Source organism: Lagenorhynchus albirostris, chromosome 11 (genome assembly GCF_949774975.1).
Source record: "Lagenorhynchus albirostris chromosome 11, mLagAlb1.1, whole genome shotgun sequence".
NCBI lineage: Eukaryota > Metazoa > Chordata > Mammalia > Artiodactyla > Delphinidae > Lagenorhynchus > Lagenorhynchus albirostris.
In genome coordinates, this window is record NC_083105.1 from 9,684,514 (window position 1) to 9,745,461 (window position 60,948).

At 51.1% G+C, this 60,948-nt stretch overlaps 3 protein-coding genes across 6 annotated transcripts; 2 read left to right on the forward strand and 1 right to left on the reverse strand.

The window, feature by feature from the left end:
* The first annotated feature begins 4,817 nt into the window (after positions 1–4,817).
* On the forward strand, positions 4,818–25,185 carry CBX7 (chromobox 7). 3 transcript variants are annotated; one of them, XM_060166478.1, is made up of 6 exons: positions 4,818–4,940; positions 7,178–7,221; positions 14,680–14,745; positions 18,782–18,848; positions 21,222–21,573; positions 21,967–25,185. In XM_060166478.1, the coding sequence occupies exons 1-6, from the start codon at positions 4,872–4,874 to the stop codon at positions 22,122–22,124; spliced, it is 756 nt and encodes a 251-aa protein (XP_060022461.1). In that variant the 5' UTR covers positions 4,818–4,871; the 3' UTR covers positions 22,125–25,185. The 3 variants fall into 3 exon arrangements, with proteins under 3 accessions (XP_060022461.1, XP_060022462.1, XP_060022463.1); XM_060166479.1 differs by having other exon boundaries at positions 21,970–25,185; XM_060166480.1 differs by having other exon boundaries at positions 21,501–21,573.
* Positions 25,186–39,751: 14,566 nt separating this feature from the next.
* Positions 39,752–51,921, reverse strand: LOC132529665 (DNA dC->dU-editing enzyme APOBEC-3B-like). Of its 2 annotated transcripts, XM_060166476.1 has the most exons (9): positions 51,592–51,921; positions 50,145–50,301; positions 47,999–48,269; positions 47,659–47,773; positions 47,187–47,282; positions 42,112–42,268; positions 41,136–41,403; positions 40,737–40,852; positions 39,752–40,037 (listed from the first exon to the last, which is right to left on the reverse strand). In XM_060166476.1, exons 1-9 carry the CDS (start codon positions 51,669–51,671, stop codon positions 39,948–39,950), a joined length of 1,350 nt encoding a protein of 449 aa, XP_060022459.1. In that variant the 5' UTR covers positions 51,672–51,921; the 3' UTR covers positions 39,752–39,947. The 2 variants fall into 2 exon arrangements, with proteins under 2 accessions (XP_060022459.1, XP_060022460.1); XM_060166477.1 differs by lacking the exon at positions 47,187–47,282 and having other exon boundaries at positions 51,592–51,920.
* A 5,138-nt stretch (positions 51,922–57,059) lies between these two features.
* Positions 57,060–59,257, forward strand: LOC132529275 (activating signal cointegrator 1 complex subunit 2-like). The gene is given in 3 exon segments (XM_060165597.1): positions 57,060–57,202; positions 57,362–58,987; positions 59,050–59,257. Coding segments are annotated over 3 exon segments (1,977 nt in total).
* Positions 59,258–60,948: the final 1,691 nt, after the last annotated feature.

Genomic DNA, 60,948 nt, shown 5'->3' on the forward strand with positions numbered 1-60,948 from the left:
TTTATTTCTAATCCTTTGCCCTTTGTTTCATTTTGTTACTGTCTAGGTCAGCATTGTTCAGTAAAATCGAATGTAAGTCTTAAATGCAGACCACAGGTATATTTTAAAATTAATAGCCACATTAAAAATTAAAAGAAGCAGATGAAATGAACTTTTCTAATACAGTTCATATAACCCAATGTATCAAAATACTATTCCTTCAGTATGTAATAAATATACAATTATTAATGAGATATTTTATGGTGTGGGGTTTTTTTTGTACTAAGTATTTAAAATCCAACATGTATGTAATTTGACTCTTACATCTAGATTCAGACTAGTCATATTTCAAAATCTCAGTAGTCACAGGTGGCTAGTGGCTACCATATTGGATAACACAGGTCTAGAATATTCTGTGCACCGTTTAATGAAAATGGGGATTGCAACCATCCTTGCCTTGTTACTGATCTCAAGGGGAATGCTTTCAACATTTCACCATTAATTAGGATATTTGCTGTAGGATTTTTGTAGATACTTTTACCAGGATAAAGACATTCCCTTGTATTCCTAATTTGCTACAAGTTTTAAAACATAAACAGATATTGACTTTCCTGGTATCTTTTGTGATAACAATATGTCTCTCTCTTTTAATTGTTTTTTTTTTTTTGCGGTACGCGGGCCTCTCACTGTTGTGGCCTCTCCCATTGCGGAGCACGGGCTCCGGACGCGCAGGCTCAGCGGCCATGGCTCACAGGCCCAGCCGCTCCGCGGCATGTGGGATCTTCCCGGACCGGGGCACGAACCCATGTCCCCTGCATCGGCAGGCGGACTCTCCACCACTGCACCAGCAGGGAAGCCCCTCTCCTTTAACTTTTAATGTGGTGAATTACGTTTTTTTTTTTCTTTTGCTTTGCAGTGTTTATTGCTAATGAGTGGTAGCATTTTCCCCAAGATTTTTAAATTGAGATGTAACTGACATATAATATTATATTATTTTCAGGGGAACAACATAATGATTTGATATTTGTATACACTGCAAGATGATCCCCACAGTAAATCTAATTACCATCTGCATATCGACCGACTTTCAAATGTTAAGCCAATCTTGCGTTTCTGGATGAGATCTGAGTTTGTCATAATGCATTATCATTTTTATATACTGCCTGATTTGGTTTGCTAATGTTTTGTTTAGGATTTATGTATTTGTACTCATGAGTGACATTCGTCTATGATTTTCCTTTTTTGTAATATCCTTGTCATAAAAAGAATTCCCTCTTTTTCTATAATGTGGAAAAGTTGGGGCAGGACTGAAATTTTTTCTTCTTTAAATAATTCATAGATGAAGACCCATTTTCAGTGAAGCCGGAATTTTCTTTGTGGGAACATTACTGATGATTGGTTCAACTCCTTTAATGGTCGTGCAGAGGTCTGATGTTCACTGGTGCCACAGAACGTCAGACTGCTAAAGTGCTGAAATAGTTTCATACCAGTTGGTACGTACCACCACGCCCAACCCCCTAAGTGCAACAACCCCTCCAAGGCTGCCCCAGATTCCCCAGACCTTCTAATGAATAGATCTGCTGACAAATAGATCAGAGAGTGAATCCCTGCATAGCCAGGGGGCTCTTGGGCTCTGTTCAGTGTTAGGGTTGGCACCTGTTATGAATGCCCAGTGCCTGGTTGTTACATCCTGTGGTACTATGACCAGGGATGGTGATCATTCAGGTTTCCTCTTGAATTAATGCTGGTAAATTATATTTTTCTAGGAATTAAAATTTGAAAGCTATTGTAATCAAGTTATGCACAATTATCTTTATCTTTTCTTTTCTTCGGTGTCCGCATACTCTTTAGCTTTTCATTCTGGTTATTGATGAATTGTGCCTTCTCTCTTGATCAATTTCACCAGCGGGTTGTCAATACAACTAGTGTTTTCAGAGAAATAATGTCTCTTTTGCTGATCCTTTTCATTATTTTCTGCTCTTAACTTTACTCTGTCCTTCCTTTTGTTTTCTTTGGTGTACTGTTCTTTTTCTAGCTTCTTGAGATGGGAGCTTACTTATTACTTTCAGCCTTTGCCCTTTTCTAATACAAGCATTAAAGGCCATAAACCCCTTTAAGTCGTGCTTTAGCTGTATCCTATAATTTTTAATATGTAATATTTCAATTCTCATTCAGTTAAAATATTTTCTTATTTCCATCATGAGTTCTTTTTTGATCCATCTCTTATTTAGAAACACACTTCTTAACTTCCAAACATATGGGGCTTTTGAAGTTATCTTTTTGTTATTAATCTCTGGCTTATTTGTGCTATGGTCAGAGAATGTACCCTATATGATTTCAGACTTTAGAAATTTCTTGAGTTTCACTGTTTTTGTAAATATTTCATATATCTTGAAAAGGAGAGTATTCTGCAGATGTAGCCATGGTGTTCTGTAAAAGTCCACTAGTCAAGTTTCTTATTATTATCCTTATTGAATATATTTCTGCTTATTCTGCCAATTACAGAGGGATGTGTTTTTAAATCTCCCCTTATAATTGTGGATTTGTCTATTTCTCTGTGTAGTTCTCTTCTTCATGTTTCTTATATTTTAAGACTATGGTATTCACATACAAATTTAAAATTGTTCTATCTTTCCGGTCAGTTGGACCATTTTCATTTTGAAGTAACCTTCTTTATCTCTAGTGATGTTTTTTTCTGATACTAAAATACCTGCACCAGCCTTCTTTTCGTTAGCCTTTGAATGATACATATATTTTTTTTTACCGTACATTTACTTTCACCCTTTCAGTATCCTCATGTTTTGGAAGTGTCTCTTGTGGATGTCTCTTGTAAATTGCATATAGTTGGATTTTTATCCGGTCTGATAATCTTCTTATTTTAACTACAACATTTAGTCCACTTGCGTTTATTGAATTATAGTACATTTGAATTTATAACTGTCATTTATTTGTCCCACCTGTCTTGTATTTCTTTTTCTCTCCATTCTTGCTTGCTTTAGGATTGATTGGATTGATGTTCTCATTCTATTTCCCCCCTCTAATAATTTGGCTAAATATTATACGCTGCATTTTCATTCTTTTTGTTTACCCTGGTAATGACAACATGCAGTCTTAACTCATCAAAGTCTAAGTATATTTGATATCTGTTTTCGTTTTCCTCCTGAGGAATAGAAGGATCTTGGAACACTTTAATCCACTCACCCAAGTTCTGTGCCATTGTTGTTGTGTATTTTAATTCTATTTTTATCCAGAAGACATTGTTATTGTTTTATATTATCAATGTTCTTCATTGTTCTTTATTCCCTATTGCATCAGACCTCTGTCTGTGATCATCTTCCTCCTGCCTTTAGTCCCTCCGTTGGAATTTCCTTTAGGGAGGGTCTGCTAGCGTCAAAGTCTTAGTTTTTGTATTTGTAAATGTTATTTCCCTTCGTTCTGGAAAGACATTTTCACTGGGTACATAAATCTCGAAATAAAATTTCACTAAATTTCTCTCAGGGCTTTGGATATATCATTCTACTGCCTTCGGGCTGGCTTCCGTTGCTCCTGATGAAAAGTCAGTGTAAATCTATCTATCCTTTTTCTTTTTTCTCACCTGTACGCCCGACAGAGGCGTACAGGGGAACAGGAAGCTGTGGAAGGTTTTTAAGCACTAGGGTGACCCAGTTAGATGTGCATTTTAGAAAGCGGGCTCTGGCACTGTGGACACAGTCTCAGAGGGGATGGCAGTGAGAAGGTTGTTGCTGCGATCAAGACAAAGGACAAGGGGTGTAGAGGGGAGGAAGTCAGAGAGGCAGGACTTGGGGTCCACGCAGGCAGGCGGTGGGAGCCGGCGGGGCACGGATGACTCGGGTTCCTCCTAGTGAGGATGAATGGTGGCGCGGCAGAGAAGACAGAACGAGGTTGGAGTGAACGGGGAAAATGAGATGGTCCCGGATCTCAAGATCCACTCATCCCACAGTCGAACACCTACTACATGCAGAGCGCCTAGCGCGTGTGACTGGGGACTTGGGGCTGCGTGGCAGCGAAATCTGTCCCGCTGTGCGCCTTAGACCCGCCGCGGCCACACCTGCCGCCAAGTACTGCCTAGCCGGGGCCCTCGAGGCAGCGGCCGCGCGATCCGGACGTCTCAGCACGACCGCCTACAGACGGACGGACGGACGGACGGAAGGATATACGTGGAGGCGCCTGCTCAGGGCTGGCAAACCACGTCGCTCAGGAGCCCGGATCTAGAGAGACCACTGTGCTGAGACGCCCGGACAGCCTGGGAAACCTTGGCCGTCCCCGCCCTCCTGCCGCCCAAGGGTCCGCGCCGCGACCCCGTCTATCCTTTGTGGGAGGTGAGGCAAATGGCCTCCCCGCTCTGCCCATGTTCTCATCTGCCCAACCGGGGCCATGCCGTTTCCGGCCCCTCAGAGTCACCGGGAGGGCTTTAGGAAACACGTCTGTGTATTAAGATCTCGTCCCCCCCCCGCGCCGACCGGCGCCGGCGCCAAATAAGTCCCGCGTGCTAGCGGATCCCGAGAGCCGCGCGCTACTGACGGCCCAGGCGGGGCGGAGCTCCAGAGGGGGCGGGACCAAGAGGGGGCGGAGCCGACGAAGGAGGGGCGTGACCTGCCCGGCAAGAGCCGAGCCCCCGCTCCGCCCCCGCCCCGCGCGCTCGCTCGCCGGCTCGCGCGCGCCGAGGAAAACGTTGCGCAGGTTCAAAAATGGAACGTCGGCGGCGTGAGGGAGCGCAAGGGGGTGTGCGCGCGTGCGCGTGCGCGTGCGCGCCCGGGCGAGGGTGACTGGGACCCCGCCGGCCCGAGCATCGCGCGCCGCAGCCGCGGCCCCGCAGCTCCGCCCCCGGCCCGGCCCGGCCCGGCCCCGGGCCCGCTCGCCCGCCGCCCCGCATGGAGCTGTCAGCCATCGGCGAGCAGGTGTTCGCCGTAGAGAGCATCCGGAAGAAGCGCGTGCGGAAGGTGAGGCTGCCCGGGGGCGGCTCCCAGGACCCCTGTGGAGTCCCCTCCTGTCCCCAGCACTGTCCCCTCCGCGCTGGAGGCGAGGGAGAAAGTGGAGCGGGGGTGGGGTGGGTGGGCAGGCAGCCCCGCGCTGCCGGACTCGTATCCCCAGCCCGTGCCTCAGTTTCCCCCACCACCTTGTAGAAAGAGTAGAATAAAAGTTGTCGCCCCAGGATGCTGGGGGCAGCTAAGTCCGCCAGAGCTAGAGGTTAGGATCGGACTGTATGGATCCTGAACGGCATCCTTTCTCATCCTCCCCTCATTCTAAATATGGGGAGACTGAGGCCCGAGTTGAAGAAACGGCTTGCCTAGTGTGTTCGCGTCGGAGCTGGGTCTCGAACTCAGGACTCTGGACTCTCGGTGCCAAGTCCTTTGAAGTTGGAGGCGGAGCTTTGGAAAAGCGTCCTCCCGCCTCTTAAGTCTAACTGCTGGACTTCGATCCCCTCCACACCCCCACCTCCACGTCTCTCCCCCACTTCCAGTGCACACCCCTCTGTCTTCCCCTCCCCACCTCCCAGCCCCGCCCGGCCGGCTCAGTGGAGCCGCCTACGGCGCTGGGGCATCCTCAAAGCTCCTCCCCCTTTGCCTTCGCCTCCAAAACATACACCCTGCAATTTAAGGAGGCGTCTGTTCTGCTAGGTTCGGTCCCCGCGCCTCGGGCCTGGACTTTGGCCGTGCACATTTCCTGTGCACACGTCTGCAAAGTGGTCTGGCCCCAGACTGGAGGTTGGAGATGGAAGGCTTTGGGGAAAGTTCCTGTCCCGGCACTCACCACTATCCTTTTCCCTTATCTCCTCCCTGCAGCCCCATGGGAGGCTCTAGCGGCAGGGCTGGGAGGGGTCTTAGAGTTCACCTCCTCCCATTTGACGAAGGCACAAACTGAGGCCCTGGCTGGGGAAGTGACCTGGTCAAGGTCACACAGCAAATTAGAGATGGGTGTAGAGCAGGAGCTCCAGTTGGCTGTTTGCCAGCTCATCTTTCAAGAGAGAAAACTCAGTCCCGGCATCTTGGGTGACATCTAAGGGTGACAGTCAAGGTGGGCCATGACCTTTTCTTCCCCAACTCCAATGGGGTTGAGCTCTGTCTTCAAGTTGGGGCTGCCCCTCCTCCTCCCTTCCCTCAGGGTTTCCTCGATTTGAATTTGTTCCTCAAAGCTCAATGTTTTCCATGCAGTGTAGCCTCAGCAGGTACAGTAATTACTCCCTTCTACATGGGGCCTGAGGGGTAGTGCCAGAGAGTGAGAAGCATCATTCCTTTCGCCATTCATTCAAAATGTATTTATTGAGTATCTCTGTGCACCAGGCACCATTCTAAGCCCCAGGGAGGGAGCTCCTTCCCTCGTGGAGCTGCCATTTTGGCAGCAGAGACACACAGTGAAAGAGGAAATAAATATAGATGCTTTCCAAGGGGGCCGTGTGCCACACGGAAAGAGAACTACTGGAAGGCGGGAGGGAAGGTGTTGGGAAGGGTGGCCAGGGCAGCCCTCATTGAGGAGGTGACATATCTTGGTCTTCAAGTTCCAGTGTGGAAGGGTATCACCCATCAGATGGGGTTGGACTGGGAACTTTTAAAGTCCCCTGTCACCTTTGAGGAAGGGAGGAACCTGCCTCTGTTTTCTAACTACTGGAGGGGCGATCACCCTTTCTCAAGGTGGAGACTTTGTCAGCCTTCTCCGGGGTCCTGCCAGGTTCTTTTGACTTGAGAGTGAGTTGAGTCTTGGAGTCACTAGCCTGTCACCTCTGGCCCAGAGGCAGCCTCTCACAGGGAGGGGGCTGATGGGGCTAGAGCCATGCGGGACATGCCAGGGAGGAGTATTCTAGGACTTGGAGAGTCTTCTAATCGAAAAAGGAAGGAGAATTACGGTGTTAGCACCGGGACACTGGACGCTGGATCTTTGGCCACGCACATCCCCACACGGTCTGTTTCCCCACACGTGACATGGGCTCCAAGCTTCTGCCACAGGAGCCCCAGAGGTGTCTGGGGCCCAGTGCACTCCTGTGTTCTAGTAGGGAGGACTGTCTGGGGGGGTCAGTTTGAGGATCTCTGGTTGATGGGGATCTTGTGGGGGGCGTCCCTGACAGTGTGTATGTGTTGAGGGACTTCTGTCTGCAGAGGGGATTGGGCCTTACTGTCGTGCAAGTGGTCGTAGGGGCATCTGTGTATCTCACCGTGTCTACTTCTTCTCTCTTTCTTCCCAGGGTAAAGTCGAATATCTGGTGAAGTGGAAAGGATGGCCCCCAAAGTAAGGCTTCTTTGTGTGTTTCTGTCTGCCTACCTGTACATCCTTCCATCCACCTTTTACCCTTTCTCCTGCCTCACTTTTCACTCCAGCTACTCTAGTAATTGGCCAGCAGACCTTGATTAATCATCCTCTTCTCTGGGCCTCAGTTTCCCCTCTGCCAGCTGAGGGGCTTGGAGCACATGAGGGTGAAGGTGGGCCCCAGCTTCTCTTCTCATGGGCCCCATTCAGTGTTGCACTCCACCTTCTGGTGGGACCCTCTGCTCCCCTGCTTCTGGCCTTTCCCGGCACCTAGGAGGTGAAGGCCCATCATCTTGGCTTCAGAGATGGCTGCCTGCAAGGTGGAGGGGCACTCAAGCTGCAACAAGTACAGTGCCTGGTGGGGGTTTGTGTGGTTGGGCAAGACAAATCTAGCCAGTGGGGCACGAGTCCTCAGTGCCATATAGCTAGGGACAGAGCCCGCCTTTGGACAGCACTCTCCAGTCTACAGAGCAGGCTCCTGTACAGCCTTGTGAGGCAGCTGTGGTCCTGATCTCTAAAGATGAGGAAACAGGCTCAGAGAAGGTAAGCAGCTTGCCTTAGGTCACACAGCAAGTGGAGGCAGAGTTGAGAGTTGAACTGGGCCTCTCCATCTTCAGGTATCTCTTCTGTGCCTCCTCCATCTCCCAGTTGCGGGGCCAGGGAGCTGGGTCTAGGACCTCTCCGAGTTGCCCCACCTCTCCGCTGAGGCCCAATCAGGAACCTTCTCACCAACCAATCACCTCCCAGCAGGGAGTTGTTGGGGGAGGGGAGGGAAGGAGCAGGTCGTGGGGCCTCCCCATTGGTCTGTGGGTGCCCCACCTCCCAGCCCTGCCTCCTAGAGACTGACTCCTGGAATCCCCCTCTGTCCAGAGCCCCTGCTGTCTGTGCCAGGGGCTTTCTGCTGTGCTGGTGTTGGGGGCTGACCTGGTATTTGGGTCCTGGGAGTGTCTTGGACACGCGGTGGTGAGAAACAGCAGAGAGGACGACAGGCCATGCTGCCTCAGCTTCTCTCTCTGCAAAATGGGTTCAGTAGTCCAGGCCCTGCTCTCTTCTCACAGGCTCCTTCACTTTGTGGGGTGAAAGGCCTGGGGGTGTGTTCAGGATGGCTGCAGGCATCGTGATGATTAGGGTTGGTGGCTGGTTAACCAGATAATGCATTCATCCATTCCTGCTGCCCCTTCCCAAACCCCCTGGGACTGAAGGGTAATCCCCTCCTCCACTGGGCAGATGAAGGTGGGCTTCTGGTCTGGGTGAAGGGGCTGGTAAGAGGAGGTGGAAAGCTAGAAAAGGAACATGTTCAAGGTGGGCATACTCCCTGGGTACTCACTCCCCTCTTAGCTTCCGCGCCAGAAGGCATTGCGTCCCAGTGGGACACCAGCCTGTTGGCCTTCAAGGCACCGTTGGCTAGTTCTCCTGCTCTGTAGACTCCCTTCTCTAAACAGAGGTTTTTATCTATTTAAAGTTCCTTCCCCCACTTTTATTAATCCTGAATGAATACGTCTGCCCATCAGAGCTTCAGTCAGGGGAAGGACCTGGCATTCCAAGAGCAGTCCCTCCATGGTTCTCCTGGCCTGTGCCCCCGAACCTGGGGCCCACTTGTTTCCTAACATGCTGAGACCACCAGATGGGCCCTCATGACTGCTTTTTGTGACACTCCCCGCTCCAAGGGAGTTCTGGAAGCCCTGTTTGGCCAGATGACCTGGGGCATTTCTGGCTCCCCTATACTTTGATCCTGGGTTCTTGGCCTGGCTCACAGCCAGACAGCTGGGAGCCCTTTAGCAAGTCCCCAACATGGCAGGACCTCTGCTTCCATCTCCAGATTGGAATAAATCCTCCAGCACAACAGTGTTGTGAGGATTAGATGATGGATATAGGGTACCTGATGCATGCTTAGCCCAGACCAAGCACTTAGTGAACGTTTGCTATTAATAGTAAGTTACACAGCTCAGGCTTCTAGGTCTCCCCTCAGCCGGGAGAGGGGTCTGGGGGCGTCAACTCCTCACAGGAGCCCAAAGTAGCCTTAGCAATCATTGAGATCAGTCCTCTCATTTTTCAAATGGGGAAACTGAGGCCCAGAGAGGGGAGTTATATACAGTAATATAACTGCCAACCCGGTGCAGCATGGTGCCCACTTTATGTCATCCACTGTGCCACCCCGCTTCACTTGGGGGAAAACAGGTTCAGTCGCAGGGAGAATCAGGAGAACCAGGGCTCCTTTGTAACCCACTTGGTCTTCAGTCTCTCCTCCTCAGGGGGCTTTGCTTGAGGAAGAGGCTGAGAAAGTGGATGGGGAGTAGGTAGCTGGGCAGGCTGCTTGCTGCAGGCCTGGGAGCCTTGGCTAGGGCAGGGCAGTGATAGCCTGGGTGGGAGGGGAGTCAGATTCTCCTGCTCCCCAGCACCCTCCGCCCCCTGGGCAGGGATGCTCATGTTAATAACAGAAGCCATGATTTAAATGGACACTCACTCTGTGCCAGGCCCCTGTTAAACCTTTGGGTGCTTTGCCTCTTTTCTCTCCCCAACAGCAGACAAATGACTGCCCTTCCTCCCCAGCAGATGGGGTAGAGGAGCTATCTTGCTTGTTCTGGAAGGAACAGCAAATGGCACAGGGAGGGGCTGGGGGCACAGGGCAGAGGATGTTAAATAATCAGCTACATGCTGTCAGCACCACAGAGATGCTCACATACCCCACTCTCATCTCAGCCTGCCCAGGACCCTGCTGCTCCTCTTTGGAAACGCTTTCCTTCCCTCCGTTCTTACCCACTTGTGAATGCTACGCCATTTGTGGGGAGACCGCCTCCATAGAGCTTCAGTAGTGATATTATCAGTGTATCAGGGTACAGCAATAACCAAGCTGCCTATCACTAAGCCCCTATTAAGATCAGGCATTGGCCCCTGTAATTGCCTAACGGCAACCCATTGTACAGATGGGGAGACAGAAACCCTCAGCAGAGGCGTCCTTGCCCCAGGTCATAAAGGTGGGACGATTTGAATTATGGGCACCTCCATTTCCCCACCTGTAAAATGGGGCCCTAGCCTCATGGAGCCCTGTGGAAGGCTGCCTGAGACAAGAAAGGGTTCGTAACAGTGCCAGACGCAGAGGAGGCTCTTCTTTCTCCTCCAAGGCCAGGTTGAGTAGTGGCAGCACAGAGTCCTCGGTTTGGCCCTGGCAGGTGTGTGTTTGCGCTCTCCAGGCTTTTGATATTGATTTAATAAATGCTTGTTTGCTTTTATTATGTACCACACTGCTCTAAGTGCTTTATGTGGCTTAACACATCTAATCGTCACATCACCCCTAAAAGACAGGGACTATTGGTAGGTCCGCTTCACGGATGAGAAAACGGAGGCCCGAGCAGCGGAGTCACTTGCTCACCGCCGCCTTCGGGAGTCCGCTGCACTGCTTCTCATTTGGGCGAATCTAAATCGGAGTCGGGGGCTGGGGCGGGCCTGGCTCTGCAGGGCGCCCCGCCCCCGGCACGGCGGGAGCCTACGCGGCGGGGCCCAGGAGGGGCGGCCGAGAGCCTGTTTACCCCGGTGGCGGGGGGGCGGGCGGGGGCGGCGGGGCGGCGGTCACGTGGTCGTGTTTACCTCGGAGCCGGTGCGCGCCGTCCCCGCCCCCGCCCCGCCCCCCATCAGTAGGCCGGGTAATCTGGCGCGCACGCTCCCGCGCTGCGTGCGTGCGTGTGCACGCGCGGTTGCCCGACTCCGGGGGGCGGGGCGCACGGCGCTGCGATGTGGATGGAGCCTTCTGTCCGCCACGCTTGGTTCCCGCCCAGCCGGCGGCCCGGAGACCTAGACCCCGAAGTCTCAGGCCGCGGGGCTCGCCGGCTGCGCCCTCCTGTCTTGCCTGTGCCCGGCTGTTCGCAAAGAGTGTTTGCCCTCGCTGTGGTCTCTGGCTTCCCACACTACGGAGGGCCGCTGATGGCCTCCTGTTTAGGAGGGCCGGGGTGTCCGAGAGGGTGAGGCACCTGTGCAACGCCCCGCCCGCCTTTCCGCAGCACCGAAAGGGGCCAGGCCTCCAGCTGCCAAGTCTCTCCCTTTCTGTGCACCCGCTGTGTGCCAAGCCCCGGGTCAGACACTGAAGACGTGGCCAATCAGACTGTGCCCCTCTCCTATGGACGTTACAGCCCGGTGAGGGGCCATTTACCTCGACATGTGAGAGATCCAAAGGGAGAGGGTGGCCAAGATTCAACTGAGTTCTGACCACAGATTGGCCACTTCCTGGCTCGGTGATCTTGGCAAGATGCTTAACCTCTCTGCCCGAGTTTCTTCATTTGTAACATCTGTAACCTACCTCATAAGGGTGTTCCAAGGAATGGATGCGTCCTTGCAGTAGTCTGCTCCGGCACCTTGCTGTTACGGTGGTGGCGGTGGTGATTCTTAAGATGAGGAAACTGAACTACAGAGAAGGTTAGGGACTTGCCAGGAACCACAGAGCAGCTACATCAACAAAAAGTGGGCAGGGCAGTGGGGAAGTGGGCAGGGCCGAGAGGACTAGAGCACTGAAGAGAAGCATCCACAGCTAGAGAAAAAGGGAGGGCCAGGCAGAGGACACTGGAGGAACACAAAATTCCCCCTCTCTTCTTACTAGTTACAGTCGAGGAAATTCAACCTTTGTTTGGGGGAGGGGAGGAAGGTTTGACGTCTCTGCCAGCTTCTGGTTGCTTTCAGTTTGGGCTTTACCCAAACTATAAAAAAAAATCTCAGTTTCACTTTCAGCATTTCTCCAGGGTGAGCAAAACTCTTCAGTGGCTTCTGCAGCCATTCCCAGAACACCTGGGGGCTGGGGGCTGGGCTGGGCACTCTGGCGAGGCGTTACAACCTGCCAGCCAGGACACCAGCTTGATTCGCCAATAAGGATGATTCACCAATAAGGATGGCAGGTGCCCAGTGCGATAATAGGGCCCTGGAGAGCAGCTGAGGGGAGGGTTCATTCTGCTGGGAGTAGGACAGCTAGGAGAGGATGTCAGGAAAAGCTACAAGGACCTGATTCTTAAAGGATGAGGAGTTCACTGGAGGAAGGGGGCCCTCCAGGAGGAGAGCACAGCACGTGCAAAGGAAAGGAGCTGTGATGGTGTCTGCTCAGGCTGGGCGTGTGGCACTCTGGGCATGGACCTTCACTGCTGAGTCCACGGGGCCCGACACGAAGTAAGTGTGCAGAAGTGTCAGTGAAAGAAAGGAAAGAAGGGTTCTGTCCTTGGGCAGCTTGTTGTTTAAATATTGATTGGACTACTTTTAGGTTTCACAGTAACCAGGATGGTTGAAGATGAAGGTTTAAACTTGGCTGGTAGAAGGCAGGAGGGGCTGGGGCTCTGCCTGGCCTCTCTCTGCCTCGCAATACCTCCCTAATACCTACTCACCTCCCTCTTTTATTTATTTATTTTTTGGCTGTGCCACGTGGCTTGTGGGATATTAGTTCCCCAGCCAGGAATTGAACCCAGGCCCTTGGCAGTGAAAACTTGGCGTCCTAACCACTGGACCACCAGGAAATTCCCTCACCTCCCTCCTTATCCAGCAGTCCTGGGTGCAGTCTTGGCCAGAATCACAGTCCATTGCTTTGGCTTTGTTTATATACACCCAGGTACATACATCTACATATATATGTGTTTTTATGATTATATGTGTATTTGTATGCATGCATATATATACACCCATACATATATATATTTTAAACAGTTATCAGGACTTGGATTGTTTTTTAATGATTTTCTTTCTTTTTTTTTTATAAATTTATTTATTTTTGGCTGCGTTGGGTTTTTGTTGCTGGGCGCGGACTTTCTCTAGTTGCAGCAAGCGGGGGCTACTCTTCGTTGCGGTGCATGGGCTTCTCATTGTGTTGGCTTCTCTTGTTGCAGAGCGCAGGCTCTAGGCACGCAGGCTTCAGTAGTTGTGGCACGTGGGCTCAGTAGTTGCGGCTCAAGAGCTCAGGCTCAGTAGTTGTGGCGCATGAGCTTAGTTGCTCCGCAGCATGCGGGATCTTCCCAGACCAGGGCTCGAACCCGTGTCCCCTGCATTGGCAGACGGATTCTTAACCACTGCGCCACCAGGGAATCCCCATATATATGTTTTTATACTAAAATTTTTTAATGTATTAGCATCTGTTTATGATGAGTCATCCTGGTTTTTCCACTTATGGAAGTCATAAAGAGTTTGCTTTTAAAATAAAATGTTTTAAAAAAGCAAGCTAATTTTTTTTATACATAAATTTATTTATTTATTTTTGGCTGCATTGGGTCTTCGTTGCTGTGCGCGGGCTTTCTCTAGTTGTGGCGAGCAGGGGCTGCTCTTCGTTGCAGTGCGCGGGCTTCTCATTGCGGTGGCTTCTCTTGTTGCGGAGCATGGGCTCTAGGCACGCGGGCTTCAGTAGTTGTGGCACTCGGGCTCAGTAGTTGTGCCTTGCGGGCTCTAGAGCGCAGGCCCAATAGTTGTGGCGCACGGGCTTAGTTGCTCAGCAGCATGTGGGATCTTCCCGGACCAGGGCTCGAACCCATGTCCCCTGCATTAGCAGGCAGATTCTTAACCACTGCACCACCAGGGAATTCCCAAGTGAGCTAATTTAAAGGCAGATACTAAGTAAATAATCGTGCGGGTGGAAGGAGGATGGCTGAACTCTGGAAATGCCCAGTTCTGTCCCAGCAGGGAATGCTGTCTGGCCTGGGAGTGGTGGAAGGTCCCTCGTGGAAAGACCTAGGGGCCTGCTGTAGGACACTGTACCATTCAGTCACTGAACATTTACCAAGTTCCTGCTGTGTGCCAGGCCTCACCTGAGAAGGGAACTTCAGACCTGGCCTTGATGGTGTAGATGTGTTCCAAGGAGGGGGAGGGAGCAGCTCAGCCTGGGCAGAGGGCCCACTGGGGCTGGGGCATCAGCGGGGCCAGGGATGATGACAGTAATAAGCACAGAGCACTTCCTGTGCACCAGGCGCTGCTCTAAACACCTAGATACGTGAACATGTTTAATCAGCACAAGAGACCTTTACAGATGGGGAAATCAGCATAGAGACACTGAATAAATTGTTTAAAGTTGTACAGCTAGCCAGGGCAGAGCTGGGGTTTGAACCCAGGCAGTCTGGCTCCAGAGCCGCAGCTCTTCACCACATGCTCTTGACTCTCATAGGAAGGGAATCCGGGGACATATGGGGCCTGCCCTCTTCACCTGAAGTGAACATGGGGATCCAGTTCGGAGTTGGACGCGATCACTTATAGGGTGGTGTGATCAGTGCTCAGAATGAGGGGAGTTCCGGTGTCATGCAAGCCCCCAGGAGGCCTCCAACCTACCCTGGTAGCCAGGGACAGTTCATGGGATTAGGCGACAGTTAACACTGGATCAGGAAGGGGCAAAGTCCTGCAGGCAAGTGGGCCTGGTGGAGCGGCTGTGGCCTCTGAATGGGGGGTGGTGGGGTAGGGGGCAGGTCAGCTCTGACCCCTTGTCTCTCTCCCCAGGTACAGCACGTGGGAACCGGAGGAGCACATCCTGGACCCCCGCCTGGTCATGGCCTATGAGGAGAAGTAAGGGGCTCAGCCTGCCAGGGGGCTGGGTGGACGGCAAGCGCTGAGGTTTCACAGGCAGCTGCTGCTGGCTTGGCTCCGAACACTGGTCACTGGGGGCAGGGGTCTGGCAGGGACTGCCGGGTCTCGTCCGCAGCTGGGGGCAGGTGCTGGGCACCAGGTCCCAGGGCAGCTGAGGGCCCTGTCCCTTTCCGGCTGCTGGGTGATGTCAGCCACTCTGCTAACAACCCCAGGCCTCTGTCTCTCTGCTGTTGTAGGCCACCCCCAACAGCACCTGCCCCGATTTCCCCAGAAGGCAGGGCTTTCAATTGCCGTGAAGAAGGTGAAAATGGGCGTAGAGATGCCATGCGTGCGAGGGGCAGCAGTATTAATCATGCCCAGTGATGGGCCAGAGGGAGGTTCCCTCCTACAGATCCTCCACCATGTTTGATGAAGCTCTCAAGAAAGGCCAGGGGAGGAAGTGTGGCTTTGGAGCCAGGACAGCTGGGTTCCGGTCCCTCCTGCTTGGCTACCTCCTAGCTGGGAGGCCGTGGGCAAAGCTGCCCCCAGGTCTCAGACTGCCGTGTCTGCCAGTGCTCTGCTGCAAGTGCTCTTCCAAGGGTTGCTTAGTGATTGGCAGCTCGTCCCATGGGCCATGACGGCACACCTTAGCGGGGAGCTTCTGCCAAAAATGTTGTTTCTCCTGGTGGGAGGGCCTTTTGAGCATAACCTAGCCATTCCCTTCTGCTGCATGAGCCCCAGCGTTATTGACCTCCCTGCCGGCAGGCTGCCCAGTCTTTCTGCCTCTCCCCAACCCATCGACCCTGTACAGTGCGGGACCGTTTTATAAAATCATTTTTATTTGGTTCCTTTTAGCAACTGCCTGAGACAGGGATGAGGGTCTCATCTGACAGATGAGGAGACCGAGGCTCTGAAGAGCTAAGGGGCTTGTCCAGGGTCCTCGCAGCTGGGAGGCAGCCCAAGTAGGACTTAACCTGGGTGGGGCTCCTGAGTCCCAGTGATGCCGTTCCTCTGCCCCTCCTCGCCCCCTGCTGACCGCTTCTCCCACAGGAGGTCTCCCGCTGCTGATTCAAAGGAAACGTTCCCACTGCTCTTTCCTTTAAAAATCACAGTGTTCCTGTCCCACAGCTTCTTTCTAGTTCCCGAGTGCTGGTGGGGCCTTGATCCAAAAGGGTTGTGACACTGAGAGAGCCCTGTGGAATGTCCTGGATTGTGGTAAGGAGAGCATTGGGCAGGTGTCAGAGGCCTGGATCAAATCCTGGCTCTTCCACTCACCAGCTGTGAGGTGCTGCACAGGACCTTTTTCCTCTCTCAGCTTCTCTGTCTGTGAAATGGGGAGAACAGTGCTGACCTCAAGGGCTCTCATGGGGAGGAAAGGCTTGTGAAAGCACTCCGCAAACCATTAGGTGTGGGCACACACGGGCAAATGTCTTCCTGATGGTAATTAGGGGTCAGCTAGTTCATTCTTTCATTTGTTCAACAAATCTTTATTGAGGTCCTACTGTGTGCCAGGCACTGTTCCAGGGACTGGGGCACAGCAAGGAACAAAACCAACAAACATCCCTGCCTTCGTGGGGCTTACATTCCAGTGTGGAGTCCTGCAGTGAAAAGTACACCAGTAAATGTATAGATGCCGACGTGCTGACTGCTGCACAGACAGGGTCAGGCCGGGGCTGCTGCTTTCAGTGGGATGGTTAGGTGGTGGCATTTGACCAGAGACCTGAGCTAAGTGAGGGAAGGACCCCAGTAGGTATTTTAGAGAAGGCCATCCAGGTGAAGAGCACCCCAGAAAGTGATGCAGAGATGGGCTGTGGAACTGCATGGAGGCAAGCGTGGCTTCGAGAGTGGCCAGCTGGAGTGGTGTGAGCTGGGCAGGGGTGGGGCGTCTGGGGGAGGGGCAGGGGCAGGGGCAGCTGAAGGAGTGGGCGTGCAGCTCAGGGAGGGCCCCGTGAGTCCTGGTAGAGGATTCGGATGTTGCTTTCAATGAGTCAGAAAAGTCCGTAGTTAAGGAACAAATGAGGAGCTTGGGGATTTCTACAGACCCACCGTGTGATTTGACTTCCTCTTTCTCTCTGGGTCCCGGTGAGAAGGAGATGGAAGTGGGGTGACGACCATTTTAACACCTGCTTTGCAGGGTTTTTAAGAGACTTAGAAGGAGTCGGGCCAGGGGGCTCTAATGGGGAGTCCCTGCATCCCAGGAGGGGCCAGTGGGGCACTGAGGGCTTGTGGGACCACGATCCCCACAGCCCTGGACACTGATGGGCCCTGGGTAGGTAAGGACTGGACAGAATGGAAGCTCCCTGCACACCCCCGCCCCCCCACTCCCACGGTTGCAGGGCAGGAGCGGGGGTGCTACAGATGGGAAGCCAGGTCATGTGGCCTGGGCTGCAGGCCTGCCCCCCTGGCCCTGACTGGGTCCCCAGGCCTGATCCCGCCAGGCCTGGAGCCCAGAGCTCAGCATCTTCACTAGTGGCAGAAGTTGTCAGAATTGTGGCATCGGGCAAATGGCTTAACCTCTCTGTGCTTTAGCTATAAAATGAGGATAGAAAATGTGCCTCCCTCACAGGATGGCTGTGAGGGTTAAAGCATTGAGAGCAGTGCCTTGTACAAAGTGTGCAGGACATAATAATAAAAATAATAATAAATAACACTTATACAAATATAATAAAGACATAGTATTCTTTTCCCTCAAGGCCCTTTCCTTTTTCCTCTCTCTACTTCCTCCTTCTCTTCCTCTTTTTTGTTTTTCTTCCCTCTCTCTTCCTCTTTATTATTTTAGTCTTTCTACCCCCCATTTTGAGAAATGCCGGGCACCTCTCTCGCTCCTCCCAGGGGCCCCGGGGACCAGCTGAGAAGGGAAGCTCTTTCTCCAGACTAGAAAACTGAGGGCCAGAGAGGGAAAGTGACCAGCCAAGGTCTCCTGTGGGTCAGGTAGAGCTGAACCTGGAACAGGGTGTCCTGGCGCCCAGCACCGGGCTCTGAGTTAAGGTTCGCACCCTCCAGGGCTTGGGAGGCCTGGCTTGGTGTGGGTATCCCACGCCCTGGGTGCTTCTCTCGAATGCTGGTTCTAGGGCCCCACGGCAGACCTGCCGAAGCTGACTCCGTGGGGAGGGAGGGAGAGCCCTCCCCCCAGCGTCCCTGGAGTCTGATGTCTGGAAGGGGGTGGCAGCCACTGCCTCGAGGAGGGACCAACAGTGGAAACAGGCTCCACGGATGCACTGGCTTAGCTTGGCTCAGACTGAGAGACTGGACCAAGGCCACAGACGGCATGTGTGGAATGAAGTGAAACAGAATGAAACTACTTTGAATTGTCCCATCACTTCCAGCACATTGTTGGCGTCTCTGGGGTGTTGTCTGGTGTGTTGTGTGTGGCTCTGTCTGCGTCCTCAGGTTGTGCCTTGTGTGTTTGTGATGGGAGGAAGGCATCCGGCAGAGAGTCTGGCATCTACTGGGGACTGAATGCAGGCTAGTTTTTCTCCCCTTCCCCAACCAGATGATACAGACGAATGGGGGCCTGTCCTCCCCACCAGGTTCGTGGAGATGCCAGACTGGGGGGCAGTTCTGGGCAGAACTTCGCTTGCGAAAGGACTCGTGGCCATTCTCATCAGTCCCCCTGGGGCATTCAAGGCAAATTTAATTAACAGGTTTCTGTAGACGTCTCCTAAGCGTGGAAACTGGAACTACATTGTTTTGGGGGCTGTTCCCAGTGCATATAGAGAAGAGGTCTGGCATGACCCTGGGGCCGTGAAGACCCATATATTTTTGGAGATGTCCCCCGAGTCCCACCTCTAGCAATTGGGACCAGTCGCTGTGCCCTCACCTTTAGTCAGGTGGGAAGATGCAGCCCTGGGAGTTGAACACACGACCCCATTGTTATGGTCTAAAGTGAGGAGCCCTACCCCAGGATTGGGGGGTGGCCTGTGGAGGGTGTCCCCCTCCCCCATAGACAGCAGAGAGCTGGGTGGAGCGGATGCCTTACTTTCCCTTAAATGTCAACAGTGTTTCCTTTTGTTCTGCCATCTGCTTTGCACCCCAGGGAGGAGAGAGACCGAGCATCGGGGTATAGGAAGAGAGGTCCGAAACCCAAGCGGCTTCTGCTGCAGGTAACCCCACCAGCTCTGGTGCCCGCCCACAGGGCCCCCTTGCTCCTCCCACCAGCCCCTGCCCATCCGTGCATTTGCACTGGGTAGTTCTGCGGAACCACTAACCCTCCTCGGCTCCACCCAGGACACTGTGGGGTGGGGCGGGGCACTTAGTGGGTAAGTTTCAATGGGAGGAGTTGGGAAAAGTCAGAATGTGGGGCTGGTGCCCCTGGAAGACACCGTGGGTGGAAGGTACTGTGGAGGGAGGGAGGGTGGGTGTATGGCTTACGGGATCCTAGAATTCTGAAAGCTTAGAATCTTGATGCTCCAAGTCCCCAAAATACAAAATTGTAGTATTTGAGAATCTTAGAAGCATAAACTTTAGAAGAGGGAACAGGGGCGTCTGGAATTTTAGAATCCAAGAAAAGGAGAGTCATAGAATTCTGGAACCATAGCCTTGGAATGGTCTAGAAATGTATCATTTTTTAAATTATTTAAAAAATTTTTTTTAATTTATTTATTATTATTATTATTTTTTTAGCTGCGCTGGGTGTTGGTTGCTGCACGCAGGCTTTCTCTAGTTGCGGCGAGTGGGGGCTGCTCTTCGTTGCGTTGCGCGGACTTCTCATCGCGGTGGCTTCTCTTGTTGCGGAGCACGGGCTCTAGGCGCGCGGGCTTCAGTAGTTGCAGCGCGTGGGCTCAGTAGCTGTGGCTTGGGGGCTCTAGAGCACAGGATCAGTAGTTGTGCACAGGCTTAGTTGCTCCACGGCATGTGGGATCTTCCTGGACCAGGGCTCAAACCCATGTCTCCTGCATTGGCAGGCGGATTCTTAACCACTGTGCCACCAGAGAATTCCCTAGAAATGTGTCACTTTGAGTGAGAAGAAGCCCTCTGCCACAAGACTGGCAGCCCGTGTTACCCAGGTCTTGGGGACACTTTGCTACTTTCACTGGTTCGCACTGAAAAGAGGATGGAGTCTGAAGTGATGTAGTTATGTGATTTGAGGCAAATCTCTGAGCTTGAGTTTTCTCATCTGTAAAATCGGGATGATAAGAATACCTGCTGTCCTTAATTTAATAAGGCCCACCCGGGAATTTGAAGCCAAAAAATAAGGCTTCTTGGTCCACGTGCAGTGTGAGCCATGTCCAACCTCCTGTCCATTCCATCGAGAGTCACACAGCTGGATTAAAACCCAGATCTGAGTCCTGGTGCTCCTGGACCCGTTAGTTAGTAGCTGTAATTCTCTCATGGTGAGGTAGAGAAGGACAGAACTGTATGAGAGTTAAGAGGCCTGTGATGGTGTATGAGCCAGGCTGAAGGGGTGGGTTTTGATAAAGCTGCATATGGGATAAGCCCTCTTAGCACTGCAGTATCTTCACAGTCTCCTCCCAGTTCAGCTCTCCTCCCATCACCATGACAACCTGAACCCCATGCTGAGTGATGGGGATTAGCTGGTGGGACTGAGGAATGGAACTTGCACATGTGATCTCTGCCCCCAACTGGAGATGTTTGACCTACAGTTCCTATCTGCTGGCCTCACTCTCTTCCTGGGAACTCTTGGCCTCTGGTGACAGGTAGCAGGAGAAGCTACTGTCCCAGAGTGATCCAGGCCCCCCCAACATCTTAGCACCAAGGATCTTTCTTGGGTTTGTATAAATTTCCCCCAAAAGTCAGTAAGACAAATGCACAAATTATAAAACTTCAGTCTTTGAATGGCAGAAGAATGTGCCCTCCAGCCCATTTAAGCAAGAAGGAGGCGGGGCAACAGACGTCTGGACCCAGCCAGGGCCCCCCTGCGGCTCAGAGCCCAGGAGAGTCCAGGGGGAATGGAGGGGTGTCTGCAGGCTGCTGGCAGACCTTCCTGTGGCTGGGTGACGTGGTGCACCCCGGTGCCATGTGTACCCCTGGTTAACTTTTCCCAGGAAGCTTCAGAGCCCCGTGCCTCACACCATTTCCCTAGCGAGCTGGCCGTTTCAGCTTTTGGGGGTCCTTTAGAAGCAAAGAGTCCTTCCCTGTAATGAAGAATAACTCCTTAATTTATCTGCCTCATAAATGCAGGTGTGTTTTTTGTTGGTCAGTTTTCACCTTGTACCGCTTGTGTGCCTCCGCCATGGACCAAAGGAACGTGCCCTGAGGCCCCGTCCCTGAGCCACTTACAGGGCCCTGGGAGGCGAGGCCGCACTGTGAGGCCTCTTGGCTAGCTGGGCCAGGTCCCGGGGCTGGGGCTGGTCAGGGGGAGCGCTCTGGGCTGGGGTGAGGGTCGGGATGCCGGCTGGCTCTGAGCCCTGAAACACGGGGAAGAGGACCCCGGGCGGGAGGGCCAGCACGAGCAAAGGCGCGGCAGTGGGTGGGAGGGCAGGGCTGATCCGCCGTGCCCTGGCTTGCCCCCGCAGCGGCTGTACAGCATGGACCTGCGGAGCTCCCACAAGGCCAAGGGCAAGGAGAAGCTCTGCTTCTCCCTGACGCGCCCACTCGGCAGCGGGAGCCCCGAGGGGGTGGTCAAGGCGGGGGCACCCGAGCTGGTGGACAAGGGCCCCTTGGTGCCCACCCTGCCCTTCCCGCTCCGCAAGCCCCGCAAGGCCCACAAGTACCTGCGGCTCTCACGCAAGAAGTTCCCGCCCCGCGGGCCCAACCTGGAGAGTCACAGCCATCGACGGGAGCTCTTCCTGCAGGAGTCAGCGGCCCCGGACGTCCTGCAGGCGGCCAGCGAGTGGGAGCCTGTTGAGCAGCCCCCTGAAGAGGAGGGTAAGGCGGCCCAGCCCCGAGGCTCAGACCCAGGGACCCTCAGAGCTGGAAGGGTCCCTCGAGTCCTCAGGTCCAGCTGGTCCAGTGCCCAGAGAGGGCCTGGGCGCTCCTGAGGCCACATAGCCTGCAGGGACCCTGGCACCAAGCCCAGAGCTCTTTCCGTGGTCCCACTCGGGCTGAGTTCGTGTCCAGCCAGGGAAGGTACATGTAGTGACGTCTTCCTGTGTGTCCAGCCTTGAACTAGGCCCTGACCTGGCTGGAGACTCAGAAGAAGATCAGGTGTTGGGGGTGGGGTGGGAGGTGGTCGACAAGCTGCCACCCACGCCCACCTTCCCCACCTTGTTGCCAACGCTGTCCCCCATCTGTCTGTGTGTCTTTGTCCCGTGGCTGCAGCAGACGCAGATCTGGCCGAGGGGCCCCCCTCCTGGACACCCACGCTCCCCTCAAGTGAAGTGACAGTGACCGATATCACCGCCAACTCCATCACCGTCACCTTCCGCGAGGCCCAGGCAGCTGAGGGCTTCTTCCGAGACCGCAGCGGGAAGTTCTGAATCACCATTTTTACTCTTCTTCAACTGTTTTCTTTTGGGCTTGGGGTGGGGACTTCCAGAAATGGGGAGGGGTTGGGTGGGTAATTATTTTATTTAAAGAAACATTGACGAGGAGAAGGGGGGAAGATCCCAGCACTCTCCCACCGCCCCGCCCCTTTCTCTGTGCGGACGTTTACAGGGCGGCCTTGGGTCTGTGTCAGGGCTGGGCCTGGGGAGGCCTGGCACTGCTCTGTCACTTGGGGTACCATCTCCAGGGTCGGATGGGGACAGGACCAGCCTCCCCCGGACACCTCCATCACCATTCTTCTCTAGAGAGACAGCAGCTGGTCCCCAGGACTAAAGGAGGATGGGAAGGCCTGAACCCTCCCCTTAAGCAGCCCACCCCAGCCTTTCTGGTTGGTTTCCCCTTTGCCTTTTTGTGTGTGTGTGTTTGGGGAGGGGTCTTTATTTTTAACTTTCCACTCCAGCTTTGCGGGGGGATATGGAGGCTGGCTTTGACCAGAAGTGATTGGGTCACAGAGCTAAGGGGCTGGGAAGGGTTTGAGATTGCTGGGCACGTCCCACCCCTTCAGAAAGGTCTCTCCTTTCCCCTGGGGGCAGCTGCCAGCTAAGCCCCTTCCGCTGAGAGCTACCCGCCCCAGCTCCATCGCCTGGCCCGTGCAAACTGCTCACTTGCACACCCAGCCCTGCAGGTGTGTGCACACGGCCCCTCGCGCCCTCATGACTGCATGCGCCGGTCCGCAGACGTGTGCAGCGGGTCTTGCAAGCCTCCTGACCGGGTGGACGGGGCGGGGTGGGGGGGGAGTGATTCACAGCACAGAAGAGCTTGCTGTAGGCAGCCCCGCTCATCCCACCTTGCACAGCACTTCGCCTGACAGGACCTATCCGAGTCAGCGTGGATAGCTGTCAGTGGAGGGCAAGGCTCCGGCCAGGGGGCAGCTGGATGGCCTCCGACGCTCCAGGCGTGCGGATGAAGTCTTGTGGTGTCACCTGGGTAGCCACGGGCGTGCAAGCATGTGCATGTGTGCTGTGCACCGGCGCGAGCTCTGAGGCACTTGTGCCCTGTCCCCCCACCCCCGGGGCTCCTGTTCTCTCTGACTCAGGTGACTTTCCAGCCCTTCTGTCTCCCCTCTTTTTCTGCCCTCCCCTTCAACTCAGCCAACCAGACATGGGCGTGGGTGGTCAGGGAGGGAGGAAGCGTCCCACCACCTTCTCAGGGCAGCCCTCGACTCCTGACACCCTTCCTCCTTCCATTCTGGGTCTCCCCCGCATCCACCCTCAGTGCTGCAGCTGGGACTAACCTTGTTTCTCTGCGGCGGGACCTCTGCCATGTCTTCCTGTGGTCGGGCTGTAGTGGGTGATGGGTCAGGCTGTGCACGAGCCCCCCACCCTGGCAGGGGCCTGTGTCTGCCAGAAGAGGGGCGCTCCGTTTCTGGTTTGCACAGACGTGCCCTGTGGACTAGTGGCTCCCCTGGCAGTAAGGAGTGACTTCTCCCCTATCCTGGTCCTGCAGGGGAGAAAAAGCCAGATTGGGGGTGGGCCCCAGGGGAGCAAGTGAAAGGCTGGCCCCCTCGCCTCTCCCCATTGTCAGACCAGGCACTCAGGTCCCTCCCCCGGGGCTGTCTCCATGCTCTGCTGTGTCCTGAGGAAGTGGGCAGAATCCTGCTGAGGCTCGACTAGGGCAGTTCTTCCCCCAGACTCTTCTTCCCAAGTTCCCAAACCAAAGACAGCCTGCACCCCCTTTTTGTTTGGGGTGCCTTGCTGGCAAGATCCCAGATCCCTGAGTGTCTGTCTCCCCTTCCTCCTTAATCCTTCGTTGTCCAGGGTCAATTCAGTGCTTCCATTGGGGGATGGCTTCCTCCCCCCCACCCCATGACTTGATTCACCCCCAGGCTAGGGGGTTGTGTCTAGGGGAGTCTGGGGGTGGACCAGGGAACGAAGGGGCAGTGGGGAACCTCCCCAGCTGCGGGACCCTGGGGAGGGGAAGGGCAGCCTGAGTGGGAAGCTGTCCCAGATCAGGGGCTCCCGGCAGAGGGGAAGGTGGTGGGCAGGGGTGTCGCGCTGATGGAAAGCTGTGGGCCCTGGCTTGGGACTCGGCTGGCTTCAGCTTCCAAGAGAAGTCACACTCCGCAGCCCCAGGGGACACGCGGCCTCTCCTGCCCCACTTTGAAGAGCTGTTTGTGTAGTTTGCGGGTCTGGGGCCTCTCTTGTGGGGTGAGGCAGCTGCTACAGAGGAGCACTTCTAGCCTCTCTCTCAGCCCTTCACAGCCCGCAGGGCGCCCTGCTCTCTGGAGGGCCGGACCTGGGAGCGGAGGCTCCCTGGGGGAAGGGCTGCAGGCTGTTAGGACCTTCCTGCCCAGGACCCAGGACGGTGACCCCTGTGAGGGGCTGGAAGTGGCCTTGCAGGACTCCTCCAGCCCTGAGCGTCCCAGAGGGCCTTGGGGTGAGAGGGGGCAAGGTGGGCACGACCTCCCACCCCACTGCCACCCGAGAAGGCCAGTACTCACTTGGGGGTGGGCGTTGAAAAGGTTGGACCACCTGCCTTTCCTTCCCCCAGCCCCACCTGTTTTGAATGTAGAGAGACCGGTTGGTACTTTTCTTTTGCTGTGGGGTGGGGCGAGGGGCATATTCTCCGCCCGTGGCGCGGCCACTCGGGCATCACCGCCGCTCTTAGGATGGTGGTCCCTCCACCAGCTTCCCCCTGGCTCCTGCCCTGGGGGAGGGCGCTTGGCTTGTCAGGTGGTTTCGCTTTTGCTTTATAACTGGCCAGCCTGGCCTCCGGGTCTCAGCACAAGAACGCTTCCTTTGCACAGAATGAGCGTCGAGCTTTGTTCAGACTAAATGAATGTATTTGGGAGGGGTTGGGGGCGCGAGTCAATTCCAAGCACACGCCGTTTCAGAGTGAGTGTGTGCGGGGAGAGCTAGAGCAGATGCAGAGCGTGGTTTTATTTTTGTACTGATATTGGTAAGAGACTGTATAGCATCTATTTATTTAGATGATTTATCTGGTAAATGAGGCAAAAAAATATTAAAACTACATTAAAGATGATTTTAAAAAAAAGCTCTTGGGCATCTGATCATTGCTTGTGATGGTGTCACAGCTGTGCCGAGAAAAGAGCTGCAGCCCTGGGGGTGAGCCCTCCAGACCTCCCAGGCCCCCCAGAGCCATCTTGGCAGTACATGGGGCTGGCGCCAGGTGTCCTTGTCAGCTTGCCAAATCCTGAGACATGGCGATGCTCTCATGTCCATACAGTCTCCCTGTCTGGTTAGTTTTCCCCTCAAAGTTGCAAACCCTCAGATCCAGCCCCACACGTGTTCTTGACACTCCTGTTCCTGTGTGTCTGTGGGTCTCGCACGTCTTCCGGTGGGTAAGTTATTTCCTCCTGGGTAAGGAGTGTGCTCCCTGCCTGGTCAATGCTGGGAAAAGGAGGGGGAGGCGAAGGTGGATTGAGAAGGAAACGTGCGATCTTGAGGAGTATCTGCCTCAGGTGAAGCCCTTACTTGGTCACCAGGTAGTCAGCCATCTTCCAGTGCCAGCCAGAGAGGTCAGGGGATTGTGGTGGGCAAGTTTCTCGGGCCCGTTATCCCTAATGTTTTCATCCCAGGGCTTCGAGCTCTGCCTCTTCCCTGTTGGCCCTCAACTTAGCATAAGAGGCCCATGAGGCAGTGTGTTCAGTCTCCTTTGCAGCTCTTTCTCTCTTACAACTAACCGTCAGGCCCCATGGCCAGCAGGATAGGCCCCGTGGGTGCAGGAGGTCAGGGGCTCTTTAAGCACTCTCATAAATAAAATACAAAAAAAATATGATTGATATACATACATGGAAGGTAACTCTACTTTCCAAAACAAAAAGAAACCTAGAAGAGGGCTTCCCCGGTGGTGCAGTGGTTGAGAGTCCACCTGCCAATGCAGGGGACGTGGGTTCGTGCCCCGGTCCGGGAAGATCCCACATGCCGCAGAGCGGCTGGGCCCGTGAGCCATGGCCGCTGAGCCTGCGCGTCCGGAGCCTGTGCTCCGCAACGGAAGAGGCCGCAACAGTGAGAGGCCCGCGTACCGCAAAAACAAAACAAAACAAAACGTAGAAGAGGCCTTCTGGCTTTCACAGCATGGCCTGAGCGGATAGTGGGCTGACCTGGGGCTGCCATTCCCTTTATTCAGGCTTTTACACTGAGCCGACTCTATATTCAGGGCTAGAGCTGTTGTGTGTCCAGTGCTTCGTCTGCAGCCCGTCCCAGTGCACAGGTGTGGTGAGGCCGCAGCACGTCAGGGATTATCCCAGGATCCCTGTTGCTGTCTGGTGGGGGATTGGGGTGCACATCCCACCCTGAAGATCCGTCTCTGAGACCCACGTGCAGGACCTCTGTCTTAGCTTCGGTTTCTCTTATGGGTTGAATTGTCTCCAGAGCCAGCCCCACCCCCTCACCTCCCAGAATTCATATGTGAAAGTCCTAACCTCCAGTGCTTCAGAATACGACTTCATTTGGGATTGAGTCTTGACAGCGGTAATCAAGTGAAAATGATGCCATTAGGATGAGCCCTAATCCAGTGCAACTGGTGGCAAATTTAGGCCCAGAGACAGACATAGAAGGAAGGTGATAAGAAGAGACATGGGAGGAAGATGGCCATCTACCAGCCAAGGAGAGAGGCCTGGAACAGATCCTTCCCTCACAGCCCTCAGAAGGAACCAGCCCTGCCAACACCTCGATCTTGGACTTCCAGCCTCCAGAACTGCGAGAACATAAATTCCTGTTGCTCGGGCCGCCCAGTCTTAACTTTGTTACAGCAGTCCCCGCAAACTGCTACCGCATCCATGAGCGCAAGAGTCTGGGACTAGGCTTGGGGGCAGGTCTTTTGGAGGTGGAGTAAGGACTAGGGGCATTAGAAGGACTCCGACATTATTTTTCAAATGGAAGCCTGATTGCAACACGGCACAGCTTGTGTGAGGGTTCTGTTTACCCCTCCCATCTGCACTGTATCCCCTTGAATGGTTCCTTAAGCTTAGACCAAGGTGAATGGTGGACACGTGAACTCTAAGAAATAAAAATCAAAACATGTCATTAGTACTATATTTTCCTTTGCTTAGAACTTTAGTATATTAGATGTAGGGAGAGCCTTAGTGATCATACGATAAAGAAATTGAGTTCTGAGTGAATGTAGTCAGCTGGTTCAGTACTCTTGTTTTACAGATGAGAAAATCGACAGTGCTAGTTGAACTCTTTTTACAGGAGGAAAATATGGCCTCATTTTAAATAAAAGTAAAGTTGAAAAAAAAAAAAAGTCCTTACTCCTAGGGGGCCGGAGTAAGCACTGGGGAGAGAGGGACAGGGAAGGAGGAAAAGCCAGGATAAGGTGTGCCACTGAGGTTGATGCCGTGGGCAACAGGGGCTTGATTCCACTCAGACTTTGTGAGAAGCATTCCAGTGCCCCCCCGCCCCCTGCAGATTGTCACCCCGGAGGACCGGAGATGGGAGTGTTTATCTGCAGGCTCCTGTCCCTCATTGGCAAGGGTCCCAGGGTCACTGACTCCCTTGTACCTAGGAGCTGTGTTCCTACAGAGGTCAAGGGCATCAGAGGAGTCCGCGGGGCGGGAAGTGAAGATGGACCATCTACCCTCCACGGCTAAAATCAGAGAGGAGGGCGAGAGGACGGGAGCTGAGCAACCAGAAGGAAGAAAGCCGATCCAGTCAGTTTTTCGTTCTGAGTTTAAAGGGTTGGTGGGCACATAAGTGGTAGATAAAGCCACAGGGTGATGGCAGGGGTCCAAGGTCAGGGTTGGTTGGGAAGAGGCGAGAAGGCAGTGGGTGGGCGAGCTCCTGCTGCCTCTTAGTTCTTGCCCTGGGGAGAGTCTGGCCTCTTCCCTGGCAGCTCCTTGATAACTCCAGTTAGAGACTGGAGGACTTAGCAGGCCTTGCCCTCAGCTCTGAGCCGTCACCCTGATTCTGGGTCCCCAAGAAAGGTCGCGTGGGACCCTGGTACAGATGCGCAGCCTGACTCTCAGATGTGTTACCTGAGCACAAGCTTCTGTGGTGGCACCATTACTGCGCCCACTTTTATGCGTGGGACAAACAGAGAGGGTGTGGTTAGCTATTCAAGTCCGCACAGCCACGTCGCAGGGAGTCAGGAATTTGAGCCTGTGTCTCAGTATTAATCTCTCCACAAGCAGTTCTCAAACTCTTTGGTGTCAGGACCAGTTTAGAGTCTTAAAAATTATTGAGAAGCCCACAGAGCTTTTGTGTACGTGGGTTATATCTTTCAATATTTACTGTATTAGACATTAACATGGAGAAATTTTTAAAATATATATTCATTAAAAAATAATATTGACCTATTACATATTGATATAAATAATATTTCATGAAAAATAATTACATTTTCCAAAACAAAAAAAATTAGAAGAATTGCCATTGTTTTTTTTTTTTCAAATCTCTTTCATGTCTGGCTTAACAGAAGATAGCTGGGTTCTCGTGTCTGCTTCTGCATTGTCTGTTGCAATAGCCCATGGTATGTAGCCTCTAGAAAATTCCACCATACACTTGTGAGAGCATACAGTGGGAAAGACAAACAGTATCTTAAACATTATCATGAAAAGCTTTTGACCTTGAAGACCCCTGAAAGGGCCCTGGGGACACCCAGGGCTCCTTGGTCCATGCCTGAGAGCCACTGCTCTTCTTGTGAGCTCTGTGGTGGACGTCTGGGCCGAGGTCTGGTTCTGACTCTTCCGTGGAGTCATGGGGGCAGCCTCGAGGTTTCTCCTGGTTGGGGCCTTCAGAGAGCTCACTGTGAGTGACTTTTCCAGAGATCAGCTGTCAACATCCCACCTTCGTTCCTCGCTGCCTTCTAAAAGGAAAAGCCAAAGAACAAGAAAGAAGGCCAGCCGAGGAAGAGAAAAGATGGACGAGAGAGGAAGGATTTAAGGCAAGTGGGAGGAACGGCAGGGGTGGCAGGGGTGCGGATGGAGCCTGGGAACAGAAGGGGTGGCAGCCAGGGGAGAGAGCAGCTGGGAGGAAAGGAGGCCACCGACCTTGAGAAGCCATGTAGAGAACCACAGGGCCAGCAACTGTGAAAAGGAAGAGAAAAGAAGACCCCCCCAGAAGGTGGGGGAAGTGAGAGGGCCCTTGGAGGGGCAGAGGGAGACCGCCCTGGCCTGGGACCGGGCAGCCAGCAGCCTTCCCGGCTTTCTGAAGTTTCCCAGCTGTCCTTGAAAATGTGACGGGAAAGGGGAAGAGACACTGGCTCCCAGCGTTGGGGGCTGCAGCCCCACATGCCCCCGGGTCAGGCCTTCCCCATCCAACGCCAGCACCGCAACCCAGGGCCTTCAGTCTTTTCCTGGACCCCACCCTTTAGTGGAATCAGGCGTGTCTGAGCCGGGCGTGATCCTAACACCCATACACCCCTAGTGATCTTCCCTGGAAGTTTGATCTCTCTTCAGTCTCTCTCCCCGCTGGGCGCATTTCGACTTTGGGAGGCTGGGAGTGGGATGGGAGTCCCTGCCTACCACAGAGAGAAAGGAGTCTTGCCAAGGAAGCTGTGTGGCGGGGTGTCGGGGGAGCCTCAGGGCAGCCAAGGACGGGGCGAGGTCTGGTTGAAGCACAGCAGTCCAGCTGCCCCCAGGAGCTGTCCGCCCGCCAGCCCTCAGTCACTGCCGTGAACATTTTTCCCCTGCTCAACCATTCGTTCACTTTCCTCTTGATTCTTTCATCTGTCCAATCATTCAGCCAGCACAACCCACACCTCCGGTTCAAGATGGCAAACTGACCCCAGGCATTTATTTTTTCTCTCTCCTAAAATCCCAGGAAAATGACCGTCAAGCTGAAACTAGAGGAGGATGGAGAGCAGGACTGCAAAACAGGAAAGGAGGCATCCAACAAAGGAGAGATGGTGAGGAACTTCCAGAAGGTATCAAAGTGACCGAGGTCAGAGTAGCACGGGGGCCAATCAGAGCTGACAGGGCAGCAGGTAGAGGGCGCACTCAGGAGGACAGGTAAGGGGTGGGGACAGGTCTCCCAAGCAACAAAGAGTCTAGTTTTTCAAACAGACCTCGAGAACACTCCCACTCTGGACATTGTGACGTATGAACAGTGGTCAGCTTTCTAGAAATGACCAGCCGGGTTGGCTCCTATGGGGGTTGGGGAGGGCTTTCCCAATAGGCTTCTGACCTGGACGTCAGGGTCAGAGCACGCAACAGGGAAGAGGGAATAAAGTGTTCCCAACAGCCATAAAGCACCCTCCCAGCCCCTGCTTCCGGAGCTTTGTACCCACTTCTTGCTGAAGAAGGGCCTGGGGGGACTGACTGTCTCCTGAGTCCTGCCCTCCCCAACCCTGCTCCACACCGAGGTTGACACTCTTATTGCTGCATTAGTGTCCCAGGGCCTCCGGAACAGAGGACCACAAATGGAGGGTGGGGCTGGAACAGCAAACATTTATGTCCTCACAGTTCTGGAGGCTAGAAGTTTGAAATCAAGGTGTCAGCAGAGTTGTTTCTCCTGAGGCCTCTCTCTTTGGCTTGTAGGTGGCTGTCTTCTCCGCATGTCTTCACGTGGTCTTCCTTCTATGTGTGTCAGTTTCCTAATCCCCTCTTATAAGGACAACACTCATACTGGATTAGGGTTCACCCCATGACCTCATTTAATTTATCACCTCTTTAAAGGCTCTATCTCCGAATGCAGTCACCTTCTGAGGTCCTGGGATTAGGTCTCCAACGTGAACTTCAAGGGGGGGCACAAATCAGCTCATAACAGTTGCCTCCCGACACCCAATTCGTCTTCCTGCTAGTAGAACCTTCATCATTCAGGAGGAGAGGAAGTGGCAATTATCCAACGAAACACTCAATTTCCCCGTTCCCCTCCCCAGCTCCCTTCAGCTAGGAGTGCTATATGACCAATGACAGGTAACTGAGCCATCTGAAGTGTGCCCCTGAATTTGGGCTCACCTGATGTTTCCTCATGTCGATGAAAATTCAATTAACTGGCAAGTTAAGAGGAAAAAGGGGAATTTTATTTGAGCCAAACTGAGGATTATAACCTGGGAAGCAGATTCTCAGAAAGCTCTGAGAACTCTTCCGCCTGTTAATTAGAAGTCAAAGGCGCAGTCATATACATTTTCGAGACGAAGGGTCATACATTGAAAGGATATACTGGTATTTTACTTAAAGTTCACCAAGGATACGTAGTCCAGGTAAGCCTCGACAAAGCGAGCAGCAAGTCATCACGACGCCCTACAGCGCTGGGAGAGAAAGCTATTCTTTAGAAAGTGACATTGCTATCCTCAGAAGAAAGGGAAAACATTGATCTTCATGGTCAAGTAGGCACTCCCGTCTTTGAGGAGCTCTGGTTAATATGTAATGCAGATGCTCACCGCACATGAAGGAGGGAGGGAGGGAGGAGGCCCAAATGAACACGCAGAGAGAGCATTTTATGTTTAATTTTTCTTGTCCTGCCTTAAAAAATAAATTTTATTTCATCACTTGTGATTAGATTCAGGTCATGCATCTTCAGCAGGAATATCACAAAAGTGATGCTGTGTTGCCATGGTACCCCATCCAGATACGACTACTCATGCTATCCAGTTTGATTATTTGATTAAGATGGCGTCTGCCAGCCTTCTCCACTGTGAAGTTACTCTTTTTGTTTTGAAGTTAATAAATATTTTCTGGAGGAGGTATAGGCGTACCTTGGAGATATTGCAGGTTTGGTTTCAGAGTACCACAATAAAGTAAATACCGAAATAAGGCAAGTCACACAAAAGTTTTGGTTTCCCAGTGCATATAAAAGTTTTGTTTATACTATACTGTAGTCTACTAAGTGTGCGATAGCATTATGTCTTTAAAAATGTACATAACTTAATTTAAAAATACAAATTGGGCTTCCCTCGTGGTGCAGTGGTTGAGAATTCGCCTGCCAATGCAGGGGACACGGGTTCGATCCCTGGTCCAGGAAGATTTCCACATGCAGCGCAGCAACTAAGCCCGTGCGCCTCAACTACTGAGCCTGCATGCCACAGCTACTGAAGCCTGTGTGCCTAGAGCCCATGCTTCGCAACAAGAGGAGCCACCACGTGTAGCCCCTGCTCACTGCAACTAGAGAAAGCCCGTGCTCAGCAATGAAGACCCAAGGTAGCCAAAAACAAATAAGTAAATTTCTTTATAAAATAAAATAAAGATACAAAATGAAAAAACCCAATTAGAACAGTAACACCAAAGATCACTGATCACAGATCACCATAACAAATATAATAATAATGAAAAAGCTTGAAATGTTGAGAGAATTTCCAAGTGACACAAAGACACAAAGTGAGCAAATGTTGTAGGAAAAATGGTGCTAATAGACTTGCTGAATGCAGGGTTGCCACAAACCTTCAGTTTGTAAAAAACACAGTGTCGGGGACTTCCCTGGTGGCGCAGCGGCTAAGACTCCGTGCTCTCAAGGCACGGGCCCGGGTTCAATCCCTGGTCAGGGAACTAGATCCCACATGCATGCCACAACTAAGAGTTCGCATACTGCAAATGAGGAGCCCACGTGCTGCAACTAAGACCTGGTGCAACCAAATAAATAACTAAATATTTTTAAAAGACAAACAAACGGGACCGCCCTGGTGACGCAGTGGTTAAGAATCCGCCTGCCAATACAGGCGACACAGGTTCAAGCCCTGGTCCGGGAAGATTCCACATGCCACGGAGCAACTAAGCTCGTGCGCCACAGCTACTGAGCCCACGTGCCACAACTACTGAAGCCCGCGTGCCTAGAGCCCGTGCTCTGCAACAAGAGAAGCCACCGTAGTGAGAAGCCCATGCACCGCGATGGAGAGTAGACCCTGCTTGCTGCAACTAGAGAAAGCCCACACGCAGCAATGAAGGCCCAACGCAGCCAAAAATAAATAAATAAAATAAAATAATAAAAAAAACCAGTATCTGTGAAGCACAATAAAGTGAAACGCAATTAAACAAGGTCTGCCTATAATTTGAAACTATGTAAAATCCCTTCCTCATCACACTTTCCGTGTAGTTATTTATATTAGTATGGATTCCTGGTTTGTTTGTTTTTTTGCGGTACACGGGCCTCTCACTGTTGTGGCCTCTCCCGTTGTGGAGCACAGGCTCCGGACGCGCAGGCTCAGCGGCCATGGTTCACGGGCCCAGCCGCTCCACGGCATGTGGGATCTTCCCGGACCGGGGCACGAACCCGCGTCCCGTGCATCGGCAGGCGGACTCTCAACCACTGCGCCACCAGGGAAGCTCCATGGTTTCCTATTTTATTCAATGGCTATCATTCATTATTATCACTATTTACTTGAATGCTCAAAAATTTCTCAGATTTGGCCAGTTTTAACCTATTTTGGCTACTATAGCTTTATGGTGTGCTTAACATTTAATGTTTTTAAAGTTTTTAAATACTTGGCAGGGCAATTCTCCTCCCTGCCCCCCAGCAACATGTTATTCTTTTTCAGAATTGTCTTGGCTATTCTTGCAGATTTTCCCTTTCCGTATTGAGTTTAGAATTGGATTTCTCAAATTATATAAAATTTTCAAATGAAATTTTGGTTAATATTATTTTGAATTTATAGAAGAAAGGAGAAAGAAAAATAAAATATTTTCTCTAGGAACATTCAATGCTTCTTCACTTTATGTAGCTTCTATTTTATGTCCTTTATTATGGTTTAACAATTCCATTCATACAGTGTACTTCTTCCTTCTTAGGACTCTTCCTAGGCATTTCATGATTTTTGTTACAGTTGTGAATAGTATTCCCCCACACCAAACACACACAAACATTTTTAAATTAGTTATCACTGATTTATTGGACCACTATTTATATATATGTACATCGTAATGGTTTCCTAGGCTGCCATAACAAAGTGTCACCAAATGGGTGGCTTTAAGTGACAGAAATGTATCCTCTCACAGTTCTAGAGGACAGAAGTCTGGAATCAAGGTGTGGGCAGGCTGTACTTTCTCTGAAGGCACTAGGGAAGAATCTTTCCTGTGTCTTCTCCAGTTGGGGCCTTTCTCTCCTGGTGTTGCTGGCACTCCTTGGTGTTCCTTCGTTTGTAGATCATTACTGCAGCCTCTGTCTCTCACCCCACATGAACTTCGCCATGCGAGTCTGTGTCTCTCCTCTTCTTGAAGGACACCAGTGCTGTTAGATGAAGGGTCTACCATACTTCAGTGTGACCTCATCATAAATAATTACCTCTGCAACGATTCTATTTCCAAATAAGGGCAATATTCTGAGGTCCTGGGAAGGGGGGGATACTCCCCAACTCAGTACATACATATTTCACATTTATTATTAAAAGCTTTCTCACAAATGGGATAGAAACTACTAATTATCCCACTCTTTTTTTCAGAGTCTATAACCCATGATTTTTAGCAAGTTACATGGCCATCCAAAATAAAGGCCACATTTACCATACGCCTTTGCTGCTAGTTGTGGCTGAATGACTAAGTCCTGCTCAGTGGGATGTGAAAATAAATGCCGTATAGCAGCTTCTGGGACCCCTCCTAAGAGACAGCTGGTTTGGTCCTTTGACCTTTCTTCCCCTCTCCCCCCATCCAGCTACAGAACACAGATGTTATGATGGGGCTATGTTCTGGGCCACAAGGACCAAGGTCCAGTACATCCTGAGGATGACAGCAGAAAGCTGGAATCAGCCCAGGTCCTGAACGGCTGTGGGCCCATTTTCTGAGCTCTGCAGCTTCTATCTGGACTTCTCTGTTTGCGATAAGCTTCCATCCAGGGCTGCCATATTGCACAAGCCCAGGGAGTGCTGTTCACAGGGCACAGGACATGAACGGAAGACTCTGGAGTGGTGAGATGAACAAACTGCACGGCCATCCTCAGAGGCCCTGCTTCTGTCTGGTTTAAGCCCCTGGTTGGATTTCAGTTACTTCCAGGCAATCTTAATTTTAATAAATTTTTGATAGTTTCTTTAATATCCAGGAGTGTTTTGTGCTTGCAGGGGAATACTCATTAGTATTGGTACTCTGTTTATTACACAACTTGTAAAAATAATACAGCTCTGAAAATCAGTTTTCCTCAAGCATTTAAACATAATTATAAATGTGACTAGCTACAGTCCCTTAAAACTTAAATGGCAATTACAGATCTAGTATGATTGATTTTTGAACCCTTCAGATGTCTTAAATATCCGGCCAAACATTCACAGATAAAATATTTCAGAACAATCAAGGTTGTAGGATCTGAATAATGTAATGATTGATTCTTTATTGAGATGCACAAACTAAGGAGATTTAAACTGAAATCTTTGAGTGTTAGGCCAAGTCTTTTTTTTTTTTTTTTTCATGTATTATCTCAATTACTTTTTATATTAATGATACAGGTAGGTACTTATTGTTGCTTTCAAGTTATATGGGGAAACAGGCTCAGAGAGGGTCAGGTCCATGGTCATATAGTTAGTAGAGGACAAACACAGTATTTGAACCCAAGTCTATGCTCTGAATCCAGATGTACATGACATTGTAGGGAATACTCCCAAAGGGTAGGGTCTTTGCCTTTCAAACTAAAAAACTAGAATAATCACAATTATAACTGTAGGGAACTGTGTTTTAAATGAATAGGATCTATATTTCCTGGCAGATGATCTCAGAGTCACTTGGAGGCACTGAATAAAAGCAGAAATGAACCCAAATTCTAGGTGTTCTAGCTATTGGGACTCTGTTCTTTCTCCAGACACTGTGGTTGGCACCTTCACTGTGGATTTTTTTACAATACAGGACCAGGGAGGGTCAGACTGTGGCCTGCACTCCTGCAATACCCAGCCATCTGCCCTGCCGTCTGAGGTACTAGGGCAGTTGTCTTCTTCCTGGAGTCATTTCACTGCTCAGGCCTGAAGGTCGCTGCGGTGCCAGCCAAAGGCTTTGGAGCCCACGTTGGTGGGCGTGAAGCTGTTCTTAACCACACTCTCAGACCTGCTCAGCCAGCCCGCCATCTTATGGGTCACACAGGTCGCAGTGTTACAGGATCTCTTCTGGGCAGTGATGCATAACCAAAAGGTGGAGACTGAGAAGTCCACACACTTGAACTGTAGACATGAAAAAAGCCCCATGGAGCCTGTGATTCAGGGATCAGGACGCTGCCCTGTGCTGCCACAACTACCTTTCAACACCAGTGACATCCTGGACCCAGGGATGCTGCTGTCGAACTCCTGGCTTCTTGACTGCTTGCCAGCAGAAAACAGAAGAACAGGAAGATAGAACTCTCTGACTCTGCCTTCCAATTCTCACATGAGATATGTCTTTGTCTGTTCAGGCTGCTGTAACAGACTACCATGGACTGGGTGGCTTTTAAACAACAAAAATTTATTTCTTACCATTTTGGAGGCTGGGAAGTCCAAGATTAAGGTACTGGCAGATTTGGTGTCTGGTGAGAGCCCACTTGCTGGTTCATACTTAGATGGCTGTCTTCTCGCATGGCAGAGGAGGCCAAGTCTTTTTTAACAATAATAAATATTTATTTATGGCATCAGAAACTGTTAAGTTTCTCTTTGTCATAGAGATTTTTTTTTAACTTTTAATCCATTTAATTAATTAATTAATTTATGCCACGGCACACAGCTTGCGAGATCTTAGTTCCCCTGACAGTGACGGGGCTGAATCCTAACCACTGGACTTTCAGGGAATTCCTTTTTTTTTTTTTTTTAATATTTATTTACCTATTTATTTGGTTGCATCAGGTCTTGGTTGCAGCAGGCGGGATCCTTAGTTGTGGCATTCGAACTCTTAGTTGTGGCTTGCACATGGGATCTAGTTCCCTGACCAGGGAGCGAACCCAGGACCCTGCGTTGCGAGCGCGGAATCTTAACCACTGCGCCACCAGGGAAGTCCCTGTCATACAGATTTTAACTTCTGACACTTTGTATCTTTTCCAGAATTTATGCATGTTCTGAGTTTGTATGGCAATTTGGGATCCCTTGAAATTCCATATGAACTTTTAGGATGTTTTTTCCTATTTCTGCAAAAAATGACTTTGAGATTTTGAACTGATCACATTGAATCTGTAGATCATTTTGGGTAGTATGGACATTTTAACAATATTAACTTTTCGAATCCATGAACATGAGATGTCTTTCCACTTGTCCGTGTCTTCTTTAATTTTTTTCAGCAGTGTTTTGTAGTTGTCCATGGAGCGGTCTTTGGCTTTCTTGGTTAACTCCTAAGTATTTTATCCTTTTTGATTCTGTTGTGAATGGGATTGCTTTCTTAATTTCCTTCTCGGATTGTTCATTATTGGTGTAAAGAAATGCAACTGATTTTTGTATGTTGATTGGATTTAATACTTCTTATTGCTTTTTTAAGTGTAATATTTCCCCCTTTTCCATTTTTAGGTAATTGTTGTTAATATAGAGAAAAAGCTTTTATACATTAATTCTGACTTCAGCCCTCTTGTTTACCCTGCGTCTTTTCTCTTTCCCTTTCAAATTCAAGTCTCGGGTTTGGAAGGTATAAAATCATCAACAATAACAGGAGAAAGTTTGTATCTTCTTTTCCAATGTTTACACAATTTCTGGAATTTCCTTGTCTTATTGCATTCCTTAGAACTCCAAGACAATGAGGAGTAAATGGTGACATGGTCCCAATTTAACTGAAATGATTTTAATATTTTGCCATTATAATTATATTTATTGCTTTTCTATAAAAATCATTTCATACACTTGAGCATTTTTAATTTCTATTTTACTTAGCATTTTAATGACGGCTGAATTCTATGAAGTTCTGTTCAGCATCTATTGATATGAACACATGGGTTTTTTAAAAAATTTATTTTTAATACAATTTTTAAAGGTTACTTCCCAGAGCTTCCCTGGTGGTGCAGTGGTTAAGAGTCCGCTTGCCGTGCAGGGGACACGGGTTCGTGCCCCAGTCCGGGAAGATCCCACATGCCGCAGAGCGGCTGGGCCCGTGAGCCATCTCCGCTGAGCCTGCGCGTCCGGAGCCTGTGCTCCGCAACGGGAGAGACCACAACAGTGAGAGGCCCGCGTACCGCAAAAAAAAAAAAAAAAAAAAAAAAGTTACTTTCCATTTACAGTTATTACAAAATATTGGCTCTATTCCCCGTGTTGACAATACATCCTGGAGCCTATCTTACACCTCCCACTCCCCCACCCCTATATTGCCCCTCCCCCCTTCCCTCTCCCCACTGGTAACCACTAGTTTGTTTCTATAACTGTGAGTCTGCTTCTTTTTTTTTTTTTTTTGCGGTATGCGGGCCTCTCACTGTTGTGGCCTCTCCCGTTGCGGAGCACAGGCTCCGGATGCGCAGGCTCAGCGGCCATGGCTCACGGGCCCAGCCGCTCCGCCGCATGTAGGATCTTCCCAGACCGGGGCACAAACCCATGTCCCCTGCATCGGCAGGCGGACTTTCAACCACTGCGCCACCAGGGAAGCCCTCTTTTTTGTTTTATTCACTAGTTTGTTGTATTTTTTACATTCCACATATAAGTGATATCATACAGTATTTGTTTTGTCTCACTTATTTCACTTAGCATAATGTCCTCTAAGTCCATCCATGTTGCTGCAAAAGACAAAATTTTGTTCCTTTTTAGGGCTGAGTAATATTCCTTTGTATATATATACCACATCTTCTTTATCCATTCATCTGTTGATGGACACTTAGGTCGCTTCCATATCTTGGCAATTGTAAATAACACTACTATGAACATTGGAATGCATGTATCTTTTCAAATTAGTGTTCTTGTTTTTTTCCAGATATATACCCAGGAGTGGTATTGTTGGGTCATATGATAGTTCTATTTTTAGTTTCTTGGGAAACTTCCGTGCTCTTTTCCACAGTGGCTGCACCAATTTACATTCCCACCAACAGGGTAGAAGGGTTCCCTTTTCTCCACACCATCGCTAACGTTTGTTATTTGTGTTTTTTGATACTAGCCATTCTGATAGGTGTGAGGTGATATCTCATTGTGGTTTTGATTTTCATTTCCCTGATGATTAGCGATGTTGAGCATCTTTTCATGTGCCTGTTGGCCATCTGCATTTCCTCTTCGGAAAAATGTCTATTCAGTTTTTTTGCCCATTTTTATTTTATTTTATTTTTTTATAAAATTTTTTAATGTATTTCTGGTTGTGTTGGGTCTTCGTTGTGCGCAGGCTTTCTCTAGTTGCCGCCAGCAGGGGATACTGTTTGTTGCAGCGCGCGTGCTTCTCATTTTGGTGGCTTCTCTTGCTGCAGAGCACGGGCTCTAGGCACGTGGGCTTTAGTAGTCGCTGCATGCGGGCTTTCTCTGGTTGTGGCGAGTGGGGGCTACTCTTCGTTGTGGTGTGCGGGCTTCTCATTGCAGTGGCTTCTCACTGAAGTGGCTTCTCTTATTGCAGGGCACAGACTCAAGGTGTGCGGGCTTCATTAGTTATGGCACACAGGCTCAGTAGTTGTGGCGCACGGGCTTAGTTGCTCCGCGGCATGTGGGACCTTCCCGGACCAGGGCTTGAACCCGTGTCGCCTGCATTGGCAGGTGGATTTTTAACCACTGCGCCACCAGGGATGTCCCTATACTAGGAATTCTTAAGTAAATTTTTCCTTAGTGCTGTAGTATGAAAGTTCTTTATACTCATCTTTTTATGAAGGAAAAACCTGATTCTCCTTTCAGAAAGTAACCCAAGTTTTACAGACTTTCAAATTATCTTTATTTTTTCAATTATAAAAATATTTACCCACTTAGAAAAGAAAGGAAAAAAGAAGAATGAAAGAGGAAAGAAAGGTCTCTGGACTTGGGTGAGGGTCAGGGGTGACCGTGGGGCTTGCTCCTTGCTCCTAAGAGCCAGCAGTTTATGAAGCAGTGAGATGCCCCAGGACCTGTCATCTTGAGTCACTTCTTAACGACGAAGGGGATGGGGATCCAAGTCTCAAGTCTCTGAAGGAATCCTCTAAATTATTCCAATTCGAGGGCTATTGAGAGAGAAATGAGAAAGCTTCGGTTGGCAGGAAACTGAGGGAGGAAGGGGAACAGAGGCGAGGCTGAAAATGCCGGGACAAGAAAAGAACTGGATCAAGGCAGGCCAGGGATGCCTTAAGAGAAACAGAAAACTAACAAGAGTCTATGAAGAGGGGCTTCCCTGATGGTGCAGAGGTTGAGAATCCTCCTGCCAATGCAGGGGACACGGGTGTGAGCCCTGGTCCGGGACGATCCCACATGCCATGGAGCAACTAAGCCCGTGCGCCACAACTACTGAGCCTGCGCTCTAGAGCCTGTGAGCCACAACTACTGAGCCCACGCGCCGAGAGCCCACGCTCCGCAACAAGAGAAGCCACCGCAATGAGAAGCCCGCGCACCGCAACAAAGAGTAGCCCCTGCTCGCCACAACTAGAGAAAGCCCGCGCGCAGCAACAAAGACCCAACGCAGCCAAAAATAAATAAGTAAAATAAAATGTATTTTAAAAAAAGTCTATGAAGAGAGAGAGAAGGAAGGAACTGGGAGCCCCTGGAAGAGGGGACCTAAAGGGGGTGTCATGAGAAAAGAGAAAGCAGTGGGGGGCAGTGGGGAGAGAGCAAGGAGAGGATTGACAGACAGAAGTGGGGCTGAAGCTGGGAAGGGGGTCGGCGGGGTGTGGAGAGGCCAGGGGCCTGCAGCGGGGAGAGCTTCTCACCGACAGGATCCTCTGGAGCCGACGGCTTATGCTCTCACTGTATTGCTCCAGCTTATCCCAGGACTCGAAGGGCATCCCCTGGTTATCCACAAATTCTTCCCAGCAGTCTTCAAACTCTGAGACGAGAGAGGGAAACTGAGTCAGGCCCCAAGGGCAGGGGAGCAGCAAGCTTGCACCAGCAGGGCCACCGTCCCTCCTTCCTTTCCCCTTCCTTCTCTTCCTCTCCCTGGAATTAGTCTGTCCCTGGAATTTCCCCTTCAGGTGGTATCACACCTTGGGTCTCAGCTGGGCCGCCATCCTTCCTGTCCAGCCTCCCCTCTCCCCCACTCCCACTCAGTGGCTTTCGCTCTTGGAACTGCAGATCCTCCCGTCCACCGACAGCTCTGTCTCTCTTCCTACCTGAGCGGGTCATGACAGCCACTGAGACCTGGGCTGCCTGTAGCTGCTGCAGCCCCCTCTGAAACACCTTGACCCAGTGGAAGTACAGGCGGGAGGCAAAGATCTGCAGGCTCAGGTTGTCCTGACCGTTGATGAAATCAACCAGTTCCCCGGCACAGGCAGCGCAGGGGCTCCACGTGACATAGCAGATGATTTTGTAGCGCTGGTTTGGGTCGAGATTCAGTGAGGTGATCTTGTCAATAAAGCGAATTTCTGCATGTCGCTGTTTCTGGAGAGGTTCTCAGAGAGACGGAAGGGTTGGTTAGAAGGCAGAGGCCAGAGGTCGCACACCGAGGGTGAAGCTCGGGACGAGGGCCTCTGTCCTGTGAACTTTCCAGTATGTGAACTGCCTATAGCACAAGGAAAGAACCTCCTTCTTTCCTTCAATTATTCATTCCTTCACTCACTCACTCATCCATTAATTCCACAGTCCCCAAGCACCTGTAACTTCATTGGAATCAGATCAGGGTCCCAGTGCCCAGAGGAGACGGGTTGTAGAACAGACACCCCCAGGGCACAGTCCTGAATACTCTGTGACCTGGCTTTTGGACATGTCCAGGAGGTTGTCTGGAGACGTTTGAACCTGAGGATACCAGGGAGGTCAGGGAGGGAGGGAGAGGGGACGGGACAGATAGGAAGATGGCAGAAAGGCAGAAGTGTGATGGAGATCTTGTAGGTGAGGTTAGGTGCTCAGTCCTCGGAAGAGCGCTTGGCTTCCCCGGAGTGGTGACTGAGCTGAGATCTGGAGGGTGAGGAAACATCAACTTCTCAAAGAGGGGTTAGGAGGTACATTCTGCTGGCGGGAAGGGCTTGTGTGGTGGCCCGCGGATGGGAAAGAATGTGGAGAGCTGCAGGGAAGCGGGGTCACTCAGATTCTGCTTCCCTGCCTGGTGCGGTTGCCCCTGCTTGCCCTGTGCCCAGGGAACCCACGTGGCACCTTGTTTTGGAAGCAGCCTTTGTCAAGCGTGAAGCCATCAAGCTGCTTCAGCTGGTAGCACAAATAGGTCTTCCTCCGGTAGCAGGGCTGTGGGACCCGGGGCTGGTTGCCGAACTGTTGTCTGAATATATTTGTTTTTAGCAGATTCATTGTGTTTCTGTGCAACAGGAAGGAGAAAACCAAAGATGCAGAGAGTGTTTTCTGGTGTCACCCAAGGCTCTGTCACATTCTGAACCCAGTTCCTTGGGCTCACCTAGGCCCCTAAGGGGAGGTAAGGGAGGGTCTCTTCCTTCTCTGTTGGCCAGGAGTACTGGGAGGGAGAGGGAAGAGGGCGAGCTCTCCCCCCTCACACATCACCACCCCTCCAGCCCATGCTAGAGGCCACTGCAGGCAGGACTCCTGGGCTGAGTGGGGGTGCCCCCACCCCGAGAATTGGACACGGCATGTCCTTCCTCGTCTCTCACATCTTTGTCTTGAGCCCCAGACCCCTCTGTTAAGGTCCCACAAGCACCTCAACCCCGTACCTAACGTCAGGACCCTTCTCTTTGGGGAGTGGGGAGGGGGATGGAAGTTAAAGAACTTCCTTTAACGCTGTGCTCTTGGCCGAGGTGTGTGTATCATAATTTTGACTGTACAAAGAGCACAGAGGCATGTGAACAGGAAAAACTGTTGTCACCAAGGTAGTGTTGTGACAGAGCCTTTTGGCCGAAGGGCTCACATAGCTTTTTCTCCCCCTAATTATGACTGTACTCTATAGAGTATTCCATTTTGTATCTTGCTTTCTTTTTCATTTAATGTTATACTGCAAAGTGGCCCAGCCCATGTGGGGATGCAGAACCACCAGGTTCTTTTCAATAAGTGCTGTTGGCTCTGCACGGACAGCAGTAGGTGGATGTAACCAGGGGCCTTCCTGCCGGGCCCCAGAGAGGCGCATGAAGGCTCCCTCTGGCCGGCGCCGCACTGCACGCGGACACCCACGCCCAAGCAGGTGCCGTCTGAACGAGCTTGGGAGCTTCACGGCCCCAGCCCATTGCCCTCCTGGACACTCCACCCAAGGTGATGTCACTTGGTTGACCACCGACTCAGACTCAGATGACCTCAGAGCCTCAGAATTGGCATCTGGACACAGGAATGAAGCCAAGAGTGCCCTCACGGCCCAGACCACGGGACACAATACTTTGTTCCTGCAGGGCCAGAGGAGTCTCGCCATATTTCCAGCCAACTCATTGAAACACCACCAGTTCCACCAACGAAAAACCATTTCTGATATGTTATGCTAATTAACAAAGCCACAAACTTCATCAGTGGAAACCTATCTCTGACGTCCCTTGTGTTAATTAGTAAAACTTTAGATGGATTTGGGTAACGATTGCTGAAGAGACCATCTCTGGACTGTGGCCTTCGATTACTGGCCAGTGACCTCGCCTGAAGTTCATACTCCCCATGAGGGCAACTGGCCGCCCTCAGGGTAAGGATTAGAAGGGAAACCCCATTCATAGCACACCTGAGACAACCACTGCCCCGTTTGCCCGGAGTCTTCCTGATTTTAGCCCTGAAGTTCCCATGTTCTGAGAAACTCCCCAGTCCTGGGGAAAGCCAGACACTCAAGGCTGAGATATTTCACATCTGAGACAAGAGGACTTATCTTCATAGCACAAATGTTGCACCTTGCCCTTGAATAGCTAAAACTGTAGGTACGATAGAAACAACTTGTAAGAAGTACTTAAAGACCAATTGAATTTTTTATACTTGGTAGTGTCTTCATGGGAAACGAGTTATCTTCTTGTCTTGGAGAGTTTTCCCTCCACAGAGGAGAAATGAGAATATTCTCTGCAAAATTGTGCCTTTAACATAAAATTTACAAAAACGCTTTTATAGCTGACTCCAAACATTGTTTCACTCATCCTTGAACCTAAAGTCTAGGACTGAGGGTGCACAGAGACCTTTAGGAAGACCCAGTGGCCATGCCTCTGGGATATGGCCAGGGACACAGAGAGACAGGCTGTGGCAGAGGTAGGGCTGGGAGGCCTGAGGCAAGAGAAGGAGCCAGAGAGGGAGAGAACCCAGGGCTGGGCGCGGAGCCCGAGGCAGCGAGGAGGACCAGCAGCCCCACCTGGCCCCTGCAGCCGGGCTCCAGCCTCCTCGGCAGACATGTCCCAGCTTGCCCTGGGCACTGGGATCTCTGGTTCCACCTGCCTGTCACAAGGCTGCGCTTGGCCTTGGGAAAGTCCCTTATCTGAGAGCGTTCCCCTACAGCTCTCGGAGCGGCAGATGCCCTTCCTGTCTGGGTAAGCCGAGGTGGGAGGCCCAGGGTGGTTTTTGTCTCTCAGACCCATCCTCTTTCCTCCTCCTGGGCTCTGGACTTACCTGATCCCAGGAGTCCAGATGCAGTCTCCTGGCCTAGGAAGGCTTGTCCAAGCCCAGCCCTTTGTCATAGGCACTCTGCCTCGATTTCCTCCCCAGGACCCTTTTTTTAGGACAGCCCCCTATGTGAGAGCGACCTCCCAGGCCGTCTCAGCCGAGGCTCCACCTCCTTCCTGCTTTGGCACCAGGGGTGGGAGGGCCCTGGGGTGGTTTGCTTCCTTAGGCTCCGACCCACCTTCTCCTGGGCCCTCTCTCTTGGCAGAGATCGGTCTCCGATGCAGCCGGACCCCTCTGTGCAGCAGGACCCGAGGTTATTGCAAAGGGAAAGAGAAAGTAAAGATGCCAGAGAGAGGGGGATGGGACAGACCCTGGCGGAAGAGAGCAGGACAAAGGCCTGCCCCCACTGGGGGAGGGGTAGGCGGGAGCCCTCTCCATCCTACTCCTACTTGGCACTTAGCTTTTATTCAGTACCCTGACAAGACTCTGGGTAGGATGGAAAATGAGGGCTGGGGGTCAGTACTACAGATCTTCATCTCCAGCCCTGTGCTGAGCAGATCCTGTGCACCGTCTGCTACCCCCAGCTCCCCAGTAGCATCAAGTGGGGAGGAGCATTATCCTGACATTTTAGATGTGGTCCCAGCACAGAGAGGTTAAGACACTCTCTTGAGGTCACACAGCAAATAAATGGCAGAACTGGAAAGCTGTCCAGGAAGCCTAGCCTGGTTCCCTCCCCTTGCTTCCCCATTGTTCCATGAAAAGGAGTGGGGGAGGGAGCACAAGAGAAGGGGTAAGCTATCTGCTTACTTTGTCACGTGGCCACCAAGACCTCCAGATGAGAAAACAGCTCTGGGGAAAGTTGAAACCTAGTGAGGAGGTCTTAGAGCAGTCATGGCCACCTCCAGTCCAAACTGCACACAAATGTGATTCCCAAATTAACTTTTCCCAGCTTGTCATCCCACTGCTCCCCGCTGCCCGCCCTGCACACACCACCTTCTGCCCCACAGGCCCTGGTACGGCCTCGGGGGTAACAAGAGCTTGGGCAGGAGGTTAGAGGATCCACAGGAATGGTGTCCCCTTCACCCCCATCTGTCCTAATGCCCAGGGCCACAGCCAACAAAAGATTCTAGAATGAGCTGGATCCTTCTGGGAAGAGTGACCAGATTTTTTTTTTTTTTTTTTTTGCCACAGCACGTGGCACGCAGAGCTTGCCCAACCGGGGATTGAACCTGTGCCCCCTGTACTGGAAGCATGGAGTCTTAACCACTGGACCACCAGGGAAATCCAAAGAGTGATCAGATTTGTACACTGAAGTGTTGGTCAAACTCAGAGAGCTAAGTCACCCCTGGCCTGAGAGGCAGGGAAGATGGACGAGAAGGTTGAAACCCTTTGCTGGCCTTTCCCTAATGACAGCAATCCTACAGCCCCGGCTTGGAGATTCCTGTGAGCTACCTGAGATGGGCCAAAATGCAGGTGTGCCAGGAGAGGGACATTTTAAGCTGGCCACTGGGGCCCGTTTTAATGCCCGAGACAAGCAGGAGGTACGCCATCCCCAACCATGTCCCTCTGTGCCTCCCTCCTTGAAGGAAACACCGACAGGGAGAGCATCAAGGCAGAAGAGCCGAAGCAACCAGAGACACCCTGGATTCTGCCCAAGACCTCCAGGCAGCAGTGCAAACAGGAAGGGAGAGTAAAGGGACAGGTGTCTGCTGCCACTGACAATTCCCACCCAGATGGCCAAGATCAGTGGGACCCCAGACCTTCTCCACGAGGACTTTAAGGACAGATTCCAAACCAACAGCTTCCCCCTTGCTGTTCCTTCCTCTGCATCTGCCTGCCCAGAATCCCACCTCACCAGGCTCTTACTCCCTTTTGGCCCTGCCACAATCCTGGCCACCCTTTCTGGAACCTCCACTGAGTTCCTCCCCGGTGCGTTCACGTGGCAGCTGGCTCTGTGGACAAAGGGCCAGACGCTCGCTTCCTGATCTACCTCGAGCAACTGAGCTGTGGCCTCTGACCTGACTCTTGGCAGTCCTTCCACTTTCTATTCCGCTTTTTGAAAAAGCTCCAATAATCTCAATCCTCACATCCCCAATGCTACTTTTTTTTTTCTAAAAACGTATTTAAATGTAAACATAACCATTCTTTTTTCTTCCTTTTGCTCATTCTCCGTCACCACCCCCAGAGCTTCGTCTCTGGCAGCAATCTGGGAATGGGATGAGGGATGAGCAGAGTGAGGACAGGGTGTGATGATGACAAAGTGAAGGTGGGGTGGCGGTGGGGTTCTAGGGACACCGAGGTCTGGAATGGAAGCAGAGGAGTCAGGGTCAAGGGGGCATAACCCGGAGAGAGACACACAGGACAAGGATCCTGCTCTCACTGCACCTGCTCAGCTCAAAAAAGCCTTTGGCCATTGTATGGGCTGAACCGTGTCCCTGCAAATCCATATGCTGAAATCCCAACCTCCAGTTTCTCAGAACGTGACTATACTTGAGATAGGGCCTTTAAAGAGGTGATTGTGTTAAGAGGAAGCTCTTAGGGTGACCCTTAGTCCAATCTGACTGATGTCCTTATGAGAAGAGGAAATTGGGACACACAGAGGGACACCAGGGGCTCCCCAGGGGTCATGCACAGAAGAAAGACCATCTGAGGATAGAGCGAGAAGGCAGCTGTCTGCAGCCCAGGAGGAAGGGTGCAGGAGAAGCCCAACCTACCGACTCCTTGATCTTGGACTTCTAGCCTCCATATCCGTGAGAAAGTAAACACCTGTTGTTAAGTCACCCAGTCTGTGGCGTTTCGTTGCGGATATCCTAGCAAATGAATGCCATCATTCCCATCAAGGAGCCTCGTTCTCTGATAAGTCAAGTCTGTCTTCAAGGATGTTTCTCAAATCTCATTTTCACACTTATACATATTCATGCCCATTTATGTTCAGTTTAATAACAAGGTTTGGTCAATGTGTGAGATGGGAGGAGGTGGGGCTCCCTCGCTGGGGGAGAGGGAGATCTCACGGGGGGGTAGGGGGAGATGCTGGGGGAAGAAAGGAGAGAGGAGCTGAGGGAGGGCAGGGGCAGCCCAAGGGCAGTGGCCCTCTGGGGCTAGGGAGGAGAGGAGGCTGAGAAGGGAGGTGGAAGGTACTCGGAGATAAGGAGGAGGTGGGGGGAGGAAGGCTAAGGAAGCCCTCACCCGAGAATTTCATGAAGCTTTGCCACCAGGAACTGATAATTTTTACGCAGTTTCTTCCAAGGCTTGAAGGGCATTCCCTGATTGTACACAAAGTTTTTCCAACAGTATTTAAAGTCTGAGATAAAGAGGAGAGAAAGCCATCACGTCCGGGCCCTGGGAGGCCTTTCTCGGCTGACCATCCTGTGCCCTGCCCCCTCCTGCCCCCTCCCTGCCGTGTGCCCTCAGGCCTGCCTCGTTTCCCAGGTTCTCCGCCCGCTCACCCTCCCGGGCGGGTCTTCTAGGTCCGCCCCCAACCCTCCCACCGCCCCGCCCTCCAGCCCCCAGCCCCCTCTGCTCTCACCTCGGAAGGACATGATGCGCACCCAGGCCTTCTGGTGGCGCAGTATGCGCAGCCCGTGCTGGTAATCTGGTTTCCAGAAGTAGTAGAGGCGGGCGGCGAAGATGCTCAGCCTCACGTTCCTGTTCTCCTTCAGGAACGCAACCACCTGCTCTGCACATGACGAGCAGGGGCTCCAGGATAAGAACCAGGTGATGCGGTACTGCTCGTAAGAGGACAGCTTCTTAGCGCGAAACCAAGAGAGGAAGCAGAGTTCCACATGGCAGGGATAGACCTGGGAGAGATGGAGGCGGAAAGGGGGCGTTTTTGGCCGCCAGAGCCGGCAGTGAGGCTGGGCTAGGGAGCTGGGGAGGAGGGGTAAGGGGGGTGGGCATCCCAGGGGCAGGTTGTTCATGAGTTATCCCTTCTTTCCATCTCTCCCCTCCCTTCTTTTCTTCTTTAGTCATCGACTTCCCTCATTCATCGACTCACCCATTCATTCTAACATCCATCCTCCCATTCATTCATTCTGCAAGTAACCTGAGTGCCTGCTTTGGTCCAGGCCCTGTGGGGTCCAGGCTTGGTCCCTAGGTGCTGTCTGCTGGGAGGCCCACAGAGTTGCCCTGTCCGTCGGCAGAAACACCAGCCACACATGTCTACAGAGCACGTGAGGTGCGGCTCGTCTGAAGGGAGGTGTGTGGCAAGTGTAAAAATACACAGTTCATTTCAGTGACTTCGTATGAAGAGAAAAGAATGTAAACTGTCTCATGAAGAAGTTTTATATTAGTTATATATTAGAAAATACATCTAATTGAAATAATAGATTAGGTATACAGTCAGTCCTCTGTATATGAGAGTTGCTCATCTGCAGATTCAACCTATTGAAATTATTCAGGAAAAAAAAAATTCCAGAAAGTTCCAAAACGCAAAACTTGAATTTGCCAGGCTGGCAACTACTTACATAACATCCACATTGTATTTACAACTATTTACATAGCATTTACATTGTATCAGGTATTATAAGTAAACTAGAGATGATCTAAAGTCTATGGGAGGATGTGGGTAGGTTCTATACAAATGCGATGCCATCTTACATGAGGGGTTTAGCATCTTCAGATTTTGGTGTTCGTGGGGGTCCTGGAACCAACCTCCCCATCCCCATATCTAGGGATGACTGTGTTGTCTAACACAGCGTCAATATTAATTTCATCAGTTTCTCTTAACTTTTTGAACACCGGGTAGTAGAAAGAGTGAGATGACACCTGTGACTCAGATTAGGTTTTGATGGGATAATACCGCTACAGTGCACACCCCCTCCCCGACCCTTCCGCACACAGGTTCTGAAAAGGCTGCCCTCTGGGTGGAGGAGGGCAGGCGGGTGGGGGGACATTTCGCCAAGCCCGATGACAAACTCAGAGACCCACCACCAGCAGACTCGCTAATCGCGTCTCCGGTTCCAGGACTTAAGAAAATGTGTGGGAAGATGCATCCGCCACTGAGAACCCCCAAAAGGCGTTGGACTTATTACCATTTTTTCCACATCCTCTACTGGCGTATGTGAGCCTGTGTAACACCTCTGACGTGAGGGACACCATTTGGGGGCTAAAATTTCATCCCATTTTTGAAACAGGCACCAGATTTGAACTATTACACTGGGCAAGGGCATAGGACAGAGCCTGTCACTGCTATATCCGCATTCTATTTTATTGGGTGGGTGGGGGCTGGGTGCGGGCGAAATGCGGGATCTTATTTCCCAGCGCCCCCTGCATTGGGAGCACCCAGTCTTAACCACTGGACTGCCAGGGAAGTCCCCATATCCGCATTCTTGATTAAAAACTGGACACACTGCAAAAGGGATTTTCCTAGTATCTGACATAATATACTCTGAAAACCAATGAATTGCAATTGTAATTATATCTCCCAATCATAATATTGGGAAAACAACTTGTGCAAGCATCCTAAACCTTCCGCAATTTGCCAATGCCCGCCCCCGCCTCCGTCCCGGCTTTTTTCCCTGTGGCGGGACACAGCGCAGGCTGCACCTGAACCTGTGCTCCCCGCATTGCAATTCTAAGGCACCAGATAAATGCTTTTGTGTCTCTCGGCTGCGCCTGTTTTCTGGGTCAACACTTAGCTCCCGCCTGCGATGAGAGTGTCCTGGGGCTCATACCCAGTTTTGAAAGACCCCCCAGTCGGAGAAGTCAGGTGAGCAGTGCTTCAGTCTTTCCACATGGTAGCAGAGGTAGGTGCAGTTCCGCCCACTGGCAAATCTCAGGTTGCGAAAGTGGAAGGAGAAGGTTTGGCGATCTAACCGCTCCACTGGGTGTCTGAGAGAAAAGGGAAAATGCAGAGAGCGGCCCCTGGAGTTACTCCTGGCTGGTCTCTCCAGAGCGTAGCCCCCTGGACACCCTAGGCGCTGGGCCTCCCAGCAGCCCGCCTGGGCCTTGAGAATTTCCTGCGCCTTTCCAGGCAGGAAGGCTCGGGGAGAGGGAGAGGAGAGGGTGCTGGGACAGCAGGGATGGGTGATGTTCTCCCACAGGGGCCCTGGCTCTGCTACTTCCAATAGCACATCCCGCCACCTCCACTCCGGTTTTCCTGCCCACCCATCCCCCAAATCATTAGAAGAATAAAAAAGAGTAACGAAAACCTCTCCACTCCAAAATCAGAGGCTTTAACATTTCAGTTCAATTCCTTCCTGACTTTTCACTTGCGCATGTTTGTTTTGTGTTTTAATGTCGGATTAACACCTAAAGTCACAGGCTTGGGCTATGGTTACAAGTGCTTTCTGTATCTGAACTCAAATGCTGCGGCAGCCATGCCCATTTTATAGAGGAGGAAGCGGGGATGCAGAGGGGGACAAGTAGCCTGCCTAAGTCACAGAGCTGTAAGTGATAGAGCTGGGTCCCCTGACCAGGCCAGGCCATTTCCAGCTCTTCTATTATGTGACCTTGCGGCTGTGTGAAGTCTTGGGTGTGGCTTTCTTTCCTACTTAATTTTAAAATAGGAGCGTTTCTCCTGATCTTTCCTCCAGATCCATTAGAGCTGTTAGTGGTACAGTTATAAACGTGAAGCGTGGTCACCTAGGGTGTGGCCAGGTTTGTGAACAGTGTGCATTTATTTTCCTGCTCAGAGTTGAGATATCCTTGGAAGAGATGATTTACCTTCTTGCCTCAGAGAACTTTTCTCACACTGTGTTTACGATGGTGTAAATACTATAGAAAACTGATCAGAGTGCTTTAAAAAAAGTCACCAGCTGCGTCAATCATCCTTTCGCCAAATTCTAAGCGTTAACAGAGCACAGATACTTCCGACCAATAGGCAGGGAGGGGATGGCCTAGCCCGACAGACTTTCAGACTGAGAGCTGGGCCACGAGGACCCTCAGAGCTGGGTGGAGGTTTGGGAGGGGCCAGCTCAGAAACAATAGTGGGGGCACCCGCAGAACAGGGCAAAGACCCCAGATGGGAGTGGGCCCTGCAGAGAAGGAGCCCAGAGAGGGAAAGGAACAAGGCCGGGACTGCAGGGACTGCGGGGGGGAAAAGCAGGCCAAGGACAGAGGCGCAGCCCTAGCGAGGGCTGGAGATGGGGTCCAGTGGGACAGAGCAGGCAGCAGCGGTACCTGATCCGGGGCCTCTGGCTGCAGCCTCCTTTGCTGGCTAGTCCCATCCCTGCCCTTTGTCTCGGGTGCTGGGGCTCCATTTCCTCTCCCAGGGCTCTTGTGTAGAAAACCCCCTTATCTGTGAGCGACCTCCCAGGCCGTCTCAGCCGAGGCTCCACCTCCTTCCTGCTTTGGCACCAGGGGTGGGAGGGCCCTGGGGTGGTTTGCTTCCTTAGGCTCCGACCCACCTTCTCCTGGGCCCTCCCTCTTGGCAGAGGTCGGTCTCTGATGGAGCCGGACCCCTCTGTGCAGCAGGACCCGAGGTTATTGCAAAGGGAAAGAGAAAGTAAAGATGCCAGAGAGAGGGGGATGGGACAGACCCTGGCGGAAGAGAGCAGGACAAAGGCTTGCTCCCATTGGGGGAGGGGCGGGCTGGAGCCCTCTCCACCCCACCCCTGCACCCAGCCCAAATCTGCACCTGGCTCTACACTCGCCTGTTGAATGAATGGAGACAATGAGAAAGTATGGACCTTGGATCAGGACTCCTTATTTTCTCCTGGCACAGCCAGAAGTGAGGGGACAGATGTGCTTTGAATTCCTACTTCTGTGCTCGGTCCTTGGCAAGAGTCCCTTCAGCCTTCGCGTGGCAGAGAGAGGGCACGCTTGCACGAAGGCTCTCTTTATAAGGACACTAATCCCCTCATGGGGGTCCCATCCTCATGACCTCATCCAAACCCCATCACCCAAAGGCCCCACCTCCAAATTCCATCACACTGGGGGTTAGGGCTGCAACAGAGTAGAACAAACCTGACTTCGTATTGAATCTATTCCTTTACCTCTAACCCTTGTGCTCTGTTGCCTGTGCTTAGTCATGCTGGCTCTGCACCTTTATAAAAGAATGTTGCCTAGAATCTCCCATGGATTCAGGCTCTGGGTCCCACTCTTTAGAGCAGGGGTGGCAAATTATGGCCCCAGGCTAACCACCTGATTTTTTGTAAATAAAATTTTATTGGGACTCAAGAAAGAAAGGGGAAGTCAGGGAGTTCCCTGGCGATCTAATGATTAGGGTTTGGCACTTCCATTGCTGTGGCCCGGGTTCAATGCCTGGTCAGGGAACTGAGATTCCCACAAGCCTTGTGGTATGGCCAAAAAAAAAAAAGGGAAGCAGAATCAATCAATAAATGTTACTTCAAACACACACACACATGCACACACACACCACACACACACACAAGAATGTTGCCTAGAGCCTAGAATATAGCTGATAGCCCATTCTCTAGCCTCTGACCTTTAAAGACACACTTTTCCATTCAGATAGAGATAAAAAGTTGCAGAACAGGGGCTTCCCTGGTGGTGCAATGGTTGAGAGTCCGCCTGCCGATGTAGGGGACACGGGTTCGTGCCCGGGTCCGGGAAGATCCCACATGCCGCGGAGCCGCTGGTCCAGTGAGCCATGGCCGCTGAGCCTGCACGTCCGCAACGGGAGAGGCCACAACAGTGAGAGGAAAAAAAAAAAAAGTTGCAGGACAGAAAGTAACAGTTATCTTGTTGGAGGTTTATTGGGAACATTGTGACCAGACCTACCTGGACAGCTGCAAGAACAAAAGATTCCTGCAACGACCAGCCACACCTCCTCCCCTTTAATTAATTAATTAATTTATTTAACTTATGCTTAGTATTTAATGGTAATTTAAATGTAAGTGCAATAAAAAGTGAAAAACTGAAAAAAAAAAGAATTCCATTGTGTATATTTACATAATAATGTATGTTATCAATCACTTCAGGAGCAGATTTAAGTTGTAATCACTCACATCCTTGAGCTAGATCCTAATCCTATATCTTTACATCCTAAGTCTTTGAGCACCTACTTCATTGTTTCTCTTTTGTTCTCAATGTCCTGTCTAGGGAATACTTTTTTTTTTTTTTTTGCAGTACGCGGGCATCTCACTGTTGTGGCCTCTCCCGTTGCGGAGCACAGGCTCCGGATGAGCAGGCTCAGCGGCCATGGCTCACGGGCCCAGCCGTGGAGGCACGAACCCGTGTCCCCTGCATCGGCAGGCAAACTCTCAACCACTGCACCACCAGGGAAGCCCTAGGGAATCCTTTGAAACCCATACCCTTAACCACAGTATTAAGATCCTCCAATAAGCAGGGATTAGATGTGTAAGAGAATTTGGAGGGAAACACCTCTAAGGGAACAATGGGGAGGGAGCCAGAGCAAAGGGGAGAGCTGGTGATGGTAAAGGAGCGGGGAAGCAAGGAAGTTTCAATAGAAAGCATGTTGGAGTGCAATGCAGTGTAGAGCATTTTCTCTAGGTCAATGGAGAAACCTCAAGCCAAAGTTACCTGTCAGAGGAGTTTCGTGTCTCACAGCAACAGGCCTGCCATACTCCCCAACTCCTCAGTCAGTGGCTGGGAGCAGCCTGGAGGAAATGTGGTGGATTCATAACGCAGCAGTCCGAGCTGTCAGGATTATGCTCGGAGATCTGAGATGCACATTCTCATGGCTGCCACAAACACCATCTGTGCTGTACAAAAACTTGGTACTATTCATTCATTGATTCATGACACATCGAGGGCACAAATAGAGTACCATGTGGTGCTTACATCCTAGTAATTGGCCTCAGTTTGAGTGGATCATCACAAATAATTTTTTAGAAATTAGAAACAGAAATAGATTTCCAGACTCTTGAGGAAGATCTTCAAGGTATGGCTTCATTATCTTGTTTGAAATTATTTTTCAGGTTCTAAGGTAAATTCAAAGCTAAATACTAAATGGGGTTTGAGTTCTTCCTCACTGCGTAGACCCAGTCCTGTATTCATATCACTTGATGCAGATAATCTGGGTGAGTTTTACATAATAAATTAAAGTCTAGAACCTGAAACAGTGACTGTCATTTCTAAAAAATGTTTGAGAGCGAGAACACCCCCTCCCCTTTTAGTATTAAAGAAGCCTGAATTCTAACTTGGGTAAGATGGTTCTTCGGGACACTAGTCCACCATCTTCTCGGTCTGCTGGCTTCCCAAATAAAGTCACTATTCTTTGCCCCAACACCTCATCTCTCAATTTATTGGCGTGTCCTGTGGCGAGCAGTACAAGTTTGGACTCGGTAACAGGGCTTCAGCATACAAATTTGCACACAAATGTTCACTGTGCACAGGTGGCACAGACCTTTAGCCCATAGCAGGCCGTGCCCAACAGGATTCCTTTGGTTGCCTCCTGGACAATGATGATTTATCACTGCTCTCAGTAGCGCAGGTGCTGCCTCACACCCGGAGCTGAAACTCTGGTGCATATGCCTTTCCAGAAGTCGTGTTCACTGCTACCTCACGGGAGGCCCGGAATGTGGGTAATTTTAGCTGGGCTGTTGCTGCCCTTAGCAGGATCTAGATCTCCTAGTGGAAATAAAATAACATGCTTGGCACTCACTGCCAAGTTGCTTTCTAAAGCTCTTGTGCGAACAGACACCTCCAGGAGAAATAAAAAGTGTTACCATTTCCCATATCTTCACCAATACTGGTATTATGAGACCTCTCAGTTCCCAACCTTCTGGAATGTGAAAAGCTATCTCATTGAGGTTTTATTTTATACTTTCCTGATTTCTAGTGAGGCCAAGTGTCTTTTCTTTTCTTCTTTTTAAAATATATTTCCTTATTTACTTATTTGGCCGCACTGGGTCTTAGTTGCGGCACATGGGATCTTCGCTGCCACGTGCGGGATCTTCGCTGTGGCATGCGGGATCTTTTAGTTGCAGCATGCGGGCTCTTAGTTGTGGCATGCACGTGGGATCTAGTTCCCTGACCAGGGATCAAACCCGGGCCCCCTGCATTGGGAGCTCGGAGTCTTAACCACTGGACCACCAGGGAAGTCCCCCAAGTGTCTTTTCATATTTTTCTGTCCCTTCCATTTTCTTCTTTTATAGAATTGTTGGCTCCATCCTTTGTATATTTTTCTAGTTGGAAGTTTTCTTTCCTTATTGCTTTATAAGAATTTTTTGATATTCTGCGTAGTCATCCTTTGTCAGTTATATACATCTCAAATACTCTCTTCCAATCTGTGATAAGGCTCTTAGTTTAGGAAGTCTTTCCATGCGTAGATGTTTTCATTTTTAATGTTTTCAAATGTAACCATTTTTCCATGTACTTGTTTGATATAACATAGATAATTAATTTTTAATTTTGTATATGGAAAGCCAATATAAGAACAACTTAATGAATATCTCCATGTCCTCCTGTCCTATGTGTAATGATACAAACTTATTTAATGTGTGTGTGTGTTTAGGCTGTCTCTGAATTCTCTCATCTGCTCCATTGTCTAAGCCTTTGCGACTACCATATTGTTCTCCTTATGTCTTTCCAGTACTCTTAATATCTGCTATGGAGATCCATCTTGCCTTCTTACTCCTTGAAATTGTATTGACCCCTTATAGATCCATATGAATTTATGGACAAAACTTTTCATGTTCCATGAAAAATCCCAGTATCAATGGGGAAGGATAGACATATTTGTGGCATTGAATCCATCCATCCATTAACATGGTATGTACCTCAATTTATACAGGTCTTCTCTGATGTTTTCCATAAGTCTTATACTTTTTCATAAAGATCTTACACATTTTGTCAGGTTTATTTCTAGTAAACTTTTTTGGCGATATTGTAGACTTCATCTACCTTTATACTTTTGTTTGTTGCCAGTACCTGGGAACACGATTAATTTTTCTAAATTGAACTTGGATCTAACCCAACCTTGCTAAGAACTTGCTTACTATTTCTAGTAGTTTCTGTTCTTTTCCAATCCCTGAAGCTCTTATTTCTAATTGTGGTCCTGGGACACTGGCTTGGACCACTGTACAGCACTGAGTAGCCGCAGTCGTAAGGGGCATGCTGTGTCCTTCCAGTTTAAAGAAAATTCTTTTTTTTTTTTGGCTGCTGCCATGCGGCATGTGGGCTCCTTATTTCTCTGACCAGGGATCAAACCCACGCGCCCTGCAGTGGAAGCGCGGAGTCTTAATCACTGGACCACCAGGGAAGTCCCAAGAAAATTCTTCTAAGACAGGGAAATAAAAATTACAAGTCCTGGGCTTCCCTGGTGGCGCAGTGGTTGAGAATCTGGCTGCCGATGCAGGGGACACGGGTTCGTGCTCCGGTATGGGAGGATCCCACATGCTGCGGAGCTGCTGGGCCCGTGAGCCATGGCCGCTGAGCCCGCGCGTCCGGAGCCTGTGCTCCACAACAGGAGAGGCCACAACAGTGAGAGGCCCGCGTACCGCAAAAAAAAAAAAAAAAAAAAATACAAGTCCTGTATTCTTTAAGGCTTCCTTGGCTTGAATATTTGTTTGCTGACTGTTTAATTATGATTTTTTGCATCTATGTTTATAAATAAATATGGCTATAATTTTTCTTTCTCATGTTCTTTGTATTCAGTTTTAAAATTAAGATTATTGTGGACCGCGGAAGTGCCGGCGCTGTGGGAGCTGTCACCGTGGACCATGGCGGCGGCGGCGGCAGTACAGCACCGCAGTGGACCCGCCGGGGAGGGTCAATGCAGCACAGTGCCAGCTCTGCCCCTGGACCAACTCCAGATCACCCGCAAGGACCTGAAGACAGGGAAGCTGAGGACCTCACCAGCGCTGACCTGGAAGTGGGTGGACTGTGGTTGACAACAGCTGAGACGCAGCCCGGCCTTCTTCCTGTTACCACAACCACCACCACCACCACCACCCCGCGGAGAAAGCAGCCCTTATGTAGTCAGAGGAGAAAACTGAGCTCATCTTCTCTTCTTGGTGAACAAACACCCTGAGCAGAAAGCAGACTGGTATCTTGCGTTATACAAACCGCCCCCTAAAGACAACATTCCCACCCTAGTGGAGGAGTACTTGGAACGCACCACCTTCGTAGCCAGTGACCTCGACTGGCTCCTGGCCCTGCCTCACGATAAATTCTGGTGCCAGGTTGTCTTCGACGAGACCCTGCAGAAGTGCCTGGACTCCTACCTGCACTGTGTCCCCCGAAAGTTCGACCAGCTCGTGGCCTCAGCCCCTGAGGTCGTTGACATGGAGAAGCACCTCCACCGAAGTGTTTTTCTCGCCTTCCTTCGCGTGTCCACTCGCAAGGAATCCAAAGATCACTTCATTTCCCCCTCTGCTTTTGGATAAATCCTCTACAACAACTTCCAGTTTGACATCCCAAAGATCCTGGACCTCTGTGTGCTCTTTGGAAAAGGCAACTCCCCGCTGCTGCAGAAGATGATAGGAAACATCTTTATCCAACAGCCAAGTTACTATAATGACCTGGATGAAAGCATGCCCACCATCCTTCAGGTCTCCAGCAATATCCTCCAGCACTGTGGTTTGCAAGGGGACGGGGCCTGCACCACACCCCAGAAGCTTGAGGAGAGGGGCTGGCTGACCCCCAGCGACATGCCTCTCCTGGAATTAAAGGACATCGTTCTCTACCTTTGTGATACCTGCACCACACTCTGGGCCTTTCCGGATAGCTTCCCTTTGGCTTGCCCAACCTTCCAGAAACACGACTTCTGTTACAGGCTAGCTTCCTTTTATGAAATAGCAATTCCCGAACTGGAGTCTGCAATTAAGAAGAGGAGGCTTGAAGATAGCAAGCTGCTAGGTGACCTGTGGCAGAGGCTCTCTCATTCCAGGAAGAAGCTACTGGAGATTTTTCACATCCTCCTGAAGCAGATCTGCCTTCTCCCAGTCCTAGAAAGCAGCTGTGACAACGTTCAGGGCTTCACTGAAGAGTTCCTTCAGATCTTCAGCTCCTTGCTGCAGGAGAAGAGGTTTCTCTGAGACTCTGATGCACTCTTCCCTGTGGCCGATGACGTCAGCCTGTTGCAGCAGTCCTCAGCCTTGGATGAGTCTCGGACCGCCTACAACCTCCAGGCAGTCGAGAGTGCATGGGAAGGGGTGGACCGAAGGAAAGCCACCGATGCCAAAGACCCACCGGTGGCTGAGAATCCTAACGGGGTCGTGGAGGCGGCAGAGGCGGTCAGCAGACCGTCATCGCTTCCCCAGGACTCGGAGGAAGAGGAGTGCCTGGGGGCAGCGGCTGCTCCAGGCCCCGCCACGTGCGGCGTGGAGCTGGACTCACTCATCTCCCAGGTGAAGGACCTGCTGCCAGACCTCGGCGAGGGCTTCATCGTGGCCTGCCTGGAGCACTACAGCTATGACGCGGCGCAGGTGATGAACAACATCCTGGAGGGGCGGCTGGCCCCTGCCCTCGGCCAGCTGGACCGCGGCCTAGACAGACAGGTGAAGCCAGACCCGGCGCCCCTGCTGACGTCTCGTCACAACATCTCCCAGAATGTTGAGTTGGACGTGTTCAGCAGGGACTCAGTGGACCTGAGCCGGGTACACAAGGGCAGGAGGAAGGCAGCGACAGGCCCTTCACCATCCCTCAGGTGCTGAGAACCAAAGTGCACCATCCCTCAGGTGCGGAGAACCAAAGTGCACCACCCCTCAGGTGCGGAGAACCAAAGTGCACCATCCCTCAGGTGCTGAGAACCAAAGAGGAGGACGAGGACCCCAAGCCCGACCATCTTGTGCAGGACCCTGCAGTGCTGCGGGAAAAAGCAGAAGCCAGGTGCATGGCCTTCCTGGTCAGGAAGGGGTACCGGCATGACAGCTCAGCGGCAGTGGCTGGCAGCCCCCGGGGCCACGGGCAGAGCTGAGAGACAACACAGGAGCGCAGGAGGAAAGAAGCCAGCAAGCCACACGAGCCAACCACAACCGGAGAGCCATGGATGACCGCAAAAGAAGCTAAGGCAGGATTCCAACCTGAGGCCGCTGCGCCAGGGCCAGCCGGACCTGCCAGGCTGAGGTACCATAGCCTGGGGCTTCCTCGCCAGTTGGCCCCCTGCCAGGCCACAAGTTCAAGTCCACCCCTCGACAGCCTCAACTTCACAGCCCCTGAGAAGGCCGCCTCATCGTCTGCCAGCCGGCCGTGAGCGCCTTCCTGCAGAACACACAGTGCCTTTATCCACAGCGGAGGAACCGTGCGGCCAGCGCGCAGGTGCAAGGGACGGGGTTGGAGCCCCAAGGCCAGTCCCCAAACCTCGTGCAGCCGGACAGCACATCCCTTTCTCCCTGGACGGCAGGAAACCTGTGTATTCAAAAACAAAAACAAAAAACACACAAAAGCCCTGCAAATAAAGTTTTTGACCCTTTCAAAAAAAAAAAATCAAGATTATTGTAACTGCCCAAAATCAATTGGAGGAGGTTTACGTTTTTCCTATTTCTTGAGAAACTTTAGTTCTGATCCTTATAGGGTTGATTGAACTCAGCATAAAACCTCCTGGGCTGGTAACATGATATGGTTGTTTATGTGGACATTTTAACTAATAATTGCATTTCTTTAATGGTTAAGGGTTAACGCATATGTTCTATTTCTTTTTTTTTTTTAATAAATCTATCCATCTATCTATCTATCTATTTATTTATTTATTTTGGCTGCGTTGGGTCTTTGTTGCTGCGTGCAGACTTTCCCTAGTTGTGGTGAGCGGCCGCTACTCTTCGTTGTGGTGCGCGGGCTTCTCACTGCCGTGGCTTCTCTTGTTGGGGAGCACGGGCTCTAGGTGCGCGGGCTTCAGTAGCTGTGGTGCACAGACTTAGTTGCTCTGCGGCATGTGGGATCTTCCTGGACCAGGGCTCGAACCCATGTCCCCTGCATTGGCAGGCTGGGATTCTTAACCACTGAGCCACCAGGGAAGTCCCTGTTCTATTTCTTTTGGTATCATTGCTATTTTTTTTCTAGAAAGTTGTTCTTTCTGCCTAATTTTTCAGATTTATTGGCATAAGTGTGTTCACAGTATTCTCTTCTGACTTTTTACACCTCTATAAAGGTATGGAGACTTTTTACAGTGTCTATAGTTATGATCCCATTTTATTCATAGTGTATTTTTGCTTTCTCTTTTTTTGCAGAGCTCTTTCAGCTTCATCTGCTTCAAAGTACTAGGTTTCGACGTTAATCCTTTTGCTATTCCCTTTTCTTGACCTGACCACTTAAGCTTCAAATATCCATTTTTTTCTTTTCTAATACATGCATACGACACAAATTTTCTCTTAAGTACTGTTTTAGCTATATTCCACAAATTTGCTTTCTATTGTTTTAAATAATCAATAAGTTCTAAATATGCCCAGTTTCCACTACAATTTTGTCTTTAGCACATGAATTATCTATCGATGTGGTGGTCTAGGTGAAAGCAGGGAGCTGACTCAAATCCTGATGACTTAGCTTGAACCCACTGGAAATCAATATCCAACTGTCTGTGGATACGAGGATCAATCAGGGCTCAGCCTTCATCATATCCCCAAGAAACAGATACATCTCACACAAAGCAGAAAGAACATTAAAATTTTACTA

Excerpts from the sequence above, each read along its gene's own strand:
- CBX7 (XM_060166478.1), top strand. The coding sequence starts at position 4,872 with ATGGAGCTGTCAGCCATCGGCGAGCAGGTGTTCGCCGTAGAGAGCATC. Across the intron at positions 4,941-7,177 it reads GGAAGAAGCGCGTGCGGAAG|GGTAAAGTCGAATATCTGGT; the intron begins GTGAGGCTGCCC and ends CTTTCTTCCCAG. Across the intron at positions 14,746-18,781 it reads GTCATGGCCTATGAGGAGAA|GGAGGAGAGAGACCGAGCAT; the intron begins GTAAGGGGCTCA and ends TTTGCACCCCAG.
- LOC132529665 (XM_060166476.1), bottom strand. The coding sequence starts at position 51,671 with ATGGAGCCCCAGCACCCGAGACAAAGGGCAGGGATGGGACTAGCCAGC. Across the intron at positions 42,269-47,186 it reads AGTCCAAGATCAAGGAGTCG|AAACACAATGAATCTGCTAA; the intron begins GTAGGTTGGGCT and ends CCTGTTGCACAG. Across the intron at positions 41,404-42,111 it reads AAGGCTGCTTCCAAAACAAG|AAACAGCGACATGCAGAAAT; the intron begins GTGCCACGTGGG and ends GAACCTCTCCAG.